Genomic DNA, 71,524 nt, shown 5'->3' on the forward strand with positions numbered 1-71,524 from the left:
CTCCCCCCGGTGCCTCCCTCTGTCTGTGGGGCCCCTCCCCCACCCATCCCACCTCCCAGTCCCATGGGCTAGCCCCCAATCCCCTCCTCCTCCCCCATCCTCATCGCCCCTCTTCCAACCTCCTCCTCCTCTGCCCTCAGCACCCCACCCCCGACATCCTCCTCCCCCTCAGCACCCCTCCCCCAATTGCCTCCAACCCATTTCTCCATTGCTGGACCCCACTTTCCCATCCCCCACTTCCCCAGTCTATCCCCAGGGTGTGAGGTTCCTCATCTCCAATCTCTGCTACCCCCCAACCTGCCGGGTTCCCCTTTTCAGCCACCGTGGGGCCTTGCAACCCGCCCCTGCCTGTCCTCACTGGGGTCTCTAAATCCCGTAGTCCCACAGTGCACCCTGGTAACACCACCCTCCTCTCCCCCTAATCCCCCTAGTCCCTTCCCTTGGGTCCTCCAGGACTCCCCAGCCTCACAGTGTGACATTATTTATGAGTGTTTTCAAATTTCAGTGCTCTGCATTTTTCTCCTGCCACTGTCACCTGGCAGCTCAGGGATGTGAGCTTCTCCTCCATTGCGTTTCTGCCCAAGGAAAAAGAAGAGAGATCACACTTCAGCACCTTTGTAAGTAAAAGCAACCTGGAAACAAACCAACTGCCTCCAGAGTGTGTAGTTTGTGTTTCTATTGTTGCAGCTGGTGTGTGCACAGCATGCATAGTGTGTGTTTATGTGTACAGTGTGTGTGGTGGACAGTGGCACTGTGTGTGTGTGTGTGTGTGTGTGTGTGTGTGTGTGTGTGTGTGTGTGTGTGTGTGTGCAGAGCTGGTGCGAGGAAGTTTCATGCCCTAGGCAAAACTTCTACCTTGCGCCCCCCACCCCCAGCCCTACATCAGCTCCCCCACATCCGCCCTCAGGCGCCCCCCCTGTGTAAGCTCCCCTGCTTGGAAGCCGTGCAGTACCTCCCCACCCTAGCTCACCTCTGCTCCATATCCTCCTTGAGCACGCTGCCTCCGCTCTAATTCTCCCAGGTTTGCGGCACCAAACAGCTGATTGGCGCTGCAGGCCTGGGAGGCGGGAGAAGTGGAGCAGCGACTGTGCACTCAGGGAGGAACCGCTGTAAAAAAAAATTGGGGGCACCGCTTTTTGGTGCCCCCAATTCTTGGCACCCTAGGCAACTGCCTAGTTCGCCTTAATGATAGCACCGGCTCTGTGTGTGTGTGGTGGACAGTGGCACTGTGTGTGTGTCTGTGCAGTATGTGTGGTGGACAGTGACACTGTGTGTGTATGTGCAGTATGTGTGGTGGACAGTGACACTGTGTGTGTGTATGTGCAGTATGTGTGGTGGACAGTGGCACAGTGTGTGTGTGTGTGTGTGTGTGTGTGTGTGTGTGTGTGTGTGTACAGTGGCACTGTGTGTGTGGGTGTGTGCAGTATGTGTGGTGGGCAGTGGCACTATGTGTGTGTGTGAGAGTGTGTATGTGCAGTGTGTGTGGTGGACAGTGGCATTCTGTGTGTGTGTGTGTGTGTGTGTGGACAGTGGCACTATGTGTGTGTGTGCAGTATGTGTGGCGCACAGTGGCACTGTGTGTGTGTGACAGTGTGTATGTGCAGTCTGTGTGGTGGACAGTGGCACTGTGTGTATGAGCAGTGTGTGTGGAGGACAGGGGCAGTGTGTGCTCACACAGGAATTCACGGGGAACTCACCACCCTTGGTGCAGCATTTGACTTGTCCTCGGAGTGAATGTAGCGCTGTGGAGTGTCAGCCACAGAGCATCTTCTGACAGCTCAGAGGAGCAATTGCAGAGAACGTCCTTCTCAACCCCAGGCTGTAAAATGCTCAGTGAGTTCTGTGGGGACAGAGCAAAAGACCAGGCTCTGACACCTCCTGCAAAATGGCCTCTCTCTGCTCCAAAGCATGGAGACGCTGTAGCTTTAATGATAGTAAAAAAAATGGCGCCCTGGGAAAACAAGTGTAAGGCCCTTTCTGGAAAAGGCTGAAACTTTTTTGCTGAAATTAAAAAAACCAGTTCAGCCTGACTGGCTGTAAATGACCCTTGCAGAAAGTCCTACTTCTTGCCCACCATGCACGTGAAAGAACCATTTCCATTTCAGTGCCAGAAGAAAGGAGACCCAGAAGAAGCCTCTGTGCCTCAGGCACTTCAACAATGCATGGGAGGGTGAAATAATCAGATCAAATATTATAGTCCATTATGGGGTGTGCATACTCCGCACTAGGCAAGAAAGGATTAATTCCACACTATGGCTGGAGGAAGTCCTGCCCCTCAGACACTGCTGGGCGTGCTCCAGCTGCTGTGTTAGTATAAAGGAGAACAGCTCAGCTCAGTCTGGGCTGGCCACTGAGAAAGACGCACGCTTGGTGGAGGCTCCAGGCCAGGAGCTCCTACAGCCCCTGACTGCGGGACCAGAGATCCCAGGTACCAGACTGGAGACTTGCTACCTACAGTCAATTGGTGGGAGTCAAAGTTCAATGGAGCTGCCAGTACCAGGGAACCTGGAGACCCTGATGATAGATGGACAACAGCTTCAGGAAACAAGGTAGGAAGTGGCCCAGGGAGGCAGAGTGAGTGGTATCTCGTACCCGTGTAAGGTCAGCATGTTGCGGTAGGATCCTGGCTGGCTGGGTAACGAACTCACTCAACTTGAGAGGGCCTTGGGCTGGGACCCAGTGGAGTCAGGTGGGCCCAGTTCCCCTTAATCCAGCTACTATCCCCATTTTGAAGCAGCCCCCTGATCTGGCCATTAGGCCTTGCAGCCCTGAACCAAAGGGTGGCCATATTGACTCACTCATGCAATCCTGAACCAAGGACAGCCATGTTGACTCTGGACTTAGTGTGCCTAAATCTTGAGTTCAAGGACAGTCCGACCTTTCCAGTGATCTCTCACATGGCCCATCTTGCATAAATCACATCTTAGCTGTGCCATATGCATATCATAACAATATTCTCTATGAAGAATATGGGGTGTAGGGTCACAGCTCCTCTGGCAGGGCAGCGGCTGGCAGGGACCAGGGGAAGCTAGAGAGAGCTCCTGGCTGGTTGCTGGGAGTTGCAGGCTTGAGACCCTGAGAAGAGAGTGAAGAACATGCTGGGGCTGCGGGGAAGTGGCCCCGGGAATTGAAGCAGCACTGGTGGAGGAAGTTAAGGAGAGAAAACAGAAGCTGTTAGCTACAGGATGCCTGGGCTGGGACCCAGAGTAGTGTGGGCCTGGATCCCAGCCACTCACCACTGGGGAAGTGGCTGGATTGGGAGACACTTCACCGCACACCCGCCTACGTCACCCTGGAAGGGAGGAGCACAGATCATGGCACGGCCGGATGGCCGAGTCATAAAGAGGATGCTGCAGTACTTGGACTGAGGCAGGTCTACAAGCAGTGACAGCAATGGACAAGGCACCACCAGGAGAGGGAACACTGGCTGACCGAGCTGATCCCTGAGACAAAGAGCAGGAGGTGCCACCCTGGCATCACCCATTACAGGGCCTGAGTGCATGTCCTCCCCTTCCTGGGGGTCTGGCCAGGCTCTGCCAAGCGAGGCTCAGCTGCTCTGTGAGCCCATCCAGGGAGCTGATACCGCCCAGACATATGAGTGTTCTCAGGGCAACACAGTTGCACAAGTGAGTAGGGGCAGGCTGCAGCGCACACCACGCTTGCTGGCTCAGCCTTGTGCATGCTGGGGTGACCACCTCCCTGTTGATGAGACCTGGTCCCACCGTCTTCCTAGAGCTCCAGTCTGCCCTGCTGCCATCCCTGTCTGTGTTGCTGTCGTCTGTTCTAGCAGCTGACTGGAAGGGGCGCATTGGCCCCAGGCCATGTAGTCTGGAAGGCTGAAAGCAGGAAGAATGGTGCCTTCCTAGCCCACCCAATATTTCATAATATAATTAAGGAAAATATTTCTTAATGAATTCTCAGTAAAAGATCAGAAACAGCCAGTGTCTGCATCATGCTAAGGGCATTGGGATTTTCTTTAAATTTGGCAGACCAACCTAACACACATTTGAACCTCTTCTTTTCACACTGTTGCTCATTCTCGGGGTTTGCTTTGTCTCCAGATAGATCCATTCTCTTTCAGAACAGCCTTGCTCTTCCTGTCTGTTTCACTCATGGACGTGTTGGAGTAAACACTCCCCTTCACTCTGATCTCAGACAAACACTAGTATTAACTGTTTGCTACTGAGGGGTTTAGAAGCATTTATTGCGTGAGGGATGACATTTCTGGGGGAGTGTTCCCAAGATCCAGCACTTTGTGTTCAAACATCTCCCAGTGTCCTTGGTGAAAATAAGACCAAGCTTTCTTTGCAGTATTACAAGAATAAAGGAGATTTTTACCCCCGGTAGGGCTTGAACCCACACTCTCTGACTTAGGAGACAAATGCTTTATCCATTAGGCCACTGATGCACAACTGGAAAGATAGAAATTCCCTCTCACAAATGCACATTCCTCATATTCACTTGGAAGCCAAATACCCCATTTCTGCACCTTACAGAAATATCTGCATCCCCTGGCAGCGAGGCAGCTAGGCAGGTGACTGACAGAGCTGAGCACCACCTTTCTACCAGCCATCTTTAGAGAAGAACCCCATTCTAAAGTCACCCCTCCCTCCTTCAGCACCTCCATGTCTGTGGCTCTGAGTGGCAGTAGGATGATTAGGGGGCGAATCTGGGGCTGGAATGGGGGTAAGGTCGGCCTGTAAGGAGTAACCAGGTGGGGCAGACCCAGGGGGAGGCTGTGGGCTGCTGGTCGGTCCTTGGGATCTGAGCTCTGGATCAAGGCTGCACAGCAACCTGACACCCAGGGTTACAGGGCTGACATAGCGACTCCCTTACTGGCCTTGATGAACCCCAAACCCTTGTCACTAAGGGCATTGAGGAGTCTCTGTCTCTTAATAACTTCTGGGAGCTCCCCAGCAGCCTGCGGGCGTCAGCCACCTCCTGCCACACAGGTTAGACTCTTGGTGCTGTGCCAGCCATCCCCTCGCTTGCAGGCCCAGTGTAGGAAGAAGGAGGCCCGGTGCTGGCAGAAGAGGGTTTTGATTAACCCACCTCTATGTTATGGGCACAGCACACGGACGCTGTGTCACTCTGCTGGCTTTTCTACAGCAGCACCTAGCAGCCCTGGCTCCAGGCTAGCGCCTTGTGAGCTCTGGCACTGGCAGGAAGCACTGCAGGGTGCAGGGCAGCGGCCCTGGCAAACCAGCTGCTGGTAGGTGTCTCTGTGGTATCATGGGTCAGTGAGTTCAGTTGTTAATGGAAAGGAGGGGGGGTTATGCTCCCCCAGGAATGCCACTGAATGCTCCTCCTGGGCTCCTCAAGGTCTGCTGGGAGCCGTGATGTTCCCCTTTTGCTGCCTTGAAGGCTTCCTCTTGGACAAAGTGGGTTCACCTGCTGGCTGGAAGAGTGTAGGGGCTGCGCTGCAAAAGCCCATCTCCCGGCAGCCGTGCTGGAGGCTCAGGCTTAATCCTCAAAGCCGAGCGCAAAACCTTCAGCCGGGAGAGTTTTGCTCCCTCCCGCCTCCGCCCAAGGAGCAAGGGAGAAGCGGACGAGAGACGCTGGCTCAAAGATGCCTCCTTTCCACTTCCCTGTACGCTGTGCAAAGCTCCTGGCCTGCCTCATGCCTTGTCAGGAAAGCGCGGCCATGCTGCCCAAGCCTGAGTCATGTCCACAGCCTGGACTGCCCCGGCTGACGGTGCGCAGAGCCACGCAAGTCAATGGCAGGTCAAGTCGGGAGCCTCAGCTCTTTCCCCTGACAGCCACACAGTGCTGCCTAGCATCGCGAGAGCCTCCCTCGTGTTTTCCCGCAGCAGCAGCCTGCCGGTGCAGGTGGGAAAAGGGGATGAGGAAGCACTGTGGCCTCATTCCAGGACAGGAGGCCTTCGCCACGCCCAGGCCTGCCTCTTGCCTTCAGCCCAGGCAGCCAGAGCTGCCGGGGAGCTCCTTGGCAGGCCGCCGCCTCAGCCAGGAAATAAGGAAAAGGCAATGAATAAAGAAGTCAGGAAATAACAAGGAAATGAAGAGGTTTGTCGAACGGGTTTCTGTCCAATTTACCAAATTCTCAGCTACCAATCAAAGTTAAAGACCTGAAGTCAACCTATCAGCATAAGTACAGATGGTTAGATGGGAATTAAAAGGAGCTGCTGTCACAAGTGTTAGGTGCCTGCAAGCAGCATGCGGGCCCCTTAAAAATGTCACAATTAGAGGCTCAGATGAAATGTTTGCTCTAAATCAGAAACGACAATAGGAGGACCAGCAGGAAGCCACTTTAGGTAAACAGCCAAGTAATGGAAGCTGTTAGAGGCAAAAAGTCATCCCTCAAAATTTGGAAATCAAATCCTAGTGAGGATAATAGGAAGGTGCACAAACTCTGGCCTGTTAAGTGTCAAAGTGTAACAAGTCAGGCCAAGAAAGAATCTGAGAAGCAACAAGCTAAAGACACAAAAGTTAGCATATATCTGGTCAATGCGAGTCCTGCTCTGTCCCCGCAGAAAGGTGAACCTCCTCTGTGGCTGGAGTGAGCTCCTCTAAGCTGATCTCACTAAAGATCTGTGCCAGGTAGTGCTCATTGTAAAAATGTTTCCTCTGATGGTTGGGAAAATGGGACCAGCAGTCCTCAGGCCGGCTGACACAATTAAAATCTTCCCCAACAACAAACATCATGCAGCCCAGAGGAAGGGAGCCTTTGATCTTCCCTCTCATGCCTTAACTGGGGACCATACACACTAATATAGCAGTAACCAGTGCCACAGAGCACAAAGTCTACCAGTAATGCCCTCTTTGGTCAGAGCTCCACCACCTTCTGTACTCGCACCGCGAATGCGATAAACAAGACTCCAGCCCCATCATTCTTCCCTGGCCAGGAGGCCCTTCCTCCAATCACCCTCTGCCTAATGAGCTACCCTAGAGTTGTTAATGTGCATTTCCTGAACACCCACCATGTCCAAGTCCAGCTGCACCAAGGCACTGAACCTCAAGCCCCTCCTCCTGGGCCCCCAAATCCCTTCCACCTTCCACACAGCCATTTTCACAGATGACCCTTCCCTGCTACTGCCCTTGCTCAGCTGCGCAGAGGAGTTTTCATCCCCAGGCCTTGCCTGTCACTGCCCAGCAGCGCTCTGGCACCGTTCCTGAGGGTCACTCTGCCTTGCTCTCTTCCTGTTATGTTGGGAAAGACAGCTCTCATCGTTAAAGGTCAGGTGGGCCAACTAGGGGCAGAAGCCCATTCTATGTTTTCCTATTGCAGAGCCCAAGATCAGAGACTCACCTTCAGTGCCACCCAGAGGGGAGGCAAGTGGGGCAATTTGCCCCAGGCCCTGCAGGGGCCCCATGAGAATACAGTATTGCAACTTTTTTTTAATGGAAGGGGCCCCCAAAATTGCTTTGACCCCAGGCCAGCCCTGCTCACCTTGGGTGCAGGCACTGCTGCGCTGCCAGAGAACAAGCTGCCTCTGCACAGAAAGGATGAAAGAACCTGCCAAAGCCTGGGATTGAACCAGGGACTTTTAGCTCTTCAGCTAATGTGCTCCCAACTGAGCTACTTTGGCAGCTGTATGAGATTATTTCGGCCTATTGCTTCTCTCTCCAGGATGTTTTTGCAGCAGTCACACACATAAAGGACGTCATTGTGAGCGGCCCATGAAGACAAGACTTACTTTTGCCTGCCTTGCTCGGCTTGACTTGCTGCCTCACGGTGTTCCTGCCCTAGGGCCCGGGTTGACCTGGTGGTAGAAAGGGACTGGGGGCCAGTGACATGGGGAGGAAGTTGATCTGGACCCTGAGCTAGACTAGACCCTGGCAGTGAAAGTCTGGCCACCATTTGCCGCCCCACCCTGTTGTCCTGGCTTCCCCACTGGGAGTCATTTCGGGAGGCTTCTGCCTCCCCTCCCCGATTTTCACATGGCAGAGGAGTGCGAACAGGAAAATGAACGGCTGCCCCACACCTCCACCGGAGGAAACCGATGCCCTTAGCTGTGGTGAGTAAGACTGAAACCACATCTATTGCCAATTTAAGGCGTTGGTGCTTAATTTCTAAACCATCAGTGGATCACAAGCCATGATAGACTCATAGACTTTAAGGTCAGAAGGGACCATTATGATCATCTAGTCTGACCTCCTGCACAGGGCAGGCCATACAATCTCACCCATTCACTTCAATAACAAATCCCTAACGTATGTCTGAGTTATTGAAGTCCTCAAATTGTGGTTTGAAGACCTCAAGCTGCAGAGAATCCTCCAGCAAGTGACACGTGCCCCATGCTGCAAAGGAAGGCAAAAAACCTCCAGGGCTTCTGCCAATCTGCCCTGGAGGAAAATTCCTTCCCGACCGTAATTATGGTGATCAGTTAAACCCTGAGCATGTGGGCAAGACTCACCACCCAGCACCCAAGAAAGAATTCTCTGCAGTAACTCAGATCCCATCCCATTCCAGACCACTGGGCATACTTACCTGCTGATAATTTGGCAATTGATCTTTGATTAATTGCCAAAATTAGGCTATCCCATCCCGTCCATAAACTTATCAAGCTTAGTCTTAAAGCCAGATGTGTCTTTTGCCCCCACTACTCCCCTTGGAAGGCTGTTCCAGAACTTCACTCCTCTAATGGTTAGAAACCTTCGTCTAATTTCAAGTCTAAACTTTCTAGTGTCCAGTTTATATCCATTTGTTCTTGTGTCCACATTGGTACTAAGCTTAAATAATTCCTCTCCCTCCCTGACATTTATCCCTCTGATATATTTATAAAGAGCAAGCATATCCCCCCTCAGCCTTCTTTTGGCTAGACTAAACAAGCCAAGCTCTTTCAGTCTCCTTTCATAAGACAGGTTTTCTATTCCTCGGATCATCCTAGTAGCCCGTCTCTGAACCTGTTCCAGTTTGAATTCATCCTTCTTAAACATGGTAGACCAGAACTGCACACAGTATTCCAGGTGGGGTCTCACCAGTGTCTTGTATAACAGTACTAACACCACCTTATCTTTGCTGGAAATACTTCGCCTGATGCATCCTAAAACCACATTAGCTTTTTTAATGGCCATATCACATTGGCGGCTCATAGTCATCCTGTGATCAACCAATACTCTGAGGTCCTTCTCCTCCTCTGTTACTTCCAACTGATGTGTCCCCAGTTTATAACTAAAATTCTTGTTATTAATCCCTAAATGCATGACCTTGCACTTTTCACTATTAAATTTCATCCTATTACTATTACTCCAGTTTACAAGGTCATCCAGATCTTCCGGTATGATATCCCAGTCCTTCTCTGTGTTAGCAATACCTCTCAGCTTTGAGTCATCTGCAAACTTTATTAGCACATTCCCAGTTTTTGTGCCAAGGTGTCATAAACAGATAGCTAAGGGTTAATGTTCTTTTACCTGTAAAGGGGTAACACCAGTAACCTGAAACACCTGACCAGAGGACCAATCAGGAAACGAGACTTTTTCAAATCTGGGTGGAGGGAAGTTTGTGTGTGAGTTCTTTGTTCTTTGTCTTGTGTCTGACCCTCTCAGCTCTGAGAGTGATCTCCTGCCTTTCTAATCTTCTGTTTCCCAGTTGTAAGTACAAAGAGATAAGACAGTAGGTTTATATTGTTTGTTTTTTGTATTTACATGTGTGTAGTTGCTGGAGTGTTTTGAATTGTATTCTTTTTGAATAAGGCTGCTTATTCATATTTCTTTTAAGCAATTGACCCTGTATTTGTCACCTTAATACAGAGAGACCATTTTTATGTCCTTTTCTTTCTTTTTATATAAAGCTTTCTTTTTAAGACCTGTTGGAGTTTTTCTTTAGTGGGGACTCCAGGGAATTGAGTCTGCAGCTCACCAGAGAATTGGTGGGAGGAGGAAGTCAGGGGGAAAATCTCTTTGTGTTAGATTTACTAAGCCTGACTTTGCATACCCTCTGGGTGAAGAGGGGGGCGGGATTAGACCTCTCGGTACTTCTGTTTCCAGGACTGGAAATAGGGAGGGTGGAATCCCTCTGTTTAGATTCACGGAGCTTGCTTCTGTGTATCTCTCCAGGAACCCAGGGAGGGAACACCTGGAAGGGAGAAGGAGGGAGAAATGGTTTATTCCCCTTTGTTGTAAGACTCAAGGAATTTGGGTCTTGGAGTCCCCAGGGAAGGTTGTTGGGGGGACCAGAGTGCCCCAAAACACTCTAATTTTTTGGGTGGTGGCAGCTTTACCAGGTCCAAGCTGGTAACTAAGCTTGGAGGTTTTCATGCTAACACCCATATTTTGGACGCTAAGGTCCAAATCTAAGAAAAATGTTATGACACAAGGTCAGTAATAAAAAGGTTAAATAAGATTGGCCCCAAAACTGATCCCTGAGGAACTCCACTAGTAACCTCCTTCCAGCCTGACAGTTCACCTTTCAGTACGACACGTTGTAGTCTCCCCTTTAACCAGTTCCTTATCCACCTTTCAGTTTTCATATTGATCCCCATCTTTTCCAATTTAACTAATAATTCCCCATGTGGAGCCATGCCAAATGCCTTACTGAAATCGAGGTAAATTAGATCCACTGCATTTCCTTTGTCTAGAAAATCTGGTACCTTCTCAAAGAAGGAGATCAGGTTGGTTTGGCACAAACTACCTTTTGTAAATCCATGTTGTATTTTATCCCAATTACCTCAATGTCCTTAACTACTTTCTCCTTCAAAAATTTTTCCAAGACCTTACATACTACAGATGTCAAAGTAACAGGCTTATACTTACTCGGATTACTTTTTTTCCCTTTCTTAAAAATAGGAACTATGTTAGCAATTCTCCAGTCGTACGGTACAAACCCTGAGTTTACTGATTCGTTAAAAATTCTTGCTAATGGGCTTGCAATTTCATGTGCCAGTTCCTTTAATATTCTTGGATGAAGATTATCTGGGCCCTCCGATTTTGTCCCATTAAGCTGTTCGAGTTTGGCTTCTACCTCAGATGTGGTAATATCTACCTCCACATTCTCATTCCCATTTGTCATCCTACCATTATCCCTAAGCTCCTCATTAGCCTCATTAAAGACTGAGGCAAAGTATTTATTTAGATATTGGGCCATGCCTAGGTTATCCTTAACCTCCATTTCATCCTCAGTGTTTAGTGGTCCCACTTCTTCTTTCTTTGTTTCCTTCTTATTTATATGGCTATAGAACCTTTTACTATTGGTTTTAATTCCCTTTGCAAGGTCCAACTCTACATGGCTTTTAGCCTTTCTCACTTCATCCCTACATGTTCTGACCTCAATAAGGTAGTTTTCCTTGCTAATCTCTCCCATCTTCCACTTCTTGCAGGCTTTCTGCTTTTTCTTAATCACCTCTCTGAGATGCTTGCTCATCCATCTTGGTCTACAACTTCTGTCTATGAGTTTTTTCCCCTTTCTTGGGATGCAGGCTTGTGATAGTTTCTTCAGCTTTGACTTGAAGTAATTCCAGGCCTCCTCCACCTTTAGATCCACGAGTTCTTCAGTCCAATCCACTTCCCTAATTTCCTTAATTCTTTAAAGTTAGCCCTTTTGAAATAAAAAACCCTAGTCCCAGATCTATTTTTGTTTATCCTTCCATCTAGTTTGAAGTGAATTAGCTCATGATCACTCAAACCAAGGTTGTCCCCTACAACCATTCCTTCTATGAGGTCCTCACTACTCACCAAAACCAAATCTAAAATGGCATCCTCTCTTGTTGGTTCTTCAACTACTTGGTGAAGAAATCCATCAGCTATCACATCTAGAAAAATCTGAGCCCTATTATTGTTACAAGTACTTGTCCTCCAGTCTATATCTGGGAAGTTAAAGTCTCCCATGAACACACAATTCCCATTAGTGTTTACTTCATTAAAACATTAAAGAGGTCTCTATCCATATCCAAATCAGATCCCAGCAGTCTGTAGCACACCCCAAGCACTATCTCAGGGGAGGCTCTAGTAGCTTTCTTTCCCAGTGTGATTTTTGCCCAGACATACTCTGTCTTATCTATTCCATCACTTCTTATTTCTTTACAGTTAACCTCATCATTTACATACAATGGTACTCCACCACCTTTGCCTTTATTTCTGTCTTTCCTAAACAGCACATAGCCTTCAATACCTGTACTCCAGTCATGACTACTATTCCACCATGTTTCTGTTATCCTTATAATATCTGGTTTCACTTCCTGCACCAGTAGCTCTAGTTCCTCCATTTTGTTACCTAGGCTCCTCGCATTAGTGTACAGACATCTTAATTTTTGCCGTTTGGCTTCACTGACATTCTTTACCCATTTAGGCACAGACATTCTACCACCGGTATCACCTATTAGACTGGTATCTACACTACCCTTCCTCCTTATGTCCATTCTTCTGCCCACGGCTATATCCCCTCTTATTTTGTTTTTTCCCTTCTCAGTGTTGAATTCCAGCGTGGAGATTACCTGGACATCTCCCAACCATCTCCTCCAAATTCCTAGTTTAAAGCTCTCTTAATCAGTTGCCCCAGCCTCCATCCTAGAAGCCTATTTCCCTCCTTACTCAGGTGAAGACCATCCCAAGAGAACAGTCCTCTGTCCATGAATGCTTCCCAGTGGCCATACATCCCAAAGCCCTCCTTATAGCACCACTGCCTGAGCCATCTGTTGATCGCCATAATCTTGTCACACCTTTGTTGCCTTTCTCTAGGAACAGGCAAAATCCCACTGAAGATCACCTGAGCCTCGATTTCGTTAAGCGTCTTCCCCATTCTGGCATAGTCTCCCTTGATATGTTCCAGTGAGAATCTAGCTGTATCATTCGTTCCCACATGAAGGACAATCAGCGGATTCTTTCCCACTCCCGTTAGGATCCTTTTCAGCCTCAGGTCCACATTCTGTGTCTTAGCACCTAGCAGCCAGCACACCCTTCTGTTCTCCGGATCAGCTCTAGTTACAGGCCTGTCTATTCTTCTCAGTAAGGAGTCCACAATCATGTAGACCTGCCTTTTCCTGGTGACTGTAATTCTCTGATCTATCCCCTGCTCCCACGGGCTGCAAGTCCTCGTGATTCAGATTCACCCTTGCAATCCTCCACAACCCATCCTGTATCCTCCCGGGGCTCATATTTGGTGTTGTCTCCATTGACTCTTCCCCTCTTCCTGTAAGACTAGCAGCTCTTCTCTTTTTCCTTGCCCTCTCACCTTCAGCGACCACCTGCTGTGCCCCTTCTTCATTTTTCAACTCCACAAACCTGTTCCTGAGCTCTATTTCTCCTTCACTGGCCCGTCTTTTCCTCTGCCTGGTTCTCTTAGTCACATGCTTTCCCTGTCCACTTTTCTCACCCAGCAGTCTCCCCTCAGAATTCTTTGGTCCTGCTTCCCTCTGCAAGTCTGATCTTGTCCCTTCAGCCTCCTCATGTCTTTGCTCTATCATCTGCTCAAACCCCCTTCTAAAGTCAACCAGAGTTTCCACCTGCATCTCCAGTCCTTGGATCTTTTCTTCCATCAGCTCTATCAGGCGGCACTTCATGCAGACAAAACTCTTTTCAGGTACCCCCTCCAAGATCACGTACATGCCACAGCTTCCACATCCAGTCATCCTCATTGTCTTTCACTGCCGCCTCTCTATCAGTCATAGCCTTCCCACCTAAAACTTGTTAGTCGAAGAAACACAAACCAAAACAAACCCCCCAATGGGCACCAGAACACTGGCAGACCATCACCCACTCCCTTCACTAGCCTGTTGGTTCCTCTGCCTAGGTCTCTAAATCTCCCCCACAAACTCCCCCTATGACCTGCCACTGAAACTCCCCTGTTTACAGCTCTGTTTGCTGGCTGCTGTGCCGCTGCAGCTATCTATGTTGCTGCCTGACTGGCTGCCTGCCTTTATAGGACCCCTAAGCAGAGAAGCCCCACCCCCTAAGCAGGGCTCAGCTTCTCTCCCAGCACACTGCCCCTACCAGCCTCCACACATACAAACTGCAAAACACAATACACAAAATACAAAAACCTGCTCCTCCAACAGAAGTCCCACTGAAACTCTGCTGTTTACAGCTCTGTTTGCTAGCTGCTGGGCCGTTGCAGCTGCCTAAGGACATGATGCTCTGGGACAATGCAGCTTGCCACTCCCTCAGCAAAGTGTGTGGGAACATGTGATACAGTGTCTTGGGCAAAGGTGTTTGGCTTCCAAGTCTGCCAGTTCTTAGACCTTGTGGCAAGAAAGAAACCATCCCCACCTCCCTAACACACACACACACAGCTACCCCAATCAGAGCTTCCGAGGAGGGGTGAAAAGTGGAATCCCCTAGAAAGTTGTGGAGAATGTGATGGATTTCTGTATTATTTTTATAAAAAATATGTGCCTCAGTTTACCCACTCACTTTGTATTGTTACCACTGAGTCTGAAAGAGTTAAATGCTTTCCTGAAACATGATCATGGCTGGGCATCAAGTAGGCAGGTCTGGCTTCGTGTGAATGAACTATCAAACACTGTCGCCATATGAATGTTTGCAGTGTTGCTCTAGCTGTGTAGGTTCCAGGATATTAGAGATACATGGTGGATGAGGTAATATTTTTATTGGGCCAACTTCTCTTGGTGAGAGAGACAAGCTTTCAAGCTTACACAGACCTGAGGAAGAGCTCTGTGTAAGCTCAAAGCCTTGTTTCTCTCACCACTAGAAGTTGCTCCAGTACAAGATATTACCTCACTTATCTTGTCTCTCTGTAGCTTATGAATGGAAATACTTTGGAAGACCAAGGTCAGGACATGAACTTTTAAGGACTGGCAGCCAAGGGGAGCAGCACACATGAAAGCGGTGTGACTGCAACTTGACAGAGAGACCGGAGGTGTCAGGACATGGTGTTAAGAACTCATCTGGGCAGTGCAATGGTGGAGAAATGGAATCCTGGATGCACTGGGCTACAGAGGCGAGATGTTCTGCCAGCCAGGACATGCACATAAACATGGCTTTTCCAGTATAATCTAAGGACCCTAAAACACTGAATTCCAGTTGGCTCATAAATGCTGACTTGTTTTGAAACAGCCATCCAGTGCTGCTGCAAAACATCTGCTGGGTGCATCATTCCCAAAGGGCTAAAATCTTTTAACAAGGTTTCGAGTTCTTCTGGACTTGCTGAAAAAGCCATGGTGAGAAACAGTGGCTGTGAAGCTAATGATTCCATTTTGAAGTAATGGACTCATCCTTCTAAAATGTGGAGGCTGCTGAAAGGGGCTGTGATGCTACATAAAAAAGGAGATCAACTGCTAATGTTGCCACTAGTAATGCATAATTCTGATAAACGTTGTACAAAGCTCACCTTGTAAGGCATTATTGGAAAAGTTATAATCTGCTAAGTTTTATTAGCCTGTTCAAATGTGTGTCTCACCACTGTGGACGATGTTACAAAATTTTACTGTACACTTGTTACTAAACATGTTGTGTTCCCGGGTAACAACCACAAGACAGATTTACATCAGGACTTGCCAGCCACGTGCTGCTGGGCCACTAAGGAGAATTAGCTCTTCCAGTGGGTCCCTCCTGAGGATGCCCATATGGACAATGGAGGCCCAGCAGGGCATGCAGAATATGTGATGCACAGCTCCATGTTTGAGCCAGTATTTTTCCATGCACATGGACTGGGGTATAAATTGGAGATGGTGACATCACCCCCCTTGCCTCATCCTGCTCCACATCTCTGGACTGTGATTTCTAATATAAGGGAGCTTTCAACAATGGACTGAGAACACCAATATTTGGGTGAACCAGAGAGACTTATTGCAAGTTAGCAGATTTAACTTCACTGCCATTATCCTGATCTACAGACTCTGAAATCATTGTAATGCATGGAATGGCAATGGCATCACAGGAGGTGGAGAGAATAAGGATGGGGTTGGCATCAGGGGCAGGGCAGGGATCGAGTAGAGTCAGGACAGGGATCAAGGGTAGGGGCAGGACAGGGATCAGGAGCAGAGCTGGGGAGGGGGACAGAGGCAGGATCCGGAGCCCCATGAGTTGGGCCGCTGGAAGGTGGCCCCTCTCGGGTCAGCTCAGGGATCTGGGGGGTGGGAAGGGGATCCTCAATGATGCCGGGCTCACATTCCATGGCTGGTGTGGCAGCCACGGCATCAGGAGATGGACAATCTTCAGTGGGGTCCCTGCCCAGGAAGGAGGTCAGTTGCCCCACACCTAAGACGTGTACCCCATGGAAATCAGGTCCTGGCCACGTGGCACCAGCCGTCACCTCCATAGGCTCGGCGGCTGACAGCAGGGTGCCACCTGTGGCCGGGCAGACGGAAGAGCCCTGGGGACCCTCAGAGGTTGGAGCAGAAGCAGCAGTTAGGGGGATGGAGGATGGGGAAAGGTGGGCCAGAGTGAGGACGTCTACATCAAGGCCTGCTGGCAGAGGGTCATCCTCCCCCAGGGTGAACGGAGTCAGACCCAGGGCCTCGATTTCCTCATAGATAGAGGGGAGATCACCTTCCACCACCCGGGGTTCACTCTGCCAGGACCCGAAGCGATGCTCGCTTCAGGGCTCGCTGGGTTCTAAACTATGAAGAGGGCAGGAGGGGCTCCATCGGGGGCCTCTGATGGGAGGGACACCAGGGGAGGGATAGTGCTACCCCCCGATGCTGCCACATCTTCCCCAACTGGCACCATTAAATGGGAAGTGCTAGAGGGCAAAGCAGAAGCCTTGGGATCGGTGCCCCCCTTTCTGGTCTTTCAGGGGGCTTCTGCATCGGTGGAAAGGAGCAGAGCTCAAGCCTTCCGCTTGCCCCGCTTCTCCTGTACTAGGGTCCAGCCCTTCGTGGCATCGTCTGGGGGCTGGTTAACAGGGGTCGGGTCAGGGAGCAAGGGCAATGGCTTGGGGACTTGGGGAGGCAACGGTGGGGCAGCATGAGAAAGGGAGGATTCTTTCTGCGGCAGGCCCTCTCCCATGCCCAGTGCTTTCCCCGCCGCGCCCTTCTCCATAGGCCCTACCAGATCGCAGGCAGTGGAGGTGGGGCTCTCCCCATTCGGCTGGACTTGCTGGGGGCAATACTCCTTGAGCCCGAGTGGGAGCAGTGGTAGGCTGGGAAGGAGGAGGGACAGCTCCAGGCACCGGGCAGCCAGGAGGGACCCCTCAAGCACTTCACCTTCACGCACCGCCAGCGGCAGTTGAAGCTGCACTTGCCAGCAGAACAAGAGGACGTGACGGAGGACAGGGTCTTTGCAGCCCAGCAGGAGAGAGCTGATGACAGAGATTGGTCGCCCCAAGGTAGAAAGGGCAGGCAGCAGGGCAGCATTGGGCAGGAAGAGAGGGACAGTGGTCAGGACTAACCAAACACCCAGGTCTTCTAACGGCTCCAGGGGACGAACACTCTCTCTACCACCAGGTCCTCCTGCACTGCCTCCTAAGCAGCGGCCTCTGAAGCTAGGAAGAAGATGACCTTTCCGTACATTTTGGAGGCTGCCACGATGACTGTGGCCCCACTAACCTCGCCAACGCCTGCACGTAGGTCTCCACGAGGGGCGAGGCAGGCACCAGGAGGCAATGGACACCGTGTTTCCTGGTCAAGATGGGAAAGGGGCCCCGGCCACTATAGATGGTAGTGGAGGCGGTGATTGGGGGAGATGACGTTATAGCGGGTAGGGGGGCTGCCACCACCTGGGTGTATGCCCTGGGGGCTGAGGGAGGGGCATCTGCAGAGCTGGTGGAAAGAGCAGCGGGGGCAGCCCCTGCCATGGAGGGTCTGGTCCTTTTAGCGGGGCCCTTACCCTTCTTCTTTCCCTGATCTTTCCTGCCGGCTGGGGGGACTCCACCAGAATTGGAAGGGGTGAGGAACGTGCCAGCAGCAGAGGTTTCCCCAGTACTCGCCACACCGGTGCCCCAGCGGGCGTGGTGGCAGGCAGTTTTGCAGTGGCGGTTGAGGTAGAGGTTAGGGAAGTGGATGCGGGGACAGGTGGAGGAGGGGTGACAGGGTCTGTTTGAGGGGGTCTCTCCCACTGTGTCCCCTGTCATAATGAGAGCGGGAGGGGGACAAACAGCGAAGGGGGGTAGGGAAGGGAGGCAACCACTCCTCCCCACTAGGCTGCAAGCAGGGTAGGAGGGCACTAGAAGGGGAGGTCTAAATGAGTGGGGAGGACTATCGAGGACTTGAGGGGATGTCAGTCACCGACTCGAGGTGGAAATCCGGCTCCTCTAGCTGCACTAGGAGATCGGGGGATACAACAACATTGCGGGGGGGTGCAGTGAACTACGGCAAACTCAAACGGGGAAGGGTACAAGCGCACAGGAGGGGGCATGGCTGCACAAGGGGAGGGGCTAATCAGGGCTGAGGGACTGTGAGGTTAAGGGAAACAGCCAGGCTGGAAGTGGGGCAGAGGAAACATGGGGCTAACTTCAGGGCTGAGGTGGGACAATCAAGATTGCAGAGGGAAACAGGCGGGGCAGACAAACAAACTCAAGCTGGGGCTAGGGAGGGACAAAGGCTGCAGGGATAAATGGGGTAGGCAGCAAGGGGTAAAGCTGGGGGACCTATAACAAAGGGGAAGGGGTTTAGTTCAAGGGGACGTGCGCCCACAAGCGTTTGCACGAAAAGTCAATGTTCAGCTAGCTGCTGCTGCAGGCCAAAATGGTGGAAACGGGCATGGCTAGCCAGGCGAGCAGCGCAGTCCCAGAGGCAGGAGCTCGAGGCAGATTGTAAACATCCAGTGGGGGTGGTGGAGGGGCCAGCAGTGGTGGTGGTGGGGGCAAAGGGGGACACAGATGGACCAGGGGGCAGGCTCCACGCCACACCCCCAGTGTCCCCACAAACAGTCCAGATCCCCACCACAAGAGCATAGTTCAAAAATTACTCAGTGCTTAAGCGCCCCCCCCCCACTGTGGTCTTCAGAGCCTCTATGTGTTCCCCCAGCAGCAGCTGGTCCTCTTCTTCTCCTCTTTGGGGCTCCAGCAGCTCCCCAGCAGCTCCAGCAGGTGGTCTGGTGGCCAGGCAGGAGGGATCCTGCTCAGATGGTGGTGGTGGAGGTGGTGTCCTCAGCAACAAGGGCTGGAGCTGGTGTCCCACACTCTCCTTCTCTGGGGAGCAGGCCAGCAGCCCCCCCCGGGGCTGTAGGTGGAGTAACAGCAGCAACTGAGGGTGGGGGTGGGGTCCACTAGCCAGCCAGCAAGCAGGTAGCAGAGAAAGGGGGTGGGTGGTGGTGTCTAGCCCAGCCAGGGGAGCAACTGGATCAGCAACAGCAGCAGTAGCGAGGGCTCAGTACCCAGCAGGAACAGCAACAGCAGCCTTCTCCCTCCTTCCCTCTACAGCAGAGGAGTTGAAGGGAGATACTCTACTGGCCACTGGAGAAGCAGGCATCTGTTCCCTGAGTGATCAGAGCAGGGCTGCTCCAGGCTAATGAGAACACCTGACTCCAATTAACCTGCTAAGAGTCAGTTGAGGCTGTTAAGCACCTGACTCTAATTAAGGCCCCTCTAATGCTATAAAAGGGCTCACTCCAGTTAGGCCAAGGAGAGCCAGGGAGCCAAAGGAGAGGAAGTGCGGTTGAAGGGCTGGTTAATGAAGACACCCTCAAGTCATTGGTAAGGGAGTCCTAGGGTAAGGGTGAAGAACAGAGACACAGGAGAGCTGTGGGGAAGTGGCCCAGGGAAATGTAGCAACTCTGGCAGTGAATGGTTGGCTGCCAACAGCTGCTACCATTAAGGTCCCTGGACCGGAACCCGGATTAGAGGGCAGGCCTAGGTTCCCCCGCAACCTACCACTACAAGAACACCCCCTGGGAGGGGAAGACAGGCCCCTGTCAGGACAGAAGGCTAAACTGTTTTGGTATGAGGCCACAGGAGCAACAGAGACTGTGGGAGTTCTCTCATCAACCTCCTTGCTGGCTTATGATGAAAAGGGCTCAGTAGACTCAATCCCTGGCCCTAGAGAGAAAAGGGCTATGTGGAGTGAGCCTCTGAAGCCTGGAATTGCGGAACCCACTGGGCAAGGTCAGAGCTCTGCCACACATAGAATTTTGGAAGCACATATTTGTTACTGACTTAGTGAAAACTTATGTACCCCACCAGCTTGGGGTACACATTCTGTTTTCTGGCAGTCTGATCTGAGACTGGTGCTCTTAGCCATGTCCCACAACAAGCAGCATGACGGGCACAGTGCTAGAGAGATGATATAAAGATGTGACCAAATGGGAATTTTTTTGTACTATTTTTGAGTTCTATGTGTGCCTCACTTTCCCTTTTTACCTACTTGGCTGGAAAGGGACTGTTTGTTCTTGGGGCAGGCTAACACAGAGGTTTGAAGGCACCTAGCAGCCTGGGACTAAATGGGTAATTGGAAAGGGACTAGCTGGCAATCCCATATCAGTGGAAAATTCATAAAGACAATGACAAATCCAATTGCAAGGACATTTGAACCCAGCAACCAATGACCATGGATTACCCCATCTCTCTGTAGGAAGCCAAGCAGCTTTTCCCTAGCTCGGGAACAAAGGACTGGAAAGCTTTGAGATAAAAGTTGGCTGCTGGAGCCAGTCAAGGTGCTCTCAGCTGGAGTGTAGCCAAGGAGGTCAAACAGAGAAAGAACCAAGGGCTTCATTACAGCTTGGGTGGGCTCTGGGCTATGCTTTCACCTTCATTTCTCTACGCAAACCCAAGGACTTCCTACATTGTGTTCCAGATCACTAATAAACCCTTCTGTTTGGACAATGCTGTGTTAGTGTCACTGAAAATGCTGGGTGAGTTGCATTGATCCCTGAAGAGAGGACAAGTCTCGCTCAGGCACTGAACAGAACTCAGGGTGTGAAGCAGAGGTGCTGAAGGCCCAGAGGTCCAGTCTAAGGAGGTGGTGAAGATACATAGCTGACCCAGGTGGAAGAGACCCCATGGGAGTCTGCCACACTGAAGGTGATCCTCCTAGAGACTGTTCCAAAGCAGAGGCCACAGCAGTAATCCTGTGGATCCATGACAAAAGGTCAGGGGCCAGCTTGCCCTGTGGATCCATGACAATAGACCTCACAATGCAGAATTAATTCAGTTATGCAGCATTTAGGGTATGTCTACACTACGGGATTATTCTGATGTTACAGAAACTGTTTTTTTAAAACAGATTGTATAAAGTCGAGTGCACGCGGCCACACTAAGCACATTAATTCGCCGGTGTGTGTCCATGTACCGAGGCTAGCGTCGATTTCCGGCGCATTGCACTATGGGTAGCTATCCATAGCTATCTCATAGTTCCCGCAGTCTCCTCTGCCCATTGGAATTCTGGGTTGAGATCCCAATGCATGACGGGGCAAAAACAGTGTCGCGGGTGATTCTGGGTAAATGTCGTCACTCAATCCTTCCTCCCTGAAAGCAACGGCACACAATCATTTTGTGCCCTTTTTCCCTGGATTGCCCTGGCAGACGCCATAGCATGGCAACCATGGAGCCCGTTTAGCCTTTTGTCACTGTGACCGTATGTGTGCTGGATGCTGCTGACAGAGGCGGTACTGCAGCGCTACACAGCAGCATTCATTTGCCTTTGCAAGGTAGCAGAGATGGTTACCAGCCCTATATCACTGTCTGCAACTGGAAATTGGTGATGACAGTTATCAATCCTTTTGTACCGTCTGCTGCTGTCATGGGTACTCCTGGCTGGCCTCGCTGAGGTCAGCTGGAGGCACATGGACAAAACTGGGAATGACTCCCCAGGTCATGCCCTTCTTTATGTTTTGTCTAAAAATAGAGTCAGTCCTGCCTAGAATATGGGGCAAGTCTACTAGAGAACCAGAGAGCACAGCCGCACAGTCAGAGCCCCAGATATCCCGCAGGAATGATGAGCTGCATACCATTCTAGGGGGTGCCTCTGCAACAACCCCGGCCCATTGCTTCCTTCCTCCCACACTCCTCCTGGGCTACCATGGCAGTTATCCTCCCATTTGTGTGATGAAGTAATAAAGAATGCAAATAAGAAACACTGACTTTTTACTGAGATAAAATGAGTGGGAGGCAGCCTCCCGCTGCTATGATAGTCCAGGCAGTACAGAATCTTCATTAGACATGAAAGGGGGTGGGGGAGGCTCTCAGCCTCCAGTTGCTATGATGAGGACGGTTTTCAATCCTTCTGTACCGTCTGCCGGGAATAACAGGGAGTCATTCCTATTTTTGCCCAGGCGTCCCCGGCCGACCTCACCGAGGCCAGCCAGGAGCACTCATGGGATGATGATGAGGATGGATATCAGTCATTTTGCACTGTCTGCCACCGGGGAGGGATAGAGATGCTGGCTTTCAGCACTGCAGCACCTCGTCTACCAGCAGCATGCAGTAGACATAGAGTGACATTGAAAAAAGGTGAGAAATGATTTTTCCCCTTTTCTTTTGGGGAGGGGAAGGGGGCAAATTGATGACATATACCCCGGGAAAATGTTTTTGACCCTTTGGCACTGGGAGCTCAGCCAAGATTGCAAATGCTTGTTGGAGACTGCGGGGACTGTGGGATAGCTGGAGTCCTCAGTCCCCACTTCCTCCCTCCATGAGCGTCCATTTGATTCTTTGGCTTTCCATTACGCTTGTCACACAGCACTATGCTGAGTCCCTGCTGTGGCTTCTGTCTATCATAGCCTGGAGATTTTTTCAAATGCTTTATCATTTCGTCTTCTCTAACGGAGCTCTGATAGAACATATTTGTCTCCCCATTCAGCGATCAGATCCAGTATGTCCCGTATGGTCCATGCTGGAGCTCTTTTTGGATTTGGGACTGCATCGCCACCCATGCTGATCAGAGCTCCACACTGGGCAAACAGGAAATTAAATTCAAAAGTTCGCGGGGCTTTTCCTATCTACCTGGCCAGTGCATCCAAGTTCAGATTGCTTTCCAGAGCGGTCACAATGGTGCACTGTGGAATACCGCCCGGAAGCCAATATTGTCGAATTACGGCCACACTAATCCTAATCCGACATGGCAATACCGATTTCAGTGCTAATCCCCTCGTCAGGGAGGAGTACAGAAATCGGTTTTAAAAGCACTTCATATCAATATAAAGGGCTTCGTTGTGTGGACGAGTGCAGGGTTAATTCGGTTTAAACGTGTAGTGTAGACTAGGCCTTAGATACTACAAATATGGGCATGCAAAAAAGCATCCGAACAATAGAAAAATAAATCGGATGCTCAACATTTATCTTCTTTTTACTCTTCTGTGGCTGTTCAGCATTATACGTGGCAGCTGATGGCATAAGAACAGAGAATAAGGTGGATAGTGGATAAAGAGGTGTTCCTTGGGGGTTGAATGATGGTCTTGATCCCAACCTTCAGTATCTAAAGAAAACAATAACCCTATATAAAATGTTAAACAATAAAGTTATTACACTAACTCCATGGAAAGATTAAAATCTGGGAAAAGAAAAAGCCTAAAGTAGAGCTACAATTTTCCATATTGCTGATATTGGAACTACAGACTCCTTTAGACACAGTTCAGCATTTATTATGGGCTGGCATGGTCTCACCTCAGCATTCACATCTGAGACGTGGATGTTGGTGCTTGTTTCTCGAATGGTGTTGCTGAGAGTTTCTCCTTTTTGATAAGTATGGATGAGTGTGGCTGGTTAGGGTATATGAGCCCTCGTCTTTGTACCCATCATGACCATCTCACATTCATGAATGGTTGGGACATTCATTTCACAGGTAGACAGATGTTTTTGCAGCTTGGTACGACTGGCACCAATACAATGGAAAAGTTATCTCTGATGAAAAACATACTGATGTCCCATTGAAAATGGGAACTTTTGTCGAAACCACTACATTTCAAGTAGGGTGACCAATTTTTCAGCATTGCTCATTGGTTGTAGTTTCTTTTATATTTTGAAAATTGTTAAGGATTTTGGACAATGTGAAGATTGGAATTGTCCAGTAAGAAAATTTTGCCTTATTTATTAAATACTGAACTTTTGCTATTTCTTGGGCGTGTTAACACTCAGAACTTCGTATTCTTTGTAACACTTCTCTTTGCCATTCTGAGGTAAGAAGAAAGCTTCAAACCTAAGGTCTACTTTCCCTAAGCCATAACGATTCCTACCTACAAAAACGTTAACTCCGGGGTAGCTTGGAACTGACTTTGGTGGAATGGAACCAAATGATCCTTTCTTCCACTCTAGCACTTCACCGTTATTCTTATTTACCAACATTCTGAAGTGTGAGGTGCGATGTTCTTGATCAGCATTGGAATAGTAACAATATGGACCTTTACTTTCACTGAAAAACCCAACAGAATATCCTGCCTCTGCACAGACATACTCTCTGCGAGATGCCTCCTCATTCCAGATGGAAACTGCCCCACTTGGAATTGACCCTTCCCACTCAACCCATTTCAGGTTTTTGTGGTCATAAAAAATGATCTGGCCCTTGTTCTCTGGAGGTGTTTTGCTCTTCTCCTCATCTGCTGTGTAAATATTCAAAGCAGAGGTCCCTTCCTGGAGTCTGGAAATCAGGGATGGTGCAGCATGGTTGTTATTTCCCAAGACTAAAATGAAAAAAAATGTAAAGCACATGAGTGGAATTCACATTTCCATTTTTTTTCCATTTCCATCCGTGTGTGTGTGTGTGTGTGTGTTGGGTGTTCTCTGTTTAATAGAGTTGTGTGTGTGTGTGTGTGTGTTGGGTGTTCTCGGTTTAATACAGTAATCAATGCAGGGATGGATTTTCTACTGTGGTCAGATCTGCCAGTATTGAAATGATCAGTATTTTGGTAAGGTTGATGGTTACTTTGGTAACCTTTCACAAATGACACTAATCATCCAAGCCTATAAGGAACATCTCAGTTTCCAAAAGGTTCCTATTGCCTCCTTCTCTGAGTACCAGATAGTACCTGCCCCTGCACAGGCTACCTAGAATCCTTGGGCATGTTTACTTTGAGCCTTTTTCCTAATACGAGTGATCAGAGAGGGGAAGAGCCTTGGCTCCACTCACTCCACACTTTGAGCTAGCACAGGAGGTCAGAAAGTGTAGGGGGAAAGTGAGAACTGCCAAAAACCAAGCAGAGTTGGACCATGCAAAGGAAATTAAAACCCACAGTAAAACATTCTATAGCCACATAAATGAAAAGCCAACAAGGAAAGAAGAGAGGCCGCTAAGTACTGAGGATGGGGTGGAGATTGAAGATAATCTAGACATGACCCAATAAGTAAATGGATAGTTTGCCTCAGTTTTTAATAAGGGTAATGAGGGGCTTACTGTTAGTGGCAGGAAGGCTAATGGAAATGAGGATTTGGAAGTGGAAATAGCACATCCGAGGTGGAAGTCAAATTCAAACAGCTTAATGGAGCAAATTGAGGGTCCTGGCTAATCTGCATCCAAATATTAAAGGGACTGGCACATGAAATTGCAAGCTCAACAGCAAGGGATTTTTAATGTATATGTAAACTTGGGGGACGTACCCTATGAGAAGACAACTGCTAAAATAGCAGTAATATATGGCTCGATAGCATTCATCACCATGTATTTTTGACAGGTTTCCATGCCCCATTTTGGGCTTATGTCCTGCCTTCCCATCCTGTTTCCGCTGGCGCTGAAGTTTGGCTCCGTCAGCCATTTTGACAAAAAAATTGTGTGTGTGTTTGAATAGGGGAAGTGTTGTGTGTGTTTGTGCTTGCATACATTGAGAGAAAAAGGTTGAAATAATAGAGTGAGAGAGTTTAAAGATGAAAAAAGAAAGTATGGGTAAAGTTTAGAGAAAAAGGAAATAAAGGTTATTTGGATGTGATTGAGTATGGAGAGAGGATTGTAAAGGTTTAGTTTAAGAAAAAAGTTAAACAACATTAAAAACTAGGTTTAAAAAAGGAATTTACTACGGCAGAGCGTGTTTGGTAAGCACATGGTAAAAAGGTGAATAAAAATGCATTTAAACTATTCAATACCAGCGTAGGTTAAGAAAAAAAGAGAGGTTAAAAGAAAGAAGAGGAAGAAAGTTAAAAAAGAAAAGAGAGCCCCCTTTGTAAAGGGCAAAGATAGAGAGTACATGGTTGAATCAGAAAGAGAGAGGGACAGAGAATGAGAGCAAGAGAGAGAGAATGTTTACCTTTCCAGTCTTTCTGTAGAATGAGGCAACTTTCCAGTTTCAGACCCTCTCAGGCTTGTTATCACCACCTTTAGTTCGGATCACAACAGCATCACAGAATTCATTTTCCTGAACCAATCCTAGAGTCCCAAGATTTTAAACAAGAGCCATCTCCCTCCTCTTTTCCCTCCTCTCCTCCTCCCCTTTTAACTGTCTTATTCTTAGCTAAAGAAACAGACCTCCAGTATTTTTCCCGCCACGTAGCCCCTTAACATAGGGGGTTTTATAAAAGTTAAAACCATAAGCTTTTAGTAACACACAATTTTAAAAGTTTTCCCCTAGGTTTTAGACTAACGTGTTATTTTTTAGTAAGCAAATATGAAACAACAGGCTTTTGCAGCAAGGCTCCTGTTAGCAAAGCAGCCTCTGTGAGTCAGTGGGTCACAGAGAAGGAGTTTGCATCTTTACCTGTTTTTTAACAAACACATGTTAAAGTTACATTGTTTTGCAAAGGTGTAATTACTTGAAAAGACAAACCTAAGACACACCCCTTTTGTATGTGTTGTAATAAAAAAAGACCAGGCATATAAAAATGTTAAAGGGGTCTGTCTTCACATAGACTTGTCTTTTAAAGTGTTTATTCCTTTACAAAACTTAATATAACTTTCACCTGTATTTCTTAAAAAGCAGGCAAAGAAGCAGCCTGCTTCTCTCTGATCTACTGGTTTACAAAGGCTGTTTTGGTGACAGTTGTTTTGCTGCAAAACTGTCCTTACTGAAAAAATGACCAGTGCTAGCCTAAAACCTAGGGAAAAACTTTTTTATACTATACATTACGTTTATAAACAGGTTTTCTGTGTTTTTAATAATGGGTTCTTTCTGCATACTTACAGTTTATTAAAACACTTATGCCAATGAGGCTAAATGAAAAAAGTGTCTTCAGGTAGCCTGTTTTTCAAAGGGGTCTTCTTTTCTAATCCACTACCTTCAAAAGGCTGTTTCAAGTTGCTTTCACTAAAAACATTGGGGAAAAAGCTTTTAAACACTTTTTCTTAGTCAGGGTTTAGGCCAGAGCTGCTTCTGCATGCTTTTTTTTTCATTGAAAAACCCCTGTAAATAAAGGGTTGTGTCTTTAGGTAGGTTTGTCTTTTAAGTGTTTACTTAATAAGTTAGAAAAGAGGGGTTTTTTTAGCATTACTTTAAAAAATACATTTTTGAACTGTTTAAATTATGTGTAGGTCAGCTTTTGTTACAGTGTGAAGGAAAACAGCCGGTCCTGGTTGTTTAGACAAGAGCAGAGCAAAGGCCCTTTTACTTGTTTCTCTCTGGGGGAAAAAAAAGGCAGGAATCCTCTGGCTACATACTTTAACTTCTTTTAGCTTTAATGGTTAAAAAGGTTTTATTTTATATAGTAAGCTTATTTACAGTTAAAGTTACTATTCTTTCTAATACAAGTATTTGGCATAATTTTGTTTTAAAAGCAGGCCTAGAGCTTTCTTGTTATGTTCTGGTCTTCTTATCTCTGATCCACTAACTCACAGACGCTGGTTTTGCTGACAATGGCTTTGCTAAAAAAGCATGCTGTTTCAAAGTGTTCTTACTAAAAAATAATCCATGTTGGTTTAAAACAAAGGGAAACATTTATCATTATACATTACTTTTATAAACACATTTTCTGTGGTTTTAACTCGAGGCTGTTTCTGCATGCTCACTTTATATTGAAACACCTATCCAAAGAGGCTAAATGAAAATTTGTGTTTTCAGATAGACTTGTTTTTCAAAGTTGTCTTCTTTTCTAACCCACTAACTTAAAAGTCTCCTTCAAATTGTCCTCACTAAAAACGTAGGAAAAAGCTTTTAAAAACTTTTTCTTAGTCAGGGTTTAGGCCTAGGGTGCTTCTGGATGCTTTTTTTTTTAATAAAAAATATGCAAAAGTAATGTGTCTTCATATAGGCTTGTCTTCTCAAGTGTTTATTCCCTTAAAAGCCTTACTATAACTTTCACCTCTATTTGTTAAGGGGGGGGGGAAACAAATTTCTTCTCTGATCCACTGGTTTACAAAATAAGGGAAATATAAACTGTCTGTTACTAAGGATCTGTGGTTTAAACCTGGGGTCTTCTGGCCTTCTTTTCTCTGATCACAGAGGCTGTTTTTGCTAACAATGGCTTTGCTGCAAAAGCCTGTTGTTTCAAATTGTGCTTACTAAAAAATAACCCACATTAGTCTAAATTTTTTTTGTCACTATACATTACTTTTATAACCAGGGGTTGTTTCTGCATGCTCTTTTTTTATATTAAAACACTTATGCCAAGGGGGCTAAATAAAGAAATATGTCTTTAGATAGACTTGTCTTTTCAAGTGTTTAGTCCTTTACAAGACTTTCACCTCTAGTTGTTAAATAGTGGAGAAAGAAACAAACGTCTTCTCTGTAATCCACTACTTTACAAAATAAGGGATATATAAACTGTCTGTTACTAAAAACCTGGGATTTTAAACCTGGGGTGCATCTGCCTGTTCTTTTTTTATTACAACACATACAAAAGGGATGTGTCTTAGGTTTGTCTTTTCAAGTAATTACACCTTTGCAAAACTTAATGTAACTTTAACATGTGTTTGTTAAAAAGCAAGTAAAGATGCAAACTCCTTCTCTGTGACCCACTGACTCACAGAGGCTGCTTTGCTAACAGGAGCTTTGCTGCAAAAGCCTGTTGTTTCATATTTTGCTTACTAAAAAATAACACGTTAGTCTAAAACCTAGGGGAAAACTTTTAAAAGTGTGTGTTACTAAAAGCTTATGGTTTTAACTTTTATAAAAACCGCTATGTTAAGGGGCTACGTGGCGGGAAAAATACTAGAGGTCTGTTTCTTTAGCTAAGAATAAGACAGTTAAAAGGGGGAGAGGAGAGGAGGGAAAAGAGGAGGGAGATGGCTCTTGTTTAAAATCTTGGGACTCTAGGATTGGTTCAGGAAAATGAATTCTGTGATGGTGTTGTAGAACAAACTCCGATTGATCCGAACTAAAGGTGGTGATAACAAGCCTGAGAGGGTCTGAAACTGGAAAGTTGCCTCATTCTACAGAAAGACTGGAAAAGTAAAAATTCTCTCTCGCTCGCTCTCATTCTCTGTCTCTCTCTCTTTCTGATTCAACCATGTACTCTTTATTTTTGCCCTTTGCAAAGGGGGCTCTCTTTTCTCTTTTCTTACCCTCTTTTTTCTTTTAACTTCTCTTTTTTTCTTAACCTACGCTGGTATTGAATAGTTTAAATGCATTTTTATTCACTTTTTTACCATGTGCTTACCAAACATGCTCTGCCTTAGTAAATCCCCTTTTAAACCTAGTTTTCAATATTATTTAATTTTTTTCTTAAGCTAAACCTTTACAACCCTCTCTCCTTACTCAATCACATCCATATAACTTTTCTTTCCTTTTTTCTCTAAACCTTGCCCAAATTTTCTTTTTTCATCTTTAAACTCTCTCATTCTATTCTTTCAACCTTTCTCTCAATGTACCCAAGCACAAACACACACAACACTTCCCCTATTCAAACACACACACACATATTTTTTTCAAAGTGGCTGACACCACCAAACTTCAGCGCCAACGGAAACAGGGTGGGAAGGCAGGACATAAGGCCCAAATGGGGTATAGAATCCTGTCAAAAAAAGCATGGTGATGAATGCTATCGAGCCATATACTACTAATAGTCCCTATTTTTATGAAAGAGAAAAATGTGATTCAGTGACTAAAGAATTTCTAATATAGTGCCTACTTTTATGAAAGGGAAAAAAGTGATCCGGGAACGTACAGGCCTGTTAGTTTGACCTCAATTGTATGCAAGGTCTTGGAACAAATTCGGAAGGAGAAAGTACTTAAGGACATAGAGGTGAATGGTAACTGGGATAAAGTACAAAATGGTTTTACAAAAGGTAAATTGTTCCAGACCATCCTGATCTCTTCCTTTGAGAAGATAACTGATTTTTTTGGACAAAGGAAATGCAGTAGATCTAATCTACCTGGATTTCAATAAAGCATTTGATATAGTTCCACAGGGGAAATTATTAGATAAATTGGAGAGGATGGGGATTAACATGAGAATTGAAAAGTGGATAAGGAACTGTCTAAAAGGGAGTCTACAACAGGTTATACTGAAAGGTGAACTGTCAGGTTGGAGGGAGATTAGTAGGAGAGTTCCTCCAGGATTTATTTTGGAACCAAAAAGTGGGAGTGTGCTAATAAAATGTGTGGATGAAACAAAGATGGAAGGTATTGCCAAGATGGAGGCGGACTGGAATATCATACAAGAAGATCAGGACTACCTTGAAAACTGGAGTAAAAGAAATGGGATGAAATTTAACAGTGCAAAATGCAAAGCCATCCTCTACACTGGGGACCTACACTGGAAGCAATAGAGGAGAAGAAAGACCTGGGTGTATTGATTAATCACAGGATGACTATGAGCTGCTAATGTGATGCATCTATGAAAAAGGCTAAGGCAATCCTACGCTGCATTAGGTGAGGCACTTCCAGTAAAGATAGGGAAGTGTTAGTACCATTGTTCAAGGCATTTATGTGAGACCTCACCTGGAACACCATGTGCAGTTCTGGTCTCTCATGTTTAAGAAAAATGAATTCAAACTGGAACAGGTGTAGACATGGGTTACTAGGATGATAAGAAGAATGGAAAACCTACCGTATGAGGGGAGACTCAAAGAGCTTGTCTTGTTTAGCCTAACCAAAAGAAGGCTGAGGGAGATATGCTTGATATCTATAACTACAGCAGAGGGAGGGAGAAGAGTTAAGTGCCAATGTTGACACAAGGACAAAGGGAGATAAACTGGCAATCAACAAGTTTAGGCCTGAAATTAGATGAAGGTATCTAAACATCAAATTAATGAAGTTCTGGAACAGCCTTCCAAGAGGAGCAGTGGAGGCAAAAAACCTATCTGGCTTCAAGACTGCACATGATAAGTTTATGGAGTGGATGGTGCGATGGGACTGCCTATAATGGCATGTGGCCCATCTGTAACTGCTAGCAGCAAATATCCCCAGTGGCTAGAGATGGAATACTCGACGGGGAAGGCTCTGAGTTACTACAGAGAATTCTTTCCCAGGTATCTGACTGGAGGGTCTTGGCAACATTCTCAGGGTCCAACTGATCACCACACTTAGAGCCAGAAAGAAATTTCCCCCCTGCAGCATGGGTCATGGGTCACTTGCAGATTTAAACTGGAATAAAAGGTGTATTCGCTGTAACTTGAAGCTTTCAGTTCATGATTTGAGGATTTCAGTAACTCAGCCAGAAGCTAGGGGCCTATTACATCAGGGGATGGGCGAGGTTCTTGGACCTGCAATGTCCAGGAGGTCAGACTAGATGATCATGATGGTTCCTTCTGGCCTTAAAGTCCATGAGTCTATTAGTCATAATTTGCTACTGTAGTAAATTGCTACTCTCATGAAGCAGAAGGAAGCAGGGAGTGTCTCTAAAGCAGAATGCCTCCCCAGGCTGTGCCCCACACCTAGCTCAGGGCTGTGCCTAAAGGCATAGTCTAGCCCTTAGTTAACAATTCTTTTGACATTGCATGGCCTAGAAATGAATCCAGCTCACTCTCCCATAGCTATTTTGGCTCTGTTGTTTATAGAGAGGTACAAAAACGTGAAAGTTACTTCAGAAACTGAACCAGTCTGATTCTGACACATACAGAGGGGTGCAGGGACTCTGACTCTGACACAAATGAGTGATCACCAGACTGATACACACATGGGAGCCAGTCTGATTCTGAGGGCTTATCTATACACCATTCACAGCAAACTAGGGTGTGACTCTACCCCACACTAGCCTGCCACACATTAAGTGCCCATGAGGACTCTGCTGATGGGCACCAACTGTTCAGTAGTGTGCTTTGATCTACTCCTGTTTCAAAGCAGGGTAGATGAAAACACAATATGGAATTGTTAATATCCAGCAGCAGGTTCCACACAACCAGTTAATGAGTGGAATAGCCTTATACCCCAGTTTGCTGTGAACAAAGAGTTTGTATAGACAAGCCCTTATACATACATGAGAGCGATCTTATGATGCATACAGGGTGTGTTTTTGTGTGTATGATAAAACTGACACATATGGGAAGCCTGATCTGACTCACACACAGAGGGAGCAAAAGATCTGTTGAGTAAGAAAGTGAATTTGTACATGGGCACTTCTCTGACCAGAACCAAATTTTATGTCAGAATGTAAGAACATAAGAATGGCCATACTTGGTCAGACCAAAGGTCCATCTAACCCGGTATCCTGTCCTCTGACAGTGGTTAGTGCCAGGTGCCCCAGAGGGAATGAACAGAACAGGTAATCATCAAGTGATCCATCCCTTGTCACCCATTCCCAGCTTCTGGCAAACAGAGGCAGGGGGCACCATCCCTGCCCATCCTGGGTAAGAACCATTGATGGAACTATCCTCCGTGAACTTATCTAGTTCTTTTTTTAACCCTATTATAGACTTAAACTTCATAACATCTTCTGGCAAAGAGTCCCACAGGTTGACTATGTGTTGTGTGAAGAAATACTTCCTTTTGTTTGTTTTAAACCTGCTGCCTATTAATTTCATTTGGTGACCCCTAGTTCTTGTGTTACGGGAAGGAGTAAATAACACTTACTTGTTTACTTTCTCCACACCAGTCATGATTTTATAGACCTCGGTCATATCCCCCCTTAGTTGTCTCTTTTCCAAGATGAAAAGTCCCAGTCTTATTAATCTCTCTCATACAGAAACCGTTCCATAACCCATATCATTTTTTTTGCCCTTTTCTGAACCTTTTCCAAATCCAATATATCTTGTTTGACATGGGGAGACCACATCTGCATGTAGTATTCAAGATGGGGGGCGTACCACGGATTTATATAGAGGCAATATGATATTTTGTGTCTTGTTATCTATCCCTTTCTTAATGATTTTCCACATTCTATTCACTTTTTTGACTGCCACTGCACATTGAGTGGGTGTTTTCAGAAAACTATCCATAATGACTCCAAGATCTCTTTCTTGTCCTATTAGGTTCATCTCAAACTGTGTCCCTTTGTTAGTCACTGGTCTGTGGCTCTTCAGTAGGAAAAGTCTCTGGAGATTACAGCCCCTTTGGAATTACTGACCTTTTTCTTTTTCCTCCCCCATCTCGGAAGCAGATTCATTCAGACTAATCTTTTCCAAGAGTTCTGTGTCTGCATCCATGGCCATGTCCTTCTTGTAGAATTCCAACTTCCTATAAAATTTCAGGGAGGAAAAGTGAAAAACAACAATTGTTATTACAAGAGGAATTTTAGGTAGAAAAAATATAATTATCCAAGGTACTATCCTGTGAGGACATCAGTTAACACCACTTCTTGAGCAAGAAAATATTTTAATAGATTCAATAGATCTATTTTTAATAGACTCAAGTGGTCATAGCTGTGGTTCTGTCTTTTCCTAAAAAAACTAGAACCTTGAGTAGAATCTAGGGAGGTAACAAAAGTCTAGATATAGAATCAGAACCTGGGGCAAGGCATGGAGATAAGCAAGGTCAGTATAGGGCCAGCAGGTGCAAGTTGGTTTGGAGGCATGGAGATCAACCCCAACAAGATGAGGAGAAAGACCAGAAAAGGATCAGAACATGGGGGAGTGACGCCTTGGTATGTTAGGGTTAATGAGAACACTGCAGGCTCAGGAAGTGGGATGGGCCATAGGGTGTTGGGGATGGTGCAAGGTCAGAATCGAGCCAGGTGTGGGGATAGTTAGGGAAAGCTGTGCACAAATGAAGAGGGATGAAAGGGAATGTGGAAGTAGAAAAAGAACTGACAGGGATTTGAAGGGGTTTTTAATGCATGACAGTCTCTGTTAGCAAGAGTCAGGCTAACTGTAACCCTAATAACATGAGATTTGTAGAAGCGAGGATTGTGTGAGGCGAGTGGGAAAGAACTGTATGAGAATTTGTTGTGATCTTGTGTAGATAAGATAGAATGTGGACTAGAGTCAAAATAAGTGAGAAAAATAAGTTATGAGGATGGCCTATCTATAAACAGAATGCAGCTGTTGCTTGCTACTGTCTGTATAGTGTTGCTCATTATTGTCTGTAATAAAGGTATAAATGCTTGCTGTAATTGTTTACCTGTAGAGAGACCTGCTTAGGAGGGGGAAATCCTGTGTCCTAGTGCACTCTCTCCCTCTATGCAATTGCTTGAGAATAAAGTATATGACTTTGCTGCACTCAACCAGAAGTGAGAACCGTGTTTTTCTCCGACAATTTGGAGGCTCATCCTGGTTGGGCTTACGTCATCTGAACTTATTGACTGTGCAGCAAGATCAAATGCAGAGCGCTACTGGGGAACTGTTTTGCCATCCCTAGTAAGGTTAGTTTGAAGTGGTACTGGGGACTTAGTTGTGCCACCCCACAATAAGGTAGTTGTATGCGGTACTGGGGAACTGTTAGCTTGGCAGCCCCCAATAAAGTTAACGCATAAGGGAAATGCATTAGGTATGCACAGGTGCTGAGGGGTTTTTACCACCTCAAGAGGGGTTGTCACCACCTCATAAGGGAAAGTGTATTGAGTTCGGACACAAGGTACAGATGCATCATGGTATTTAGAAACAGAGGCCTTGGGTGGTGGGGTATACACAGTGTGAATGAGAGTTACCAGAAGACACCCAGAGTATTCTGCGAAGCAATAGCTCATGACCAGAAATATTCTAAAGCAAGCCCAGTAACTCCACCTAGAGGATCTGTTGAAGATCCAACCCACAGTGGGCTGACTGGGTCTGGCATCGTCCGGCGAGGAAGCTACCTGGGCCTAGAAGTGTGTGAACCCATCTTCCCTCCTCCTTCTTTTCTCCATGTGCCTCTCCTGTGTGAGCGCCCTGTAGGGTGAGATCCTTAGTTTATCAGCCGTTAGCAAGCAGGGTGTTTTCCCTGTGTGTGATTGGAAAATGGGTGACAGACAATCTAAGAATTCTCCCTCACCCCCTAAGGATACCCCAGCATATTACCTGTACGTACATTATGGTCCTAAAACCTGCAGGTATTGAGACATTGGAATCTTTACACGCGTGAAAATCCATCTAAACAATGCCCACTAAAAGGTACCTTCAATCTAGATAAGATCATACATCTCAGAGGAACTTTTAATCACCAAAAAAAGCCTCTGACACACAGTGGGAGCAATTTGTCTAATGCGGAAAGGAACGGGTTAATTTGAAATTCAGCTTAGCCCAGAAATAAAGAGAAAGTTGCTCTGCGTTCAAGGTCAAGAATCAATGCAGACCATGTTAAGTACAAAGAAAAACTGCTTTTGGCCCCAGTTGGCTGTGAAAAAAACATAGACAGAGGCAAACCAAAGGCAATACAAGTTACAGGACTGAGATTATATTTGCAAAGCTTAACTGTCCAGTGAGCTCCAACAGTCTGCCTTTGCGACCCTGGAGCCGGTGTGGTTTGGTGATGCTGAAGAAACCACAGGAAGTCGACCTGGACTGGAATCTCTGAAAGAGATGCCGCAGGAGATCCCAGAGTGTAAAAGAACAGCCCTCCCAAGAGTGGAAGCATGTTGGAAATTCTGGACAAGCTATATACAGGATAATCTCCCGTCCACCTCTCCCCCTTCTCTAAATGTTATACACAGACGTGGCCAGTCTGGATGTACGTATGTGAGTATGAAGTGGCCTAGGCTTGGCATTAATGTTTTTTTTCCCTGAGTGATATGGGAGCATTCCCAACACTCTCTCTTGTTTTATTTTATGAATGAAGCTTTAAAATTCAGTCATATGGTGTGTTTTCTTTATCTTCCCCCAACGATCCTGCGGTGTCAGCCTGATCACCTGACACGAGGGATAGATTGGTAACAGCAATTTGTCACAGTTGGTGGGCAATTGAAAAGGGGGGGAGCCCTACAGAATTCACACCATCTATTTGTTTTGCCCTTGTCATTTTAATGTTTGCTTTGCTTGATATTGTTAGTGTTATATGTTGAGGACTGAATGATTAAAGGTGTGCCCACTCTCAGCTGCAGTAAGTCTGAGAACCAGAGAGGGCTTTAGCATTCTTCTCTCCACCCCAGTTGACCGGGAAGGGTGTCAGGTGGATCTACCCCCAGTTGTAGCAGGACTGAGCAATAGAGAAGTTGGAGAAAAGGGAAGAGATGTGTACTTGATAACTAGAATTGAGCAATTAAGAGCATAGATCATGAACCAGGCAGCAACTCAAACCTATGCCCAGGGCAAGACGCAGGCCTTGAGATAGGACTTCCAGGCAGAAAAGGAAGCACTGGCTAAGCAAGTAGTGGTCCTTCAGAGACTTGTCAAAATTTAACCATTTGTGCTCAGCATACACTGTAACAGCAGTGTGTTTGCCACAAGAGGAAATTGAATAGTTAAACGCCCATGTGCCATGCATTTTTGCCCAGGTGGCAAGCCTTGTGAGTAAGAATGTTTAAGGGAAGAGACCAGGAAGGGTGGGGGCTAGTTGAGAAGCCCACTCTCCTAGCTAAATTGGTAGTGGAACAAACCGGTGCCTATGGAAGGGACAGTTCAGCAAGGAAAGCAGGATCGGGCCCAAGCGGGCAGGCAACAGATAGAGCAGGGGTCGGCAACCTTTCAGAAGTGGTGTGCTGAGTCTTCATTCATTGACTCTAATTTAAGGTTTTGCCTGCCAGTAATACATTTTAACGTTCTTAGGTCTCTTTCTATAAGTCTATAATATATAACTAACTATTGTAGTATGTAAAGTAAATAAGGTTTTTAAAATGTTTAAGAAGCTTTATTTAAAATTAAATAAAACGCAGAGCCCCCCCACCCCCCGGACCAGTGGCCAGGACCCAGGCAGTGTGAGTGCCACTGAAAATCAGCTCGCATGCTGCTGTCGGCACCCATACCATAGGTTGCCTACCCCTGAGATAGAGAGATTGGAAAATAGGTTGGAAATTTTGAGGGCATAGTGGAAGGAAAAGAGTAAGTAATTATAAGCATGGGGATTTCAAATACCCAGGACAATACTTGAAATGGTGATTTGAGTTGATAAAAAGTGGCTGTTGGGAGACAAGCAAATGATTTAAGGAAAGAGTGAGAAGTTAACTCTGTAGTTGCTGGAGGGAACAGCAGTTGAACTTTGTAAAAATGCTGAAGAGGAAAGTTCTTGCTGTCTTTGAAATGTTTTGTAAATAAATCCAGGCAAAGAAATTATTTGATTGCGATCATTTGGCTATGAACAATTTAGTCAAATTAGCTAAAGAAATGTATACAGTGCTATGTAATTAAAACCGTAATAGGCTCTAAGGGGCTACAATAAGCAGTGATGTTTTCTTTCAGATTACTGTGTGTTTGAAAGCTGGAGTTAGAAGTAAAAGACAATCAAAATTCTGGTAAAGTAAATTGTGTCCCTTTTTAAGTAAGAATCTTTAAGCTGTGGATAGCTTTGGATCCAGAAGCAAGCCAGAAAGCATCTCTATTAATGCAAATTATCTAACTGATAAGGTAGAAACCACTGAAACCTGGGCTGCCTATGAAACAAATACAAGACAATATGGGGTAATTCCTCTGTTTTGCCTGAAATCAACAAGGATATTTGTATATTTTAAGCAATGACAGAGTGCCCAGAAGGGGTACAGCTCTGTTCTTTTATCTTTCAGATAATCAGAGAAAACTGATGCCAGCTGAACAGCATTCAACATACCATGCATTTACTGGCACAATAGGAACTATGTCCTGTGTTCTATGTCCTGTCTTGTGATGTTTGTCTCGCGGCCAGAATTGTTGTGTCCAAACACTTTATATTTCAAGTTGAATAAAACAAGTATCTGCATTTTAATTTAACCCTTCTGTTTGATTTTAAACTAGACTATCCTATGAAAATATTAAAGTGTTTGGATAAATCAGGAAAATGTGATATACTAAAGTCTAATACATTTGCTTAAGTATGAAAAAGAAACTTCATTGGCCAGATCTTTTAATTGAAAAAATGTGGTTAAATTTGCATACCAACAGTTTTTGGAAGCAAGGACATGAAAAGTTAACCCACTCCCCATATTGCATATGGGATCCTTCTGGCTACCTCAGATTTCTAGCCAGAGGGCCGAGGAAGAAGGGAAGCTATTGGACACCAGAGGTTGTACTGAGTGGATTCCTCAAAAGTGGGTATGCTTGTCCTCGCTTGTTGCTCCAAAGCTCTGCAATAAAGTTATTTTACTGGACGGGTATATGTGGCATACATTGAATAATAAGACTAATATACTGTATAATGGCAATGTGTATGTGTTCATGGTTGAGAAAAGATGTATGAGTGAAGAGTGGAAGTTTCCTTTGTAGGCTGAAAGAAGCCAAGAAGGGGAGAAGGAAAAAGAACAGAATGAATTAACTGGGAAAAAAATAGCTATCAAGCTCAGTCCAAATATAAGACGCTGGACCCATTCAAGGACACTGCTCACAGCTAAGACTTGGCTGATAACCAAGAAAAGGGGGGAGGGGCTTGAATGTGCCCAAGCAGCTGTAAAATCTGCAAAACACTGCTAGGCATTAATGAAATGTGTTAGGTTTCTTTTCTCACAGGTATAGAAGCGCTACCCAAAGACCAGGGCCGGCTCTAGGTTTTTTGCCGCCCCAAGCAAAAAAAATTTTGCTTCCTCCCCGTCCCAGCCCTGGACTCTTCGCCGAACCCCCCTGCCGCCCCAGCTCTGGGCTCCGCCCTCACTCCCACCATTGCCCCCCACCCACACACCTCCTGCCGCCCCAGCCCTGGGCTCTCCCCCACCCCACCTGCACCCTCCTTCCACCGCAGCCCTGGGTCACTGGTAACTCACTCCCAGGGCAGGTCATTCAGCAGGAATTTTGGATATGCACAGAACACAGACAGGATTGGTTCCCATATGGTTACAGAACTGCAGCAAAGTGCAACAATTTTCAGCTTGTGTGACTGGAGGATCTCTGGATGCATATTATAAGACTGTCCTACATAAATGAGGAAAAGTTGAGATGTCCTTATTCTTTTGTTCCACTCTTTCTTTCTATGGGGAATTTGCCAATGCAATATCACTGTCTTCCTTTTAAAAAAACAAACAAAAAAGGCCATGGCTGTTGAAAACAGCAATTCCAGTCCTAATAACCACGGGGAAGCATTTCTTGCTCACTTTTATCCTACTTTTTCTACAGCAAGTTACAGTGGATCAGTATATTTGATCTGGGAGAAATGAAGTACCAGCTGCCCAAACTGAGCTTGAGCACTCCTGACTTTTGAGGTGTTCAAACCTGGAAGGCAGGTGCTGAGTGTGTGTGTCGGGGGGCTGTGGGCTCCGCAGGGGAGCACGGCAGCATGTATGCAGCAGCGTGTCTAGTGCTGGTCTGAGTGGCATGGTAAGGGGGCTGCGGGGTTGGAGAAGGAGCAGGGGGTTCTGGGGGGGCAGTCAAGGGACAGGGAGCGGGAGGGGTGGATGGGGCAGAGGTTCGGGGGGGCACTCAGGGGACAGGCAGTGGTTGGATAGGCATGGGAGTCCCAGGGGTTTGTCAGGGGACAGGTAGGGGGTTAGGTCCTAGGGGGGAAGTTGGGGAGGGTCTCAGGAGGGGGCAGTTGGGGACAAGGAGAAGGGAGGCATAGATAGGGGGTGGGGTCCCAAGGGGCAGTTAGGGGCAGGGGTCAACCAGGGGACAAGGGCCAGTGGCACTGAGATAGGGGGTGGGGTCCTAGGGAGCAGATAGGGGCAGGGGTCCCAGGAGGGGGTGGTCAGGGGACAGGGAGCATGGGGGGTTGGATGGGTTGGGGTTTCTGTGGGGGGCAGTCGGAGGGAGTGGATGGTGGCAGGGTGGGGCTACCCTCCCTCCTCGTGGAGTGTCCTATTTTTTGAATGTTAAAATATGGTATCCCTACCCTTCACAGTGCAGTTCTCCATTCACAGCAGGCTGCAGCATGAGGTCCCCCACTTCCTTTCCAGTTCGTAGTGTCCAAGGGAATGCTGGGAAATGTAGTTCTTTCCCTGCTCCATGGCCGGCTCTCTAGGCAGGGAGCTAACCAAGGAACCAAGGGGGCTCCCAGGGCCCCCTGATGGTTTTCAGCTCCCATGCTGGATCCCTGCCGCCCCTGCAAATGGGCTGCCCCAACCATGTGCTTGTTTTTCTGATGCCTAGAGCCACCCCTGCCAAAGAACCTAGCAGCCCTACCACTCCTTGGAACCGGGAGACTGGATCTATGTAAAGGTCCATCAGCGAAAGACTGCTCTGGCTCCACACTGGAAGGGCCTTTTCAAGTTGTGTTAACCACCAACACTGTCATGAAGTGCCAAGGACTACCTGCCTGGACGCATGTTTCTCGCTGCAAAAAGACCCCGCCACCTTGGGAGGATTTTCCTACTCATGATTGGCCTATTTCTCCTTCTAGCTCTGCTGTGCCTTCTGGACAGGAGGAAAAAAGGACAAGGTGAAGTGCTAGTAACCTCCCTTGACTACTGACAGACCTATTGTGCCCTTGGATTTTTCTAGAAGAAGCAAAACCATTACAGGGTAATGTGCTGGTAACCTCTCTCGTGTATGATGCTGAACAATGATTGCTTCAGGAAAGAAGAAGGAACATTCGCTCCACTGAAATAGCCAAAGTCCAGGAATTCCTGACTACAAAAGACATTAAGAACTGACCCTGGTGAAGAAACTAAGATTTATACACTGGCAGGAAAAAAATTGTGGGACTCATGCTTGGGAATGTGGTATTGATTGAATGCTGGGGTTTATCCAACAGGCTGCACCTTGTGGTTTGGATAAATCCTTCAGTATACATTGCCCTCTCTAATTGGATTTTAAATGATAAGTACCAAAGGCACCTTGTTGCCACTGCCCCTGCCATTTTTAACACCTCTTGCCTTCATACAATTAAAGCCTCTTCTAAAAATCTCAGAAGCTAGAGATGCAAAGCAGACTTGTCCCTCGCAGTGCTCTCTCCAGACTAATTTGTGATGGGCTCCCAGCACTTCCACTAGAAAATTACTCACAACTGAATAGAATTCTCATGAAATTAGGCCTAAATGTTTCTTTGCTTGGTGTAATCCCTCAGTTCTCCATCCCCTCTTGTACCACTCTGCACAATCCTTTTCAATCGGTACCATTCATATACCTGTAAGCAGTTATATGATATTCAAAAACATTCTTCAAAGGCTTATAAAAATTGGACTCATGCCCTTTTTTGCTGGTTTACAGGGCTCAAAGAAAGTATGGCCGTTTTTTCCCCCCTAATACCAGGTCTCAACTATAAATTGACATCGGTATAACATCCACACCCCTGAACAACATAATTATACCAACCTAACCCCCAGTGCAGACAGCGGTCAATATAGCTACTGCCTCTCATGGAGGTGGAGTACCTACATTCTCCCCTCGGTGTAGGGAAGTGCTACAGCGATGTCATTTCAGACCAGTTCTGGAGGGGACAAAGGTTTGTCTGCGTACAGAACAGAACACGTGAATATATTGTATCTTTGAGCAGTTGGGAGTGGGCATGGAGCATATAGAGACAGGAAAAGTAGGAAGGGCAAACCAAGGTCGGGGGGGGGCAACTGCCCCCTTGCCTCATAGCAAATGAGGCCCATTCTCCCAGCACAAACATCCAGCCATCATGTCATACACCTGCCTGTCCCTATGATCCATCCCCCATTTTGCTCATATCCCCTCACCAATAACACCTCCCACCTCTAAGAACTCACCCTTGGAGTTTCTGCAGGGGGAAGATTGGGCATTCCTGCTCCTATCACCTCTCAGGATGACCACCTAGCCTGCCTGCCCCACAACATCTTCACAGAGGGACAGAGAAGGAATCCTGTTCCTCAGCCCATACCATCCTGTTTGCCATCTTCCCAACTCTTTCTCAGACACACTACAGGAGACTGGCTAGCTCGACAGGCAGCCTATACAGATCACAGCTGGCTGGGAATTGTCTGGCAGAATGATTTTCCAAATGAACATGGTCTTTTCACAAAATCAAAATTTTCTGGAGGAAAAATTCAATTTTGTTGAAAGAAAAAAAAAGGCTTTTCATCAGAAAAATTGAAATGGCTAAACCCTGGCTGCTTGCGGCAGGGAGAAAGTGAAATTGACAAGAGCCTTCCAGGAGGCAGCTGGGGAGCCACAGCTGGGCTGGGAGGGAGGATGAGAGGGAGGAAGGTAGATGGAGAGCTCAGCATCTAGAAGTCCACTTCGAAGGCTATTGTCAATTTCCAGGCACAGTTCAGCGCAACTGCATCTGTTTCCCTGAGCGGTTCAACAAGTTACTCCCGAGGGAATTATGCACCAACAAATTAAAAATTCTGCACACAATATTTTAAAATTCTGCATATTTCTCAAAAAATAAATGTGGAAGCTCCAGCGTGGCAGTGGGGCGCACAGGCCACTGGCTGCACAGAGTTGGGAGATCACTGTACAGCCCACACACAACCAGGACATGGACTCAGCAGTGAGGTTGCACCCAACCCTGACACAGCACAAGGGCCGGGCCTGCCACTGCAACACCCAGGGGCCCTGCCCCTCTGTGCCAGGCACACCAATATAATGAGCAAGAGGGACAGAGTCTCGCATGCACATGTAGGTACAGGTAGGCTAGCTCAACTTAACAGGATCCAAGTGTTGAGGGGCTTAATGTGGGGGTATCCAGGTGTGGGGTAAGACGATTCTTTGTGGGGCAATCTTGGTTTGGGTGACTTGGTGGTGGGTCTGGGTGCGGGAGGATTCTGGATACACAGGGCCTTGTTCAGGAGGTTCCAGGTGCAGGGGTAATGGCAGACTGCAGGGGGGTCTAGGTGATGGTGGTCGGGGCTTAGTAGGAGGGTCTGGAGGGCACATCACGGTGGTCCAGGTGCAGGGGGCCGGGGCTCATCAGGGTGGGGGTTTGAGTGTGGGAGCCCAGCAGGTGGGTATAGGGTTTGTCTGGATGCAGAGGGGAGAGGCTCAATGGGGGTCCAGATGAAGAGGGGGTGAGGCTTGGTGGAGGGATAGGTGCAAAGAGTGAGGCTTGGCAGGATGTTTGTTTGGGTGCAGGAGGCTCGGTGGGGGGTGTTCTGGGTATGGGGGAGTGAGGCTCAGCAGAAGTGTTGGGCACAAGGGGTCCAGATGAATGGGGCTTTGGCATCAGGGAGCAACTCTTGTACAGTGACTCCTCCTGCCATGGCTGAGGAGCGATAGGGGCAGGAAATGGAGGGACAGGAGTGTGGAGCTTCCTGCAGGCAGAGGAGGTTTCTGAGGGTGGGTCTGATCCAGCCCCAGATGATCCTTCAGGGGAAGAGGAAGTCCCATCCTTTCCTGCCCCAGCCCAGCCAGGACTAGCAGCTGAGCCCAGCGCAGGGTTGGAGCCACCAGTCAGAGCATCCTCATCCTTGGCCTCCCCCTTCCACAGTGTTTTACCTCACCGCCAGCTGCTCTGTGCGCCCAAAATGATGCACCTGCATGCTTGGGAGGGGTATGTGGCCACTTTTGCAGTTTCCTTTTGTTTCCCCATCAGAAGTCATTTTTCTGTAGGGATGCAAAGAAATCTGTAGGTGACATGAACTCTGCATGTGTGCAGTGGCACAGAATTTCCCCAGGAGTAACAAGGGCATTCACTGTGAGGTTTCCAGCTGGCCAGCTGTTGCCTTCTGACCAGTTTTTTTCCAGGCTTCACAGTTTCCTGCATTTATTGTGTACTTCCCAGCACAGACAGGCTGACTCAGCAGACCTGCTTGCTTTCTCTTCAGAGACTGATAACAGATTTAGTTGCTATAGATATAAGTCACCACACAGCTCTTTCTAAGCCAGCCTACTTTCTTCTGAAGGTACAGACCATTACAGAAAAAAACATTAAAAACAATAAAAGAACCTAATGCTAATAAACTTACCTGAGATCACCCCACCTCTAACAGGGGCTGTCACAGGAGCAGTCTTTCAACACCTTCATCACAGGGGCTTCCTTGTGGCTACAAGTTCATCAGAGTTTCAGCTCAGAACAAGCTGTCTGTTCTTCCCTGTCTGTCTTATGAGGCCTCAGTAGGCCAAGTTCCCCAGATCCTACGATAAGGATTGGGATCCTCTGTGGCCCAGGTGTCCTGTCCATTTGCTGGATCAGGAAGAAGGCCCAGAGTCATTTTAAACTCCGTCTCTTCATTCAAAAGTCTTTTCTTTGTCTCTTGATCTCTGGAGAATCCAGTTTGAACCTGGAAATGCATTGCTCTCCAAAGCTGATAATGGAGAAGCTTCATTAACAGCTGCCTTCCCTACTAGAGAAGGTGCATACAGTGCCACAAAAACACACTCAAAATGTACCTGAAAGGTATTAACCTTAATTCAAAAATGTTTAACTTAATTCAATTAAGTTTATGTGAATTCCATAAAGTTTGTTCAGGATATTGCAGGACATGGTCAGTCTGTCACTTTGCCAGCAAGACAAAAAATCAATTTTCATTCTCCAAAAACAGATTTTTTTTTTAATTTCTCTCTCACAAAAAATATTGTGAGATTCTGTTCTTTGTCTTGAATTGGGATGAAATACTTTCAAAACCTTCCACTTTTCCACAGGACAGAAATTCTGTTTTCTGTACAGCTCTAACAAAGATAATCTAAACCAGCCCCTTAAATTCACCTTGCTCCCTGGTCCTAGAAGATCTGATCTGATCTGCCCTTGGTCTCATGGACCTGCTCTGCTTCAACAAACTAGTCTCCTCTCTGACAAATCACAACAGCATCATGCATGTCAAACACATATGTGAACATAGAACACAAACAGACACGCAAAACATACCCTCAGAAATTCAATTACTGATTATACATTTTTTACAAGTTAAACCGAAAAAACAGATTTTCCCAAAGCAAAGCATCAGGAAAAGGAATGGGAAATACAGAGGAAAATAAGGTTTAGAATGCAGAACTAAGGAGAAAATGAAAGAAAAAAAAACCCACCGGGAACATGAATAACAAAACCTCTTAGCCTATCACTTTCTTCACTGTTAGACACCTCCAGTAAATGCTCCTTTCTTTAAAACACGTTTCTGTTCGAAATGCCGCTGGGATTCTCCTTCCAAAATTTCATTGCACGCAGAGGAAGTGCAGATTGGCATTCAGTTGCAACGTCACACAGGAATCTCACCTTCCAGTTTTCATTCCAGCACATTAAAGATCACAAACCACTAAAATAACCAAGTCATTCCTCAGTTCTCCTTCTAGAATCTGGCCCCATGCACGCACTCCTGGGGCATGTAGTCCTTCTTCCCTGCAGACTGGTACTGTCCTTTGACTCCTTTCTCCTACAAACAAAAAGGAAACTGAAACCAAACCTAGCAGGCACAAAAGGACGGACTTTACTGTGTGCTGGGGAGAGGGGGAGGGCTTGGACAGCGTACTTAGATTCAGAAGGCGTCTAGTGGCTTCCGGCTTTTGTTCAATTTTACATTTAAATGAAGTTTTAAAACCTTAAACCTTAAGTTTAAATATCCTCTGGTCCTCCCCAAACTCGTACCAGTTCAGTGCAGAGGACAAGGCTGAATTTTCTAGCTTATTCTCATGCTATTTTCAACTAATTTTCTATTCCGAATCCTTGCTTTTGGTCATTTCCCCACAGAGCCTAAAGTAACAGAGTTCTAAAACTGTTCTCCCAGGTCCACACTGTTTTTTAGCAGCATAATGTCCTGACTTCCTCCCCACAGCTGGAATGTGGCCTAGTCTCACACAAAAAAAAAGCGGCACTGCCTTTCAAAACAAGCCTAACCCATTTCAGAGGGAGGGGGTGGGTGTGTTTATACAAATCCAATATTTTTCCTAATAATGTAAATACACACAAATATATTTTTAACAGCATAGTGTCCAATGCCTCCCTGCCAGTGAAGCCTTTCCCCATTGGCTCCTTCCGGCTGGAACCTGTCATCGCCACATTTAGCTACACACTGCAGTGAGTGTGGACACAGCCTGCTTTTCACTGTGGCAGGTAGCTACACATATTCTACATGTTGCTGCCAGTGGAGACAAGGCCTAGGAATGGAATTCACAGGAACCAGCAACCTGAGTGGGGTACAAGGAAGACTCTCACAAACACTGGTGGCCAGGCCAAACAATAACCCCAATCAGAAGAAGCTCCCTCCAACTGACAACATTCTCACAAAGATGCATGTAACAGCCCCTGACGCCTCCCCCAGCTCCTGGGAGCCAGAAACTCACAGCTCCCACCGCACAGCCCTAGGTCATGTGTTAGTTAGAAGCGGGGGACAGACTGAGGCCAGCCTGGACCCATCCTGCAGCCCTGACTCTGGCCGGGCCCAGGCACCAGGCGCAGGGCCGGCCTTAGGATTTATGGTGCCCTAGGCGAGATTATTAAACTGGTGCCCCTGTGCCTGATCTGCTCTTAGCAACACAAACATAAGCTTACAGTATTGGAAAACTTGCCACATTCACGTTATTAAAACCAATTTAACTTAATTAAGCACACTGTAATGCTGATGGACTAGCACTAAAGAAGCAGCACTATAGAAAAAATTCTGATATGACAGAATGATGCAAATAATATATATTTTTTAATTTATCAAAATTTTATTGGAAATTTATATGAAGAGGTATTGAAACAAAGATTTGTTTTTAATTAAAAGCAATCTTTCTGGCTTTTTTGGCTGCAAAATCAGTAATAACGTCATTGTATGACAAAGACAAAGTGATGTCTTGTTCGACTGTAAGAATAGCAAGACCAGTTAAGCGTTCCTGACTCATTGTAGAGTGGAGATAGTTTTTAATGAGCTTTAGTTTTAACAAACTCCATTCTCCTGATACTACTGTTACAGGAATTGTCAGTAGAATAGGAGTGGCAATGTACACATTAGGATATATGTCAACAAGTTTGCGGGTATGAATAAACTGTACAATGTCCATCACCGATTTTGCATGTGGCAACATTGATGACAGTGTACTCAATTCTTCGTACAGTTCAAGTCCATTTAAATCAAAACTATCACCGTGCTTCAGGAGGCTCTCTAGGTTCTTGCACTTTATCATTAGTTGCTCTTGTTTTCCTATTTTGTTGAATTTAGTTATGTCATACAAAAATCCAAACTGTTCATGGTGTACTTGCAAGGTATTAAACCTTTCATCAACAGCAGATACTGCTTTATCCATCACAACATTAAAAAATTCAACCTCAAATTTCTTTTCTGGATCGTCTGTGGGCATGATCTGCTGTACAGATTCTTCACAAAGCAGTGTCCCTGGCCTTTTTAACTCATATTAACTATGTATTTACTTTATGAAAGTTGGAGAAAACATTGTGAAAACGTAAAACATTGGCTGCCCAACTTCTGGGCTGGCAAAAGTTATACTGACTCACAGGGGAAAAAAAAAAGCAGGAGAATCTTAGTACAACATATGGTCACTCTATACCAGGGGTCAGCAACCTTTCAGAAGTGGTGTGCCAAGTTCACTGTAATTTAAGGTTTCTCGTGCCAGTAATACATTTTAATGTTTGTAGAAGGTTTCTTTCTATGTCTATATTATATAAATAAACTATTGTTATGATCTGAGGTCTTGGCCACCGGTCCTGCTCAGGCCACTGCCAGCTGAGTAAATGAAACCCCAAACTGGCAGCGGGCTGGTGGCTGGAACCCTAGACAAGGATCCCAGGCCCTGCTCAGCCCGCTGCTGGTCTGGGGTTCTGACCACCAACTCCTGCCAGCCAGGATCCCGGCCGCCAACCCCCCCTCAGCCCGCTACCAGCCTGGGATTCTGCTCACCCAGGCTGGCAGGAGGCAGAGTGGGGCTGGCGGCTGAGCTCCTGACTGGCAAGGGGCTGGCAGCCCCCTGGAGTAGCAGTAGGCTGAGTGCTGCTGGCACCCCAGACTGGCAGCAGACTGAGCCACTCAACCCCCCACCAGCCCTGCTCAGCCCGCCACCAGCCCACTCAGCCCGCTGCCAGCTGAGTGAATGGAACCCCAGGCTGACAGCAGGTTGAGTGGTTCAGCTGGCCTGCTCAGTCTACTGCCAGCCTGGGGTTCCTTGGGGGTCCCCAGGCCAGCAGCAGGTGCTGAGTGGGGCCGATGGCTGGTATCCCAGCTGGCAATAGGGCAGCAGCCGGAACCCCAGAGCAGTGATGGGCTGAGCCGCTCAGCCTGCTGCTGCATACCATCAAAAATCAGCTCACCTGCCACCTTTGACACGTGTGCCGTAGGTTGCCGACCCCTGCTTCATACACTAGTAAGGAGATGAGCATATTACAATTGTTGGAGGGTTCTTACCAGGAGTAACAGGCTATAGGAAAGTCAGTCAACATTTTTTGTTTCTCTGATGAAAACTGGCCCACGCCCTGCCTCAAACCAAACCTGTCACTAATAATTGTCAACAACTTAATTTTCTGTTTTTGGCTAAGATATTGATTTTTTTTAAAAAAAATATATATATTGAAATTGGATTCAGGATTGTTAGCAAGAATTTTTGGCAAACAAAGTTGTTAAATGACAGTCTAAATGGCAACACAGTACTGCTTTCATGCTTGGCTCACCCCCCAGCCTGCTGGTCCAACAGCTGCAATAGACCCCAAAATCCACCTCTTGGGGTGCAGAGTGGCAACAGCAGTAGCAAACCCTCAGGTGCAATCACACGCCAATGGGCACCACCACCAGCCTTCCGGACCATGGTGAAGTTAGCACAGCATCTGATCTCAGAAAGGTCACCCATGGAGCCACAGCAGCTCATCTTGCCCTGTGCAGCTCCCCCCAGATGAGACGGATCGCTGGCAGCTGCCAGCCCGGGGAGAGGCGCTCCCCAGCTAGGGTGGCCAGATCCAGATGTCCTGACTTTATAGGGCCAGTCCTGATATTTGGGGCTTTGTCTTATATAGGCACCAATTACCCCGACCTAGAGTGACCAGACAGCAAGTGTGAAAAATCAGGACAGGCAGTGGGGGCGGGGGGGGGGTGTAAAAGGAGCCTATATAAGAAAAAGACCCCAAATATCAGAACTGTCCCTATAAAATAGGGATATCTGCTCACCCTACCACAACCCCTTGTCCTGATTTTTCACACATCTGGCTAACCCCAACCCAGCCCTGTGTGACATTCCAGTCCTGGCTCGCTGCCCAGGAAGTGAGTTACTTTCACTTTCATTCCTCAGCAGGCAGCCAGCCTCCCCTCCCCCGCAGCACCTCACCCACCCAGCCCTGACGGAGGGGAGGGAGGAGAGAGAGAGGGATGCTCCTGGGAAGGAGGGAGAAAGGAGGGGGTGCTCTGTGGGGCAGGGGGGAGAAGAATGGATGTTATGGGGGACAACAAAGGATACTGGTTCCAGAGCCACAGAGCCTGCCTCACCTCACCTCAGCTGGGGGGAAAGAGTCACACTCACAGGTGAGCTCCTTCCCCAACCCTACCCCATCCCCTTCCCAGAGACCCCGGCAGCCAATCCCGTCCCTCAGACTGTGCTGCATTCGGCTCTCTCTAGGACCCAGCAGCCCTGCTTCTCCACTGTCTGGGCTGCCTGCAGAGTGGTGCCCCCAGGCAGAGTGAGGCCCTACGTGGCTGCCTATTCTGCCTATGCCTAAGGACAGCCCTGACCAGGCGGCAGGGGCTCCCTGCACTCCCGCCGGCGAGCTGCAGAGAACGTATGCGTGGTGGGCATCAGCCTGGCCAGCTTCAGCACCAGTGGCATCGGCCGTCCCTCCAAACTTCTCCTAGGTGCTGCCCTGCAAGCTGGCAGGGCCGGCTATGCCACAGCAGCCCGCACACTACCAGTACATGCATAGCATGGCATCCAGCACCTGGTGTTGCTGACCAAGGGCAGCCCACCCAACCATGACACCTGCCCTGACATCAAGCACCATCACCTCTGCATCCAGGACTTCTGAGCCCTGTCACTGGAGCAGATCAAGCACTTCCTGCCAATTGTGGAGGATGCCAGCACCAAGGGCGAGGCCGTGGTGGTGCACTGCATGCTGGGATTTGGCAGGGAACCATGCTGGCCTGTTACCTTGTGAAGGCCCGGAAACTCACTGGGGTCAACGCCATCCACGAGATCCGTAGAATCCGGCCAGAGCCATTGGGACGCTTGAAAGTCGTGATCCAGTTCCACCACCACAACAGACAGCCACAGCTGGAGCCCCCTCACCTCCCTGCACGGGGGGGGGGGGGCAGAGGGACAGGGCTGCTCAGCTACACAGACAGCTGCAGGAAGCCCCTCTTGGGCCTGTGGCTGGGCATTTCTGGACCCATGGAGGGGACCTTCCCAACTGCTCTCAGCAGGGAGTGCCTGGTTGCTGAGCGGAGCAGGCAGCGGCGTATTATCGCCTAGGCCAACAAGGCCTAGGCCTAGGGTGGCGAATTTGCAGGGGCAGCAAATTTGCTCATGATCCCTCCCCAACTCTGCCCCTTCCCCAAATCCCCAAATCCCCTGCCCACTTCCTCCCCCAGGTGTGCCGCGAAAACGCTGGGAGGGAGGGAGAAAAGAGGGAGCAGAAGTGAGCTGGGGCCCGCGGGCGCGGGGAGTAACCCTGGGGGGCCGGGAACCACTCCTCGCCCAGCTCACCTCCGCTCCACCACTGCCATCTCCCGAGCGCACCATAACTCCCCTTCTCCCCCTCCCTCCCAGTCTTACCGCAGGGGAGCAGAGGTGAGCTGGCGGGGGGGGCGGGGTGCAGCAATTTTTTGAGGGCCTATGGGCACCATATTTATTAATCCGACACTGGAGCAGGGGCTGGACTCAGAGCCTGTGGCCAGACCCCATTCTTGGCCACTTCCAGGAGCAATGCAGAGCCAGGGCAGCTAGGGACCCTGCCTTAGCCCCGGGTCCCCGTTATGCCATTCACCAAACTTTTAACGACCCAGTCAGCAGTTCCAACCAGAGCCACCAGGGTGCCTTTTCAGCTGTGTGTTCCAGTCAAAAACTGGACACCTAGAAATCCTACCCAGCCAATTTGGGGTTACCTGCAAGAGCACTGGACCCTGTTTAGGGGTGGGAAGGCCACTGGCACCAGAACTGTGGCCCTGCCCCTTCTCCTCCTCTTCCCCCTGAGGTCCCATCCCTGGCTGGGCCAGAAGCTGGAGCCAGCCTGTGGTAGGATGACAATATCTCCCTGCACGGAGCTGACCTGAGCTCCTTCCCGCACCATGCAGAGCTGGCCCAAGACCCCCTCCCCATCAGGTGGAGCTGGCCCAAGTTGCTCACCCAAACTCCTCTCCTGCTCCTGCACAGAGCTGGCCCAATTCAGTAATCCTCCCCCTGCCGCCCACGTGAAGCTGGCCCGAGCACCCCCATGTGGGCCTGGCCCGAGCCCCACTACTTAGCTTCCTAAGCCTCTTTTTGGCAAACCTGGGCATTTCTCATGTTTGCTCTTGCCAACTGATTTTCATTTGGGACACAATCAAGAGCCTTCAACCAACCTTCAGTGGCCCCACCCCTGCTCCCCCCATGAGAATATAGTATTGTATAGTATTGCAATTTTTTTTATGGAAGGGGCCCCCAAAATTGCTTTGCCCCACGCCCCCTGAATCCTCTGGGCGGCCCTGCCCCTCTCCCCTGGACCTCCAGCCCCACCCCCTGGAGTTTCCCTCCTTTTTTCTCACTCTCCCCATCCCCTCTAGGAAAAAGATTTAAAGGGGCCATGCTTTCTAAACCCTAAAGGGGTTACATTTACATTTGCTTGTTTATTCTATTACTAAAAATCCATAAAGAAATACCAGACTGTTGCCTTTCTCAAAACCGCAGTGAGAGCAAACATCTTCAAGGACATAGGTGGCCACTGGACCCTGCCCCTGAAGTAACACATTGTTATCCTGGCAATAGTCTACAAAGCTAGATTCACAAAGTGACTTAGGTGCTTAAAGTGATTTTATAGAGCTCTATCATATACCCACCTTAATTCTCTCTTTTCCAAGCTGAAAAGTCCTGGTCTTATTAACCTGTCCTCATATGGAAGCTTATTATCTGCACTCCTGATCATTTTTGTTGCCCTTTTCTGTACATTTTCCAATTCCAATATATTTTTTTCAAGATGGGGCAGCCAGATCTGCACACAGTACTCAAGATGTGGGTGTACCATGGATTTATATAAAGGCATTATGACATTTTTTGTCTTATTATCTAGACCTATTATCTAGCCCTTTCCTAATTATTTAGATTAGTCCAAGCTCTAAATCCAAGAATCAGGCCCCACTGGGATTCATAAAACCGCACTCAGCTGCCCCAAGCTCTGTAGGTGCCTAAAATCATTTGCATTCCTGTTACAAAATTGTGAACTCTGAGGGTGTTTTAGTGTCACAGTGCTGCATCCTGCACAATATCAAATTGCAGTGTGGAACACCTTTACCTGAGGGTCTAGACAGAGATGGCAAGGAGGCAGAACCTATCCAGCCCCCTCCCATTTCCTGCCCCCTGACTGCAAACCTCCCTCAGAATCCCAGACCCATCCTGCTCCTTGTCCCTTCATCGTCCCCTAGAGACCCCCACAACCACCACCCCAGGACCCCACCCCTGCTCCGTGTCTCCTGACTGCCCTGACCCCTATCCACCCACCCTCTGAGTCCCGACAGACTCCCGGAATGCCCACGATCCAACCCCCCATTTCCTGTCTCCTGACCACCACCACCCAACCTCTGTCCCCTCCCTGTGCCCTGACTGTCCCTGAGACTTCCTGCCCCTTAGCCAACCCCCCCGGGCCCAGCTCCTTAGCCCAAGCTCCCCCCTCATCCGGAGCCTCAGCGCACCACATCATAGAATCATAGAATATCAGGGCTGGAAGGGACCTCAGGAGGTCATCTAGTCGAACCCCCTGCTCAAAGCAGGACCAATCCCCGACTAAATCATCCCAGCCACGGCTTTGTCAAGCCTAACCTTAAAAACCTCTAAAGAAGGAGATTCCACCACCTCCCTAGGTAACCCATTCAAGTGCTTCACCACTCTCCAAGTGAAAAAGTTTTTCCTAATACCCAACTTAAACCTCCCCCACTGCAACTTAAGACCATTACTCCTTGTACTCTCATCTGCTACCACTGAGAACAGTCTAGATCCATCCTCTCTGGAACCCCCTTTCAGGTAGTTGAAAGCAGCTATAAAATCCCCCCTCATTCTTCTCTTCTGCAGATTAAATAATTCCAGTTCCCTCAGCCTCTCCTCGTAAGTCATGTGCTTCAGCCCCCTAATCATTTTTGTTGCCCTCCGCTGGACTCTTTCCAATTTTTCCACATCCTTCTTGTAGTATGGGGCCCAAAACTGGACATAGTACTCCAGATGAGGCCTCACCAATGCCGAATAGAGGGGAATGATCACATCCCTTGATCTGCTGGCAATGCCCCTACTTATACAGTCCAAAATGCCATTAGCCTTCTTGGCAACAAGGGCACCCTGCTGACTCATATCCAGCTTCTCGTCCACTGTAACCCCTAGGTCCTTTTCTGCAGAACTACTTCCTAGCCATTCTGTCCTTAGTCTGTAGCAGTGCATGGGATTCTTCCATCCTAGTGCAGGACTCTGCACTTGTCCTTGTTGAACCTCATCAGGTTTCTTTTGGCCCAGTCCTCTAATTTGTCTACGTCCCTCTGTATCCTATCCCTACCCTCCAGCCTATCTACCACTCCTCCCAGTTTAGTGTCATCTGCAAACTTGCTGCGGGTGCAGTCCATGTCATCCTCCAGATCATTAATGAAGATATTGAACAAAACCGGCCCCAGGAACGACCCTTGGGGCACTCTGCTTGATACCGGCTGCCTACTAGACATGGAGCCATTGATCACTACCTGTTGAGCCCGATGATCTAGCCAGTTTTCTATCCCATTATAGTCCATTCATCCAGCCCATACTCTTTTAACTTGCTGGCAAGAATACTGTGGGAGACCATATCAAAAACTTTGCTAAAGTCAGGGAATAACACCTCCACTGCTTTCCCCTCATTCACAGACCCAGTTATCTCCTCAAAGAAGGCAATTAGGTTAGCCAGGCATGACTTGCCGTTGGTGAAACCATGCTGACTGTTCCTGATCACTTTCCTGTCCTCTAAATGCTTCAACATTGATTCCTTGAGGACCTGCTCCATGATTTTTCCAGGGACTGAGGTGAGGCTGACTGGCCTGTAGTTCCCTGGATCCGCCTTCTTCACTTTTTTAAAGATGGGCTCTACATTTGCTTTTTTCCAGTCATCCAGGACCTCCCCCGATTGCCACGAGTTTTCAAAGAAAATGGCCAATGGCTCGCAATCACATCCACCAACTCCTTTAGCACATCCAGCGCATCCAGCCCCATGGACTTATGCTCATCCAGCTTTTCTAAATAGTCCTGAACCACTTCTTTCTACATATGAGCCTGGTCCTCTCGTCCCCATACTTTGCTGCCCAGTGCCATAGTCTGGGAGCTAACTTTGTTTGCGAAGACAGAGGCAAAATTTAGTACATTAGCTCTTTTCACATCCTCTATCACTAGGTTGCCTCCCTCATTCAGTAAGGTGCCCACACTCTCCTTGACTGTCTTCTTGTTGCTAACACACCTGAAGAAACCCTTCTTGTTACTCTTAACATCTCTTGCTAGCTACAACTCCAAGTGTGCTTTGGCCTTCCTGGTTTCACTCCTGAATGCCTGAGCAATCTTTTTATACTCCTCCCTGGCCATTTGTCCAATCTTCCACTTCTTTAAGCTTCTTTTTTGTGTTTAAGATCCGCAAGGATTTCACTATTAAGCCAAGAGGCTTAAGGAAGTGTTGTGTGTTTGTGCTTGGATACATTTAGGGCTGGTCTACACTACGGGGGGAAATCGATCTTAGATACGCAACTTCAGCTACGTGAATAACATAGCTGAAGTCGAATATCTAAGATCGGATTACTCATCCATCCTCACCGCGCGGGATCGATGTCCGCAGTTCCCTCTGTCGATTCCGCAACTCCGTTGGGGTTGGTGGAGTTCCGGAATCGATATAAGTGTGCTCGGGGATCGATATATCATGTCTAGATGAGACACGATATATCGATCCCCGAGCAATCGATTTTAACCCGCCGATACGGCGGGTAGTCAAGACGTAGCCTTAGAGAAAAAGGTTGAAAGAACAGAGTGAGAGGGTTTAAAGACTAAAAAAAGAAAAGTGGCCAATAAAAAAAAGAGCTGTCCCAGATCTAAGCTGTTTTTCAGGTCTGAGGCCTGTTTAGAAAGGCACAGCACTTTGGCAAAAGATGGTAAAGTTGATTGTTAAAACAGAAGTCTTTGCAATAAGTGCAGCTTCTATGAAGTTAAAAAATCACAGAAATTTCTGAACTGGTACCAACACAATCGCCAAAATGAATCTGATCTCCAGAAAGAACTGCCCTATTATTGTCAAAAAGATGTTGACAGCAAAGCAGATTGTTAAAAACTCAGGACAGGATGATGAGAAGGTAGTCACTAAATTTATAGACCCTTTTCAGTACCTTACATTAGCATCAATTTGCATGGCTGTGTTAATTTTTTAAAACAGCCAACCATAGCCCTTCTACCATTAGACAATTACCACAAACATCAAGAGAGATATTCCGCTCCAGCCATTCAACGGTTTTTGTACATAGCCTCCACAGAAAACATTTACATCCAACATGCTTTGCAGGGTTGGGAGTTTAAAGCAAGGTCCTATTTTTCTGGATGGTTACACCCTCATAGCAGGTAAACCTATGGCCTTTGAATTTAACAGCTGTTTTTTTCACGGCTGCGCCATCTGCTTTTGTGAAAATGATTGCAATCTGTTGCTTAATGTGACCTATGGAAAACTGTACAACCAAACCATACTTAAGGCTGAATTTTTCAAAAGACTAGGGGTTGAGTTAAGGACCGTGTGGGACCACAAGTGGCAGGCTATGTTAGCAAACGATAACCGGGTGGGGGATTTTATAAGATTTTATAAGAGATTAGAAGCTGCCACAGCCTTTGGTTCCTAGAGACACCCTTTATGGTGGTAGAATGAATGCCATGTGCCTTTATTACAAGCCGCAGCCCGGAGAACAGAGTCATTACTATGATTTTACCAGCCTCTACACTTTTGTTAACAAGACTAAACAATACCCTATGGGGCACCCCATTATCATGTATAAGGGTCTGGGGGATATCAGAGAGTACTTTGGCATAACCAAGGTTAAAGTGTACCCTCCGAGAGGCCTGTATTTCCCCGTATTACCATACAGGGTCAGTGGTAAACTAATGTTCCCCCTGTGTGCCCTTTGTTCAGAAAAAAGACAAAAGGATCCCTGCATACACAGTGAGGAGGAGAGGACTTTAACAGGGACTTGGTGAACAATAGAGTTGGTGGAGGCTTTAATGAAGTCTGGCATTTTAACCACTCTTCAGATGCCCTGTTTTCAGACTACATTAAAACATGCCTGAGACAGAAACAAGAGGCCTCAGGGTTCCTTCACTGGTATACGGATGAGTTGAAAAAAAAAAAAAAAAGGTACATTAAACAGTACCGTGATAGAGAAGGCACGGTAAACCCCACAAAAAGGCAAATCTCAAAGCTATTTTTAAATTCCTTGTGGGGAAAATTTGGTCAGTGAAGAAATCTGACTAACACAGGTATAGTAACGGACCCCGACGAGCTCTTCAAGTACATCCTTGTGCCTTATTACAACCTGTCAGTGTGCAAGTTTATCGATGATGACACAGCCGTAGTGTCTTGGAAGTAGGCAAAAGAACACTGCACCCATTCCAGCAACACTAATCTGTTTACAGCTTCACCACCGCTTATGCCAGGCTAGAGATCCGTCTGTTAGCGTGCTTAGAAGAGCGGTGCCTTTATCACGATACAATTTCTGTGATTTTTGTGAGTAAAGAAGGGGATTATTTAGGGGATCTGACCAGTGAAATACCACCAGATGGATACATTGTGGAGTTTTTGTCCACTGGGCCTAAAACATATGGGTACAAACTGTCCAGCGGTAAAACCTGTATGAAATTAAATGGCATCACACTCCACTCAGGAAATAGTGAAAAAAATAATTTTGAAAGCTTAAAAGAACTTGTCTGGGATTACCCCACAGGAGAGGTCCCAAAAGAAACCATGGTACAGCAGCCCGGAATCATAAGGGTAAAAAAAAATTGGTTGATAGAAACAAGAATTCTGTAGAAAACCCAGAAAGTCATTTACAACAAAAGAGCCCTCAAGGCAGATTTTAAAACCTTGCTATTATGAAAAGCCATGTTCAGTTTGTTCGCCCCTTTTCCTGTTTGCTTTGTGGCCCCTCGAATTCTGGAAAATCATATTTTATAAAACAATTGTTAGAAAATGGTAATAAGCTGGTATCATGTATGCTTGAAAATATTGTATGGTGTTATAGATGTTGCCAACCATTGTATAAAAGTTGGTGCAAAAATTTCCATGTATTACATTTTTGGAAGGTTTACCTAATACCTTTAATGATGAACATTTATTTCCTAGTAATAAAGTAAATATGGTTACTATAGATGATCTAATAGAGTCTGCTTCTGAAACCCGTGAAATCGAGAGTCTTTACAAGATACCTGCACCGCAAAAACCTAAGTATTGTATAGAGTGTGCAAAACGCATTTTGTCAGGGGGGAAAATAAAGCAAATGATTAATTTAAACACTAAGTATATAAACTGCAAATCACCACTCTGTCCCGGCAAATGTACCCTGGTAAAACACAATTCTTTTTGGAGGCTTTTGAGGACGCTACCAAAAACGACTATGGGTAGCTGCTGGTGGATTTAAATGCTTCAGTGCCTGAAGCCTTCAGGTTAAGAACAGGCCTTTTCCCCTCAGACTGGCCATGTGTATACACCAAAAAAAAACATAAAAAATAGTTATTTTTGTCCAATTTCCATTTTAAAAAAGAGCATCCCCCTAACAAACATATCTAGCTGCATGCAGAGAAACCTGGCTCTTTTAAGATTTCTCATCAAAGCCAAGCCACAGCACAGGAAGGCTATTCTCTGTTCAGCTTCTGATGACCTGGTAGCAACAGGGCTGGTGCAACCATTTAGGCAAACTAGGCGGCTGCCTAGGGCGACTAGGGGTTAGGGGGCACCTAAAAGCCCACTCAAGCAAGGAGGTGGAGTGGAGGTGAGCTGGGATGCGTGGGGGCGTGGGGAGGGCCACCTGCAGTAAAGGTGTGGGGGCGCACAGGGGAACCGCTCCCCGCTCCAGATCACCTCCATTCTGCTCCTCCGCTGAGCACACAGCCCCCACTCTAAGTCTCCTCCAATGGGCGTCACAAGCCTGGGAGGGGAGGAGAATTAGAGCGGCGCCGGCGTGCTCAGCAGAGGAGGTGGAGCTGAGGTGAGCTGGGGTGGGCTCCCCAGGCAGAGTTAGCTGCTGCGGGGGGACAGGAAGAGTGCCTCCCTGGGCAAGGTTAGCTGCAGCCGGGGCGTAGGGGGGAGTCTCCCCAGGTGGTGTTAGCTGCCGCGGGGGGGGGGATCCCTAGGTGGGGGGCTATGTTAGCTGCTGTGGGTGGCAGGGTTAGCTGTGAGGTGGGAATGGGGCAAGCTGGAAGTTTAGCCTAGGACACGAAACTTCCTTGCACCAGCCATGGGCAGCAGCCATCTCAGAAATAGTGCTCAATACTTTAAAAGGAAACTTTCTTCTAAAACCCCAACAAATAAGCATCCTAAAAGGAAAATGAGGAATTATTAAAAAGCTGAGTGATAAAAAGCTATCCCTCAGAAGAAAAAAACTAACTGTAAAACAAGCCAGTGGCTTTATTGGACCTTTGTTGAGCTTTGCACTCCCTCTACTGTCAAGCCTTTTAATTAACACATAATGGAACATGCTTAAAAATTGTACCGCGTTCCTAGCCACCAGTTAGAACAAATAAAGCGTGCTGCTAGCGGTGAAGAAAATATCAGAACCACAACCACTCACAAATTGGAGTCAGAAATGAAAGACCTTCAAAGATTGGTCTATCCAACTACAAGAAGGCTAAACTTTACAAGGGGGTCCTGCAAAGATACCTGGTATTGGCCAAGCATGGTGAAATGGAAAAGACTACAATAAACCTTTTTCTCTCCAAGAGGAAATTCGACCTCCTGAAGTCCAGAGGGGATTATCGGACTTTGTCATTCGGGAAGTATTGGAGGGGGTAAATCCTCGCTATAAGAAAAAAGCTGAAATATTGTTAAATAAACTCAGACAACATAAAGATGTTTCTTCTTGGGCCAATAATGGTAGTTTTGTGTACCGGGGTCTCACATGCTCAATTTGGTCAGGGGGGTAACCAGTTCTTATTCTTTCACTAACAAGAGGACTCCTAAAGGGTTGTCTGTTTTTCTGAAAGCCTTGGCAGAGCTGAACATGCCTACGTCTGTTGTAGGGCATGTTACCAATAAAGAGCTTTTAGAATGTCTAAAAACAGGGCTAGCGCCTGTTAAGGCTACAAGTAGCATCACCCCTTTAAAAATGTCCCTGTTAAAAAACAAAAACTCGAATGAGTAAAGGTGTAAAATAAAAGACGTAAACAAAATGCAATGTGTGCTTTATTGATGCACCTCTTTAAACTAACGACAAGACAAACACATCTGAACATGTTGAAACATGTTTGAAACAAGTCTGGGCATGCTGGAGAACTTGCATCCAAGAACTTTAGAAGAGTTGTCTGAGGAGCTCACTGGACTGTTAATGTTGATTTTCAATAAAGTCTTGGAACACTGGGGAAATTTCAGAAGTCTGGAAGAAGGATAATGTGTAGTTGAAGTCAGCATGCTGGAAGAGTGGGTTGAATCCAAAGGAGATCCCTACGGACTTCCCAGAGATGTGTTAGGCTGGAGTCTGGGACTGGGTGGAAAGGAGCTTCAACGGACAGCACTTGATAAGAAATGTAAAAGGAACAAGCAAAAGACTATGTTGTTACTGGAAATTGGAGCCTTGGATCAGCAAGTTCATGATTTAACATTTTTATTAATGATCTGGAAGAAAACAAAAACATCACAAGTAAAGTTTGTGGATGACACAAAAATTGGGGGAGTGGTAAAATAATGGGGAGGATAGGTTGTCTGGATTGCTTGGTAGGATGGGTGCAAGCAAACAATATGAGTTTTAACATGGCTAATGGTAAATGCATACATCTAGGAACAAAAAATGTAGACCATACTTACAGAATGGGGGACACTGTCCTGGAAAGCAGTGATTAAAAAAGATTAGGGGATCTTGATGGAGAATCAGCTAAACATGAGCTCCCATTTAAGCATAAATAGGAGAGTTTCAAGTAGGAGTGAGTACCTCTGTATTTGGCACAGGTGCAACTGCTGCTGGAGTCCTGTGTCCAGTTCTGGTGCCTACAATTCAAGAAAGAAATATCAGGGTTCCCTCCCCACTCTTAACTCTGGGGTACAGATGTGGGGACCCTCATGAAAGACCCCCTAATCTTATATTCCACCAGCTTAGGTTAAAAACTTCCCTAAGACACACATTACTTTCCTTGTCCTTGGATAGTATTGCTGCCACAACCAAATGATTAAAACAAACATTCAGGGAGGGGGCCACTTGGAGCCCTATCCCCGCCCCCCCAAAAAAAATCCCCCAAGCCCCTTCACCCCCTTTCCTGGGGAGGCTTGAGAATAATATACCAACCAAATAATTTAACAAAGTGAGGGCTGATCTACACTTCGGGGGAAAATTGATCTTAGATACACAACTTCAGCTACATGAGTAACCTAATGTGAATTATTTAAGTTCGAATTACTCACCATCCTCACGTCACGGGATCGATGTCTGCGGCTCCCCCTATCGATTCCGCAGCTCCATTTGGGTTAGTGGAGTTAAGGAATCAATATAAGCGCGTTCAGAGATCGATATATCGCGTCTAGATGAGACGCGATATATCGATCCCCGAGCAATCGATTGCTACCAGCTGATACGATGGGTAGTGAAGACATACCCTGAGCACAGACCAGAACCTTGGGTTTTTAGGACACTACAAACCAATCAGGTTTTTTAAAGAAGAGCTTTATTATATTAAAAAAAAAGAAGTAAAAGAAGCACCTCTGTAATATCACAATGGAAGGTAATTTTACAGGGTAATAAAAAGATTTAAAACTTCATAGAGAATTCCCTGCTAGGCTTAACTTTAAAGTTTAAAAAACAGGAATAAACCTCCCTCTTAACATAGGGAAAATTCGCAAGCTAAAACAAAAGATAATCTGATGCATTTCCTTGCTATTGTTTACAATTTCTGGAATTTTAGATGTATCATTTTGTAGGAGCTAGATTACCTGCTTGGTCTCTCTCTTTGTCTCAAGAGGGAACGCACACACAGGAGAACAAACAAACTCTTCCCCCTGCCCCTGCCCCTGCCCCTCCCCCCAGATTTGAAAGTGTCTTCTTTCCCCATTTGTCCTTCTGGTCAGGTGCCAACTAGGTTAATTGAACTTATTAGCCCCTTACAGGTAAGTGATTCTGTACCTCTGGCCAAGAGGGATTTTATATCACTCCATACATAAGGTTTGTTACTCTTCCCTTTATATTTATGACACATATTGATAAATTTGAGAGGGGTCAGAGAAGAGCCACAAGACTGTTTAAAGGATTACAAAACCTACCTGATAGTGATAGCCTCGAAGAGCTCAATCTATTTAGCTTAACAGAGACTGTTCAGGGTGACTTGACTACAGTCTATACGTATCTACATAGGGAACAAATATTTAATAATGGGCTGTTCAGTCTAGCAGAGAAAGGTTTAACACGATACGACGGCTTGGGAGTTAAAGCTAGACAAAATTAGACTGGAAATTAAATGAGACAAATTTACCACTGGAACAACTTACCAAGGGTCATGGTGGATTCTCCATCAGTGACAATCTTCTAATCAATATTGGATGCAATGGTCTGATGGAAAAATTTAGCATGTGATCATATCATTAAAGGCTGTATCATTATGCATAGGCGACACATGGAGGGCATGCAGGGTCAAGTCCCCTCCTCCCCGATTTCTGCTTGGCCTGCAGGGCGGGGAGGGAGAAGGTCTCTGTCCTTGTCCTACTGCACTGGGCCCCCAGCATGCATGTCCCCTGTCCCTGGCATTTGGCCTTGGGTGGGCAGTGAAAGGGACAGGGCCAGCCACTTCTCACTTTGGCTCTGTGAAGCAAGACAGTTGCCTGAAAGAGAGCCCATCAGGAGAGAAGAGGGGCAGTTGCCTGCTCTCTCCTCTACCTGCCTGGACCCAGCTGCCAGGGACAGGGGCCAAACTTGCTCGAAGGGGGGAGATGCAGCAGGAGAACAGAGACCCCAGCTCCAGTAACTCTGGTGGGGTGGTAATAGTGTGGCGGTCCCTGGGCTGTGCACAGGGTGGGGTGGGGTGGCTCTGGGAAAGGTGCTGGGAGCAGGTTCTCCGGCCTCTATTCAGGTGAGGCTGGCCCCACCCGGTCCCAGAGGCATATGCTCCCTGCTCCTGTGGCCCCAGCACCCCAGGACCTGGTGCGTTTAACAGCCCTGGCCCAGGGAGATGGGGCTGCAACTTTCTCCCAAAGGAGATAGGTGGGGCGGTCACTTATCCTCCCCTTAACAACATGCCCTCCAGTATCAGGAGGCACGAGTTGTCAGTGTTTCCACTAATTTTTCCCACTCATGTGCAGAACAAATATTGTTATGTGCACCAACATGGAGGTGATGTGTGACACATCACCTTCATCTCGGTGAGCATAACAAAATTCACTGGGGGTGTGGGGCCAAGGGGTTCAGGGTGTGGGAGGGGGCTCAGGGCTGGGGCAGAGGGGTGGGGTGCAGGGGTGTGAGGACTCCAGCTGGGGTTGCAGGCTCTGCAGTGGGGCTCGGGATGAGGGTTCAGGCCTGGGGCAGAGGGTCGGGGTGCGGGGAGGGCTCCAGCTGGGGTGCAGACTCTGGGTTGAGGATGAGGATGAGGGGTTTGGGATGCAGGAGGGAGCTCTGGGGCTATGGTGGGAAGAGATGACCCCCCTCAGCTCTCTCCTCACACAGCAGCACCTGGGCTGGGGGGAGAGGCTCCTCTACCTGCCGTGGCAGTTCCTGGGCTGGGGAAGCAGGATAAGTACCCGCCCCCTGTCCCCCACAACTCTGGGATGGGGCTGGGTTCAGGGAGGAACATCCCATGACAGGTCCGGACCAGAGCTCCTGGGTTGCCACGGCTGGGTCCAGACCGCGCCGCGCTGCTCTGGCTGCAGCTGCGGCCAGACCGGGCTGCGCTGCTCCGGTTGCATTCGGGCCAGGTCAGGGAAGGTCCAGGCTGTGGCATAGTTGGGCCCTGAGGCCTCGTCCAGCCAATGCAAGTTGGGGTATGGGCTAGGTTGGGGCTGGGGGAGGGCTGCCCATCCCCTGGCTGGGGCAGGTTCCCGGGCAGGTTCCCTGAGCACCTGCACAGTGTTAAATAGGCTGCTGCACGACCACACAGCTTACAGGGAACTTAAGTATGTATATGAACAAGAGGGCCAAATTAAGGTGGAACAGGCCAAACTTTGGAGTGCTTGACTTTGCAACTCAGCAATGTTCTTTTGACTTCTTTTTATGTAATTATTTATATTCCTAGGTTCATCAGATTTAAGGCTAGAAGGGAAGATTATGATTACCCAGTTTTTCTCTGTATAACAGACTAGAGAGAATCTCATCCAGTTATTCCAGCATCGTGCCCATAACTTGTGGCTGAGCTACAGTATATTTTTAGAATAAAATTTAATCTTGATTTTAAAATTGTTGGTGATGGAGAAGCCACCACACCATTAGGTATGTTGCTCCACTGATTATTTACCCACAGTGTTTAACATTTGCATCTTATCTCTAGCCTAAATTTAACCAGCTTCAGCTTCCAGCCACTGGATCTTGTTATGCCGATTTGTCTGCTAAATTAAAGCTCTCTCTACTTCAAAAACCTTCTCCAGGTAGGTTGTCATAAACAGATAGCTAAGGGTTAATGTCTCTTTTACCTGTAAAGGGTTAACAAACAGGGACCCAAACACCTGACCAGAGGACCAATTAGGAGACAAGATACTTTCAAATCTCGTGTGGAGGGAAGCCTTTGTTTGTGGGTTTGGGGTTTGGCTTTGTTCTCTCTGGGTCCTGGACGGGGCTAGAGGGGCAACCAGGTTTCTGCCAATCTCCCTGCTACAGTCTCTTATCTATTCAGAATTGTAAGTAAGAAAAGGCGGTTATAGTCTTTTAATTTGTTTTTTTTTCCATTTGTATATGTGTACTTGCTGGAAGTAGCTTAAATTGTGTTTCTGCTGGAGAAAGTTTCTTTCTATTGTTTATAAGTTGAAAGACCCTGTAACTTTTTACCATCTAAAGTGCAGAGATAAACCTTTTACTTTTTTCTTTCTTTTTTATTAAAAGTTTTGCTTTTAAGACCTGTTTGATTTTTCTCTCCTAGTTAAGGCTCAAAGGAACTAAGTCTGTATATACCAGGGAATTGGTGAGGAGAGGGAAAGGTAAATTTCCTCTTTGTGTTAGATTCATGGAACTTGAATCTGTATTGCCTCTGGGAAAAGGGGAGAGAGAAACTTGATCTCTCTCTGTTGTGTTTCAAGGAATTGAATCATGGTATCTCCTAGTGTACCCAGGCAGGAAAGATCTGGGAGGAGGTAAAGAGGTGGGAGGGAATGGTTTATTTCCCTTTGTTGTGAGACTCAAGGAAACTGGGTCTTGGGGTCCCCAGGGAAGGTTTTGAGGGGACCAGAGAGTATCAGGCCCTAGAAATTCCTGATTGGTAGCAGTGCTACAGAATCTAAGCTGATAATTAAACTTAGAGGACTTTATGCCAGTACCCATATCCTGGATGCTAAGGTCCAGATTTGGGAATTATACTATAACATGTTGGCAGTGGGTGGGATAGATAAGAATCCAAAAGCCAGTAAAATTATTAAGTTTCTTACCTCTGCTAGCTGCTTGTAAGCAGAGAGAAGGGTTTTTTTTTAAACTACAGCCAGAGATTTTTTTTTCCTTGCTCCGGTCTGGCTGTGCATAGATATGGCCTCAGGCAAGGGCCATTAAGTTTAATAGGGGTCTTTTGTTAGACAATAGAACTCCAGCTGTGAGTCAACTACACCAGCAGAACACACATGCAAATGAAAGGTTTCCTTTTGTTCTAGTTTTATTCTGGAAGGCTTGTTAGAAAGACTCTGTTGCTTAGCAACAGAGCAAGCAGCAGAGGAACAGTAATTCAGACAATAAACCAGCAGAGGGCGCCCCAACACACACACACAAAAATAAAATAAAATAAAAGCAGGAAACATGACTTCCAGGGCAAAAGTGGAGGCCGAGAAACAAATCAAAGACACAGAGCACAAGAGAGATATGGAAAAAAAATACAAGAACTAGAAATAAAACAAAAAGAGATGGAGCTAAGAGAAAGAGAAAGAGAGGCGGCCCACAAAAGAGAACAAGAAAACAGAGAGGCTGCCCACAGGAGAGAGTTGGAACTCCAGAGGGAAGCCCATCAGCAGGCCCTGGAATTAGAAAAGGCTAAGCAACAGAACCCAGCCAATTCTAACAACACTTCTCCAATTATGGTTCCACATCCCAAAAAATTTCCCACCTACAAGGCAGGTGATGACACTGAGGCCTTCTTAGAAAATTTTGAAAGAGCCTGTCTTGGCTACAGCATCCCTGAAGACCAGTACATGATAGAGCTGAGACCACAGCTCAGTGGACCTTTAGCAGAGGTGGCGGCTGAAATGCCTAAGGAGAACATGAACGATTATAAACCTTTTCAAACCAAGGCCAGATACAGAATGGGGATAACACCTGAACATGCCCATCAGCAGTTCAGAGCCCTAAAAGGGAAACCAGATGTGTCATTTCCCCGACACGCCTACCACATTGCAAAGAATTATGAAGCCTGGATATCAGGAACAAAGGTTAACAATCCGGACGAGCTGCACCTCCTGATACAAATGGAGCAGTTCTTAGATGGTGTTCCTGAGGAAATAGAAAGGTACATCCTAGATGGAAAACCCAAAACGGTAATCGAGGCGGGGAAGATTGGAGCCAAATGGATGGAAGTGGCAGAAAAGAAAAAACCTACTGTCAAGGGGAGCGAATACCCCAGGGGGCACACCGACAATAAACCCTATAACTGAGGGCAGCACAAGACCCCACCGACAACCCAAGGAAAGCCACAGACACCCTATTCTTCCACCTCACCAGTCTCCAGTAACTCACCTCGACCCAGTGACCAGTCAGCTGGAAGATGCTTTAAGTGTAATGAACTGGGACATATAAAGGCCAGCTGTCCAAAGAACCCCAACCGAGTGCAGTTCCTTACACCACCATCACACCAAAGATCCCCAGGCCCAGATGCCTCTCAAATACTCTTGGAGCGAAGGGAAACTTTGAGAGTGGGTGGAAAGAAGGTTACTGCGTGGAGAGACACAGGGGCACAAGTGTCAGCTATCCACCAATCCTTCGTAGACCCCAAATTCATCACCCCGAAGGCCCAAGTGACAATTTACCCCTTCATGTCACAAGCTGTAGACTTGCCTACAGCTGAACTGCCTGTCCAGTACAAAGGCTGGTCAGGAATGGGACTTTTGCAGTCTATGACAATTATCACATCCCCATGCTACTGGGGGAAGATTTGGCCAACCAGGTGAAGCGGGCCAAGAGAGTGGGAATGGTTACCCGCAGCCAAACCAGGCAAGCTTCTCGACCCATTCCTGTTCCTCAGCTGTCTGCAGGGTTACAAGAGACCCAGACAGAGGTAGTGGACCCGGATCCCATGCCAACAACGGAAACAGCCACAGTGCTTCCAGTCCCAGACCAGGAACTGGAAAAGCAACCAGCACCAGAACCGTAATCAGCATTGACACCAGCGCTTGCAAATCCATTTTCAACCCCAACTCCAGAGGGCGCCAGCGAGCCTGAACTGGCAGAAACAGCAGACAACCACACCCAACAGGCTAGGCCAGAGCCTGAAATACCCCCTGGTGCACCAGCGGAGAGCGGCTCACCACCAACGGAAACAACCCCATCACCTACATCGCTTCCAGAGGGACCAAGCCCAAGTCCACAGTCTAAGGAAGAACTGGTGTCTCCAGCTTCAAGGGAACAGTTCCAGACTGAGCAGGAAGCAGATGACAGCCTTCAGAAAGCTTGGGCAGCGGCACAGAGCACCCCACCGCCTCTCAGCTCTTCTAATCGATCCCGGTTTGTTGTAGAACAAGGACTTTTATACAAGGAAACTCTTTCTAGTGGACACCAGGAAGACTGGCATCCGCAAAAACAGTTGGTGGTTCCAACTAAGTACCGGGAAAAGCTCTTAAGCTTAGCCCATGATCATCCCAGTGGCCATGTTGGGGTGAACAGAACCAAGGACCGGTTGGGAAAGTCCTTCCACTGGGGGATGGGCAAGGACGTTGCCAAGTATGTCCAGTCTTGTAAGGTATGCCAAAGAGTGGGAAAGCCCCAAGACCAGGTCAAGCCCCCTCTCCAGCCACTTCCCATAATTGAGGTCCCATTTCAGCAAGTAGCTGTGGATATTCTGGGTCCTTTCCCAAAAAAGACACTCAGAGGAAAGCAGTACGTACTGACTTTCGTGGACTTTGCTACCCAATGGCCAGAAGCAGTAGCTCTAGGCAACACCAGGGCTAAAGCTGTGTGCCTGGCCCTAACAGACATTTTTGCCAGGGTAGGTTGGCCCTCCGACATCCTTACAGATTCAGGATCTAATGAAGTGGCAGGGACCATGAAAGAACTGTGGGAAACTCATGGAGTGAACCACTTGGTTGCCACCTCGTACCACCATCAAACCAATGGCCTGATAGAAAGTTTTAATGGAACTTTGGGGGCCATGATACATAAATTCGTCAATGAACACTCCAATGACTTGGACCTAGTGTTGCAGCAATTCCTTTTTGCCTACAGGGCTGTACCACATCCCAGTTTAGGGTTTTCACCGTTTGAACTTGTGTATGGTCACGAGGTTAAGGGGCCATTACAGTTGGTAAAGCAGCAATGGGAGGTGTTTACACCTTCTCCAGGGACTAATATTCTGGACTTTGTAAGCAACCTACAAAACACCCTCCGACGCTCTTTAGCCCTTGCTAAAGAAAACCGAAAGGATGCTCAGGAAGAGCAAAAGGCCTGGTATAACAGACATACCAGAGAGCATTCCTTCAAGGTAGGAGACCAGGTTATGGTCTTAAAGGCGCAACAGGCCCATAAGATGGAAGCATCATGGGAAGGGCCATTCATGGTCCAAGAGCACCTGGGAGCTGTAAACTACCTCAAAGCATTTCCCAATTCCTCCCTAAAGCCCAGAGTGCATCATGTTAATTCTCTCAAGCCCTTTTATTCCAGAGACTTACAGGTTTGTCAGTTTACAGTCCAGGGAGGAGATGACGCTGAGTGGCCTGACGGTGTCTACTACGAAGGGAAAAAGACGGTGGCTTGGAAGAGGTGAACCTCTCAACCACCCTGGAACGTCTGCAGCGGCGACAAATCAAGATGTTGTGCACTAGCTTTGCCCCATTGTTCTCAGCCACCCCAGGATGGACTGAACGGGCATACCACTCCATTGACACAGGTAATGCTCACCCAATTAGAACCCTACCCTACCGAGTGTCTCCTTATGCCCAAGCTGCTATAGAACAGGAGATCCAGAACATGCTACAGATGGGTATAATCTGCTCATCTACCAGTGCATGGGCATCTCCAGTGGTTCTGGTACCCAAACCAGATGGGGAAATACGCTTTTACGTGGACTACCGTAAGTTAAATGCGGTAACTCGTCCAGACAACTATCCAATGCCACACACCAATGAGCTATTGGAGAAGTTGGGACGTGCCCAATTCATGTCTACAATAGACTTAACCAAGGGGTACTGGCAAGTACCACTAGATGAACCTGCCAAGGAAAGGTCAGCATTCATCACCCATGCAGGGGTGTATGAATTTAATGTCCTTCCTTTCGGGCTGTGAAATGCACCCGCCACCTTCAGAGGCTGGTAGATGGTCTACTAGCAGGACTGGGCGAATATGCAGTTGCCTACCTCGATGGTGTGGCTATCTTTTCTGACTCCTGGCCCGAACATCTAGAACACCTGGATAAGGTCTTTGATCGCATCAGGCAGGCTGGACTAACTGTTAAGGCCAAAAAGTGTCAAATAGGCCAAAACAGAGTGACTTACCTGGGACACCAAGTGGGTCGAGGAACCATAAACCCCCTACAGGCCAAGGTGGATGCTATCCAAAAGTGGCCTGTCCCAAAGTCCAAGAAACAGGTCTAATCCTTCTTAGGCTTGGCCGGGTACTACAGGCGATTTGTACCACACTACAGCCAAATCACTGCCCCACTGACCGACCTGACCAAAAAGACCCAGCCGAATGCAGTCAAGTGGATTAATGTGTGTCAAAAAGCCTTTATCCAACTTAAGGCAACGCTCATGTCTGACCCTGTGCTAAGGGCCCTGGACTTTGACAAACCATTCCTAGTAACCACAGATGTATCTGAGCATGGTATAGGCGCAGTTCTCATGCAGGAAGGAGCGGATCACAACTTCCATCCTGTCGTGTTTCTCAGCAAGAAACTGTCTGAGAGGGAAAGTCACTGGTCAGTCAGTGAAAAGGAATGCTACGCCATTGTGTACGCCCTGGAAAAGCTACGCCCATACGTTTAGGGACGGCGGTTCCAGCTACAAACCGACCATGCTGCGCTAAAGTGGCTTCATACTGCCAAGGAAAACAACAAAAAACTGCTTCAATGGAGTTTAACTCTCCAAGATTTTGATTTTGGAATTCAACACATTTCAAGAGCTTCTAACAAAGTAGCTGATGCACTCTCCCGTGAGAGATTCCCAGAATAAAATTGTTCTTAAAATGTAGAAAGTCTTGTAGTACTTAGTAGTATATGTAGTCTTGTACTACTTAGTGGTATATGTAAAGGTACATGTGTTGTATTAATCTGTTTATTCTAAAGTTATAGGAAGAAATCACCGCCAGTGAGGTTCCCCACTGTCTGCGATTTGGGGGGCATGTCATAAACAGATAGTTAAGGGTTAATGTCTCTTTTACCTGTAAAGGGTTAACAAACAGCGACCCAAACACCTGACCAGAGGACCAATCAGGAGACAAGATACTTTCAAATCTCGTGTGGAGGGAAGCCTTTGTTTGTGGGTTTGGGGTTTGGCTTTGTTCTCTCTGGGTCCTGGACGGGGCTAGAGGTGCAACCAGGTTTCTGCCAATCTCCCTGCTACAGTCTCTTATCTATTCAGAATTGTAAGTAAGAAAAGGCGGTCGTAGTCTTTTACTTTGTTTTTTTACCATTTGCATATGTGTACTTGCTGGAAATAGCTTAAATTGTGTTTCTGCTGCAGAAAATTTCTTTCTATTGTTTATAAGTTGAAAGACCCTGTAACTTTTTACCATCTAAATTGCAGAGATAAACCTTTTACTTTTTTCTTTCTTTTTTATTAAAAGTTTTGCTTTTAAGAACTGTTTGATTTTTCTCTCCTAGTTAAAGCTCAAAGGAACTAAGTCTGTATATACCAGGGAATTGGTGGGGAGAGGGAAAGGTAAATTTCCTCTTTGTGTTAGATTCACGGAACTTGAATCTGTATTGCCTCTGGGAAAAGGGGAGAGAGAAACTTGATCTCTCTCTGTTGTGTTTCAAGGAATTGAATCATGGTATCTCCTAGTGTACCCAGGCAGGAAAGATCTGGGAGGAGGTAAAGAGGTGGGAGGGAATGGTTTATTTCCCTTTGTTGTGAGACTCAAGGAATCTGGGTCTTGGGGTTCCCAGGGAAGGTTTTGGGGGGACCAGAGGGTATCAGGCCCTAGAAATTCCTGATTGGTGGCAGCGCTACAGAATCTAAGCTGATAATTAAACTTAGAGGACTTTATGCTAGTACCCATATCCTGGACGCTACGGTCCAGATTTGGGAATTATACTATGACATAGGTACTTAAAGATCATGATCAAATCACCTCTTAATTTTCTCTTTGATAACCTGTATAGAATGAATTTCCTGAGAGTCTCTCACTGTAAGGCATGTTTTCCAGAGCTCAGCTCATTCTTGTATCACTGTGGAAATTCGCCAGAATGAGGATAATCAATGGGATGTGGTAGTACCGGAGTATAAAATAAATAGAAATGACAGAGTAGGTTGTGATTGTGGGGGAGTGGCATTGTATGTTAAAGAAAATATAGAGTCAAATAAAGTAAAAATCTTAAATGGATCAAACTGTGCCAAAGAACCTCTATGTATAGAAATTCCATGCTTGAATAATAAGAGTATAGCGGAAGGAATATATTACTGGCCAGCTTACCGGTATGGTGACAATGATTGTGAAATGCTAAAGGAGATTAGAGAGGCTACAAAAGCAGAAAGCACAATAAGAATGGGTGACTTCAACTACCCTCATATTGACTGGGTAAATGTAAACTCAGAGTATGATGCAGACACAAAATTTGTAGACACCATAAACAACTGATTCTTGGAGCAGCTAGTTTTTGAATCCACAAGGGAAGTGGCAATTCTTGATTTAGTCCTAAGTGGAGCACAGAATCTGGTCAAAGAGGTAACTATAACTGAACCACTCACTTTAAGACTGACCATAATATCGTTAAATTTAAGGTCCCTGGCGGGGGATAATACGCCTGTCCTTGAGTCACATAACCAGAGTTACAACACTTTATTACTCCTGCCCCTAATAACAAAGAGACTGGAGATCCCACAGCAGCCAAAGTGACCATTTGGGCAA

General features: G+C 47.0%; 1 protein-coding gene and 1 pseudogene across 4 annotated transcripts; one reads left to right on the plus strand and one right to left on the minus strand.

The window, feature by feature from the left end:
* Positions 1-9,998: 9,998 nt before the first annotated feature.
* On the minus strand, positions 9,999-45,218 carry LOC115640592 (natterin-3-like). 4 transcript variants are annotated; one of them, XR_003997895.1, is made up of 3 exons: positions 44,847-45,218; positions 33,083-33,192; positions 9,999-10,036 (listed from the first exon to the last, which is right to left on the minus strand). XR_003997895.1 is itself a non-coding variant. In XM_030543470.1 (3 exons), exons 1-3 carry the CDS (start codon positions 45,045-45,047, stop codon positions 23,834-23,836), a joined length of 693 nt encoding a protein of 230 aa, XP_030399330.1. In that variant the 5' UTR covers positions 45,048-45,218; the 3' UTR covers positions 23,047-23,833. The 4 variants fall into 4 exon arrangements, 1 of the variants encoding a protein (XP_030399330.1); XR_003997894.1 differs by lacking the exon at positions 9,999-10,036 and adding an exon at positions 23,047-23,201; XR_003997893.1 differs by lacking the exon at positions 9,999-10,036 and adding an exon at positions 23,047-24,402.
* Positions 45,219-49,444: 4,226 nt separating this feature from the next.
* LOC115640382 lies at positions 49,445-50,198 on the plus strand (annotated as a pseudogene).
* The last annotated feature ends 21,326 nt before the right edge of the window (positions 50,199-71,524 follow it).

Source organism: Gopherus evgoodei, unplaced genomic scaffold, assembly GCF_007399415.2.
Source record: "Gopherus evgoodei ecotype Sinaloan lineage unplaced genomic scaffold, rGopEvg1_v1.p scaffold_31_arrow_ctg1, whole genome shotgun sequence".
NCBI classification, from domain to species: Eukaryota; Metazoa; Chordata; order Testudines; family Testudinidae; genus Gopherus; species Gopherus evgoodei.

Excerpts from the sequence above, each read along its gene's own strand:
- LOC115640592 (XM_030543470.1), bottom strand. Across the intron at positions 24,403-33,082 it reads GGGGGAGGAAAAAGAAAAAG|TCTTGGGAAATAACAACCAT; the intron begins GTCAGTAATTCC and ends TTTTCATTTTAG.